Source organism: Nilaparvata lugens, chromosome 4 (genome assembly GCF_014356525.2).
Source record: "Nilaparvata lugens isolate BPH chromosome 4, ASM1435652v1, whole genome shotgun sequence".
NCBI classification, from domain to species: domain Eukaryota; kingdom Metazoa; phylum Arthropoda; class Insecta; order Hemiptera; family Delphacidae; genus Nilaparvata; species Nilaparvata lugens.
In genome coordinates, this window is record NC_052507.1 from 67,877,294 (window position 1) to 67,942,092 (window position 64,799).

Genomic DNA, 64,799 nt, shown 5'->3' on the forward strand with positions numbered 1-64,799 from the left:
AATTTTTCCTCAGAAATTCAGAGCCTGTTGGAAATAATTCTTCAATACTACTATTAAGACAGTATAAATAAAAATAGAAATCTAAGTACACTTTTTAAAATTTTTTACTCACAACATGTTTCGGCTATATGATGCCATTATAAAAAAGTACTACTAAGTACTAACTACTAATAACAGCACACAGGAGTAACAATGGAGTTGGATTTGGTACTTGATGAAGTTTTCAAGTTGACCCTCAACTGCCAATAGTCTAAAAAACTCTGTTGTATATCCATACTTTTTCACTGTTAAAATTAAACTTGAATTTAAAAAAACACTTTTGAAGTGAAAATACACTTACTTTTGTAGTGACGATCGTTTCGACCTGCTGTTGGTCATCATCAGACTGTCTGAAACAACAGGTCGAACGATCGTCACTACAAAAGTAAGTGTATTTTCACTTCAAAAATGTTTTTTTTTAGATTCAAGTCTAGTCTAAAAAAGTAAGTTGATGTGAAATATCAATATCTAGGCTACAGACGCTTAAAATTGGATTTGAAAGAGGTATTGTTGAAAATCTCACAAAAAGCACTCCATATTCCAGAATGTCAGTTTAATCTTTATTATGAAGTTGATCCTTGAATAGAATAATAATTATTATTCTATATTGATTGAGATAACAGGTACAAACCATTATCATCCTTTCCAAAGAATAACAATACCTGTTTCAAATATCCCATATTTTATTACCATATACAAATTTCAATATAATTAATTGGGAATGGATAACCGAAATTTATTGATACCATGAAACCTGAGTGGTAAAGCTCACAATCTTTAAACTTCACAGAGCAAAAATGAATGAATGTTCGGTTAAACAATGAATAATAAATATGTGACAGTTATATTTCAAATCCTTTACACACATCCCTGCCTAATCAGATTGAAAATATAATAATTATCGTTCTTCAATCTTTAATTGAAATTCAATATTGTTGATCAATTTGTTAGGTTAAACTGAGGCGCATGAATCTCATGCAAAAATGGAGCACTGATACAGCATTACAATTCCTTACTTTTTACAAGATTTGTGTTAAATTCAAACGATCTATTGACATATCGAGCTCAAAGCCCAATCAAAGAGGATGAGGAGTAAACTACTTACTCTACTACTCTACTTCACTTACTCATCCACTCTTTATCCTCTTTTAAATAACGTTCCTATTATCAATCATCAATTTATACAATAAACTAACGTGAAATAGTATATTTCGCACCTAGGGCCGAAAATGAGACTTTTCTGGCTCGAAATCGGTTTTCAAGTCCGAGGCCGTAGGCCGAGGACTAGAAAAGATTGAGAGCCAGAAACACATTTTTGCCCATGGTGAGAACGTTATTTTTCGCCACACAGAAAAATAGACAATATAAATATGAGAATAATTTATTGTTTATTAGGCACTTCCGAAAGCAAAGGAAGGTCATAGCTCTAGCAAATCTGAGGTAATCTGAATATCAGGAAATTGTCGAAGTATTTTTATTTTTTATTCTGATTTGTCTGAATAACCTAAAAGATTATGTTCAATTATGTAAGAGGTTGAGTTTATACTTTTTATTCTTCCAATTGACAATAAGATGATTTTATTATAAATGTTCTGATTCTTGAATAATAAACACAAATAATGAAAAATTTTTTGATCAGCTGTTTTAGCACTGAAATTTGGCCAATCTGAATGTCAACGTCAACAATGCTTGTTGTCGTTGACTTCGGAAGTTTAGGTTAGAAGTTCTATCCTACTCTGAAAATCGAATTTGAATAATTTATAATATATAAATCTATTCATCCAAATAAAATGATATTATCTTATTGCAGAATACTTATTCAACTGTAGAAGCATAAACTGATTCCGTTTCATAAACCATTTTGTAAACACGTTCACATCAAATCAGAATCAGCTGACTTCAAGGTTATTTTACAGCCCTAGGGCCGTAAAACTTTTACCGGCCTGGTCAGAAAACAGTCATTTTCGGCCTCTTATAACGCACGAAAACCAGCTCATTACATCCAAGTGGGGCGAAAAAATTATTCAAACTCATAGTCGTGATAATGAACCCGGAGCCAGATAATGATAACAAAGTTATAATTTATTATTACTGAAATTACCTAATAATATGTGGTATCATATTCAGCCGATGGCTCTCTTGTGCTGCATAAAAAACAGTTTCTGATGCAAAGTAGAGGTTTGCCACACTTTTTAAAATGCTCTACATTCACAGAGCGAGAGAGAGAGATGGAGAGAGTGAGAGAGAGCCAAGACCGACATTTGACGGGCAGCAAATCACAGGAGAGATAAATCAGAGAAGACCGAACTTTTCGAAAAGGCTGGTGTGAGGTGTGCCTCAGGCCTGACAAGCTCCAGCCGTCAGCCTATCCACTACAAAACTAGCCTCATAATTACCTGAATATTAAATTTATAATATAAGAGTATAATAATTACATACGAAATCCGGAAGGTATAGAAGCTGGTAGGAGCCGCTGATTTATATGACATTAATGATCCCTTAGAAGCTTATCATCAACACCAACATAATATAGCGGCTGAACATATTCCGTTACACTATATCGGAAGGAACACCCGCCTGCATGTGCCTGATAACTTTTTTCCAACTTCTTAACAAGGCTTTCTTCTCTAAATAGCTATTTTTTCATTGCTTTGTTTTCATAGAGTAGCCTACATGAAGAACAGTTGTCTACAGCATTCATATTAGATTCAAAATTGAAAAGTATTTCCAACTATTTTTGTAATATGAAAGTATACTCAAACTATTTCCAACTGAATGGAATATATTCTATTGGATAGGGATTATTTTTCTTCAATCGGGATAATTTGAATGTTGGAAAGGCACAATTTGGTACCTATCTGAAAATCCAAATTAAGAAAAGGATTCAATTATTAGTTCTCAAAAATACTCAAGTCAATGGATGAACTGAAGTTTCTCAGTATAATAGTTTCATAGTGAAATTTGATAATTACGGTAATCTCTAAAACTAGTTTTAGGAAAATAGGAAAATTAGTTAGCAAGGACCAACTAACTTAAATAATCCAGAATAATATAAGAAAAATAAAAGAAAATAGTAGTAGAGGATTAAACAACTAACATTCTAACGAGCATATGCGTAATCCTGTCAATGTCTCAATGTAATCTAATCAACAGTACATCTAAATGAACAATTATTTACAAATAAATTGGCCATTTTGGGTTGAAAACTCGCTATAATTTTTAATTGTGTTGAAAATATGGTAAAAGGAGAAACAAGTAGCTTTTCAAGTAATAATATTTTTCTTCAATATTCAGCCTATACCTGTATTTGTATAGAAATTTGTCAAAGTCAAGTAGGCCTAATTTTAAGAGAGATTTGTATGCATTTATGGTTGACAAGGCATATTATAGTATTGAAGAGTTTTTAAATGATAGGGTGTTATAATTTGTTCAACTGTAAAATTACAGTTATTTATTGTATGTAAAGTTTAGAAGAATGTTATAATTTATGTGACGTGCAATATTTTTGTAAGCTTCCGTTATTATATTTATTTATTTCATGTATTTTTCAATACCTGTTGACATGACCAGTTGTAAAGTGTTTTGGCTTAATAAAATTGAATTTGAATTTGTTTATCTGTGAACCTATATTTGTTCATCGATGCCTGCTGCCTACTGATATTTTTGCACTGACGTTCTTCAAATTAATATTATATTCTGAAACCATCGGTTTTCAATATTTTCATCGACGATAGTCAAAATAACGCTGCTACTACTATTTTAATAGAACCTAAACAGACAAAACATCCCAATTTTCCACTTTTTAAATAATTGATTCTCAAGAGTTGAATATATGTAACAAAAAGCTCAATGAAATAGAGTAGACCTAATAGGTCTATTATTGAATAGTATTCAATAATATTCTACAAAATTATACTGGAAACCACTTGAAGATACTTATAGTAAATTCTCAAGGAATTTAACCAGTAATTGAACTATTATATCAATTTATGATTGATAGCTTCAGCAGAGAGAAGTTATAATTTTTTTAAGTTATAGAATCAGCAGGGAAAACTCATATTTATCTCTGGTTCTAGTAAGAAATAATGTATTGATTATACTAATCATTGCGGATGGTACAAAGTTGGATAGAAATAGGCACATTGGGGAAATTGAATAATATTTAAAATTTTTGAAAATGAGTTTTGATTATTGGCTATTTTCATCAAAGCTAAAATTCTAATGTTCTCAGAGATTTTCTGTAAATTTCTAAAAATGTAGAAATTTTTAGAAATTAACAGTACCTACTATAAAAATGAGAATATTCTAGAGGATTACATTGCAACATTTTATCATGGTGTGAGATTATTGATGCAACATTTACATTGAGTGAAAGAATTCAGTGTCCATGATTTACAAGTTGAAGTCTTGAACCTAATCTTCATCACGAATGGCGATTATTAAATTTATAGAAAATATAGTAATGTTGATTGCAAGTGCTTGTATCAGAAGTTAATAGCTTAAACGTTTCAATCTTTTATAGAATATGCATAACGTGTATAGCCCTAAATGTCATAATTTCATAGGCCTAAGTGTTCAATGACAGAGTAACCAAGAAATTTTCTGAACATATACTTTTTGAAAATCGCTATATACCATGATACAGAGGGTAAATAGTAGTAGAAATGTTTAATTATTTTCTAATCTCTGATGAATGCTTATAAACATGATTGTAACTTCTTTCTAAAAGCATCAGATTAATAACCTACACCCTACATTGTTGATTGAAGTTAAATTCGAGTTTTGGAGATTTCTATTTTACTAATATCAGCATAATTATTGATTTATAAGTAATAATTCACAATACAAGAGAAAGCAAGATTAATGATTCAGGCAATGATAATGACCTGTGACTAACTGGTCACAGCCTGGTTGCACAGAAGCCTGTTGAATTTTAGCCGTGACTAAATGCCACCAGAAACAATCAGACAAACCTTCTTTTCAAATAAGACTTTTCTGATAGATATTATTACCAATTGATTGAGAAGAATATGTTTTCGGAATAATGAATGCTGCATGACAAAGCACATAGGAAGTCCGTATTGAGATGTGAATGAAAATATTGATTGTCAGATAAATTTCATGATTCACCAAATAAAGTTAAGTGTGACATGAGATACATTGACATTTTGGCGGTACGAGGTTCGCCGGTAAGCTATTTATAAATAAGCTTTATTTAATTAATAGTCGACGCTTTGAAAAAGAGAGGCTCAATCACCAGGAATACTATAAATTCTATGAGGGACCAGTAAGCCATTCATTTTCAGTAGTTCAATCACTTCCATTATGGACACTGGATACATTATGGACAATCAATACGTATGAAATTTATCAGCCACAGAATAAAAAACTTTTGATTGCAGTGACCCAGACTACTAATATGAATAACCATTTGGATCAAATATAAGGAGTTACTCACATCTCTCATCAACTCGTACTTTTTATTCACAAAATATTAACAAAAATAATATATTATATTGAATGAACTCACGGCTAGTACTCAAATTTGTCTTTTTCTTGCTGTGCTACAAATAAATGTAGGTATTGTTTTTTAATCTTGTTGTCTATTAAGAAAGTTTTCAATGTGATTTTTGATAGCAATAAAATTTGAATTTGAAAAAAAAATTATCAACAAACTCCTAACCAAAGAAAATCTATGTGCTATTTTCAATCGGAATGTATATGACTCCATACAGCTGATAGAAGGCGCAATCCGAACTGCGTGGCCAAGCATACAACAATGGAATACACACGTGGCAAGCTCGCCCTAAATTATTTGATAAGCTGATTGACAAAATTATTTTAAGCTTTACAATGATTACAAAATATGTTAGAATATCATGTGTCAATTATCTCAGTTCCATATGGCTTTCACTTTACCATGTCCATAACCTTACTTAATTATGATCCTTTGAAACCCTTAAGGGCAAAATATCTCAAAATCCGTTCTTAGTGCGCGTCTAGCATGTTTGAAGATTTGTGCAAAGTTTTAAGTCTGTAGGCCAATTAGTTTGAGCTGTAGTGTGATTTTACATCAAAATTTTCGAAAAATGCCCTCTCCTGAACCCCCCTGTGCTCCTGATCAGAATTTTTCTGCAAAGATCTAATTTTTTTCGTAGCTGAACAAAAAAGTTCCTTATGACTTGCTGTGAAATGACGGTTAAAAAGTACAAACTTTTTGGGGGGCCCCAGCTCCCTCAGGGGGGCAAATTTATGAAAATCCTTTCTTAGTGGATGTTTTTAATAATTTTACACTTTTTAAATAATTGATTCTCAAAAGTTGAATATATGTAACAAAAAGTTCAATGAAATAGAGTAGACCTATTATTGAATAGTCTCAATAATATTTTACAAAATGATACTGGAAACCACTTGAAGTTACTCTCAAATACTTATAGGAAATTCCCAAGGGATTTATCCAGGAATTAAACTCTTATATCAATACTAGCCGTCAGGCTCGCTTCGCTCGCCATATCCGTCTAGCCAGGGGGCTCCGCCCCCTGGACCCCCGACTTGATCGTCCAAAAATGAGATCAGCAGGCGAGCGGAGCTCGCCTGCATTTTTCATTTGAGCATTTTTATCATATGTTAGGACGATCCAGTCGGGGGTCCAGACTAAACGTCTGGCTAATAATATTCCCAGGATTGAAGTAGCAGTACCCAATCAATTTTTCCGCGATAAATGCATTTAAATCTCCAACTTGGTGCCAACCTAACAAAGTCAACTCAACTTAATGCCAACCTGACAAAATTATTAATTTAGTTGCCAGTTAACAACTGTTTCGAAGAGGTACTCTATCTAGATTATAGTTCTATAGTAACATATGATATGGAAATTTCAATTATAATTAAGAGATTGGGAGAAGAAGAATATACATGCTAAAAGACGAACTTTAACCCCTTAAAAACAACCCTTAGAGTTAAAATATTGCCAAAAGATTTCTTAGTGCGCCTCTAAAGGGCCAACTGAACATACCTACCAAATTTGAACGTTTTTGGTCCGGTAGATTTTTAGTTATGCGAGTGAGTGAGTGAGTGAGTCAGTGCCATTTCGCTTTTATATATATAGATTTATGATTGATAGCTTCAGCAGAGAGAAGTTATAATTTTTTCAAGTTATAGAATCAGCAGGGAAAACTTATATTTATCTCTGGTTTTAGTAAGAAATAATGTATTGATTATACTAATCATTGCGGAGGGTACAAAGTTGGATAGAAATAGGCACATTGGGGAAATTAAATAATATTTAAGATTTTTGAAAATGAGTTTTGATTATTGGCCATTTTCATCAAAGCTAAAATTCTAATGTTCTCAGTGATTTTCTGTAAATTTCTAAAAATGTTTTCAATTATAGTAGAATGTAAATGAGACCGCTTTAATTATTATTCACGTCAAGAACAATAAGTACCTACTATAAAAATGAGAATATTCTAGAGCAGGGGTGCGCAACCTTTTGAAAGCAGTGGGCCTCATTAGTGACCTAAATTCATCTCACGGGCCGCACTAAAAAAATATGAATTAAAAAGGTATAAAAATTTCAAAAATGATCATAGTTTCATAATTATTTTTCATTATGCTCAATGAAATAGTGTTTGAAATTATGTGAATATGTCACGTCATTATTTTCATATTATTATAATTATTTATTGTGTATTTTTTTCAATGGGAAGATTGCCCTTCCTTTCCAGTACCAAATTTGTCAAATTGTATTTGAAAATTTGAAGTCGCAATGCGCAAACTATTTTGCAGATTACTGTCAGTCATGCGATTCCTTGATTTTGACTTCACAATTTTCATTCTTGAAAACAATTGTTCACACAAGTAAGTGCTACCGAACATTGACATGATATTTAGAGCACGTTGACGGATGGCAGGATAATCCGACTTTGTGACATATTTAGAATAAAATTCATGGAGTCCAGCACTGTCAAACTTTTCCTTTAGTGTTGAGTTGCACTGCAAGTCAATAAGTTCCATCTGCATAGGTGGCGGGGAATCATCAACAACTGCAGTGAATGGATTTGAAAAGAGATTGATAAATTTTTCTTGCTCCTTGAAGTCACGGAAACGTTCATCAAATTGTCCTTTAAGTTCAGCTATTGCGGTACTATATCTTCCGATGCTTGTTGGATGTACAGTTGATAGCTTAGGAAAGTGAGATAGATTGCATTTATTCAACTGCCTTTCCAAAGTCTCAGTTTACTTTCAAAAGCTTTGATGTATTGAACAAGTGTCGTTCCCCTGATTGTTTTTCCCCTAAAGGCGGGTGTTAAGATCATTGAGGTGACCAGTCATATCAGTCAAAAAAGCAAAGTCGCTTAACCATTGAGTATCCTTCAATTCAGGTACTTCCTTGCCTTTTTGTGCCAAAAATTTAGTATGTGATCTTTCAGATGAAGAAATCTCTCCATCATTTTCCCACGTGATAGCCAGCGTACGTCAGTGAAATGCAATACGTCCCCATATTCTGCACCCAATTCCGCTAAGTAGGCCTGGAACTCTCTGTGGTTGAGGCCGCCAGACCTTATAAAATTTACAGTTGTAACTAAGACTTTCATAACTTCTGGAAAGTTGAATGATTTGGCACACAAGCTTTCTTGGTGGATGATACAATTTTTTCTTTTCGTAAAATTCCCTGCAAAGAATCAAATTTTTCCCTTGCTTGGAATCGTATTGCCGCTTCAAATTATACTCCTTCAACACTGATATATGCTCTGAAAATTTTGATTTACACTGTCTTTAATTTGTCTTTCTTTTTATGTAATGCACTTCTTCTTTCTTAATTTCTGCCTTGATTTTTCTTTCTTATCGTTCTATGCGGGCCGCGCATCCCTGTACTAGAGGATTACATTACAACATTTTATCATGGTGTGAGATTATTGATGCAACATTTACTTTGAGTGAAAGAATTCAGTGTCCGTGATTTACAAGTTGAAGTCTTGAACCTAATCTTCATCACGAATGGCGATTATTAAATTTATAGAAAATATAGTAATGTTGATTGCAAGTGCTTGTATCAGAAGTTAATAGCTTAAACGTTTCAATCTTTTATAGAATATGCATAACGTGTATAGCCCTAAATGTCATAATTTCATAGGCCTAAGTGTTCAATGACAGAGTAACCAAGAAATTTTCTGAACATATACTTTTTGAAAATCGCTATATACCCCGATACAGGGAAGTAGTAGTAGAAATGTTTAATTATTTTCTAATCTCTGATGAATGCTTATAAACATGATTGTAACTTCTTTCTAAAAGCATCAGATTAATGACCTACAACCTATCATTGGCCTATATAATGAAGTTAAATTCGAGTTTTGGAGATTTCTATTTACTAATATCAGCATGATTATTGATTTATAAGTACTAAATTCACAATACAAGAAAAAGCAAGATTAATGATTCAGGCAATGATAATGACCTGTCACTAAGGCCTGGTTGCACAGAAGCCTGTTGAATTTTAACCGTGACTAAATGCCACCAGAACCAATCAGAGAAACCTTCTTTTCAAAAAAGACTTTTCTGATAGATTCTTGTGGCATTTGAGAATTATTACAATTTAACAGGCTTTTCTGCAACCGGACACTGGTGTCCGAGCTAGTCGCTGGACATTAGTTAATGGCACATATTAGACTAGAGACACCGCGATTGGGATGTCAAATTATGACACCTGTTTCATCAAAAGCTATTGATGGTATGAAGCCGAATTCTTCACTAAAAAGTTTCAAGTAGATGTACCGTATCTAAATGCCATTCAATAAATAAATTCTAGTCTGAGTAATGTCAAAGTACAGTACTAAAATAGTGTCCGTCTAGATATAAGCAGATTTCTCGAGAATTATACGACTTCATGGACTAAATAGTTATAGACTTGAATATGTACTGTATTACACTATTTTAGAATAATAGTGCGAATGAAACTTCAATTAATTATATTCATAATCCATTATGTTCATAATTCATTTGATATTGACAAGTATCAAATTTCGGATTTACTGTCAGTGAACTAAATAAAATAGCTGATATGGTAATAATGAAAAATATTCATTATGCTTATGTGAAATCACTTTTCCAATATGGAATTGAGATATGGGGAGCTGCTTATGATATCCATATGAACAAATTATTCACATTACAGAAACACCTTATCAGAGCTGCATTATACAGGCCAAGATTGTACCCTAGTAGACTTCTTTTTCAAGAATTCCAGGTGCTTACAGTGAGGCAAACATATGTAATAAGAATAGTGATACATTCAACTTAAGGAATAATCCATACAATTTGCGTCCCTCCAATCCATTACAATTTGATATTGACTTTACCAGCTTAAGTGTATGTAGACGTCAGTTTGAATATCAGTGTTACTTGTTTATAAATAAAGTCCCAACTGAATTCATTATTAGTAGAATTACAAAATCCATAATGAATCTTATACTGGATTGGATTAAGATAAATAATGTTTATTTTAAATTATCTATATCCATTATGTAGTGTTTCATTCTTATGTTATAAATTTTAAAAAATATTATTGTCATGGCTTCCTTGAATTGGTCTTTTTGAGTTTGTCACTTGCTTGTGATTTTGTTACTTTGTCTTTATGTTTGTAAGTATTGAGATGTGACCTGGTTTCCATAATTTTAGTTATTCTAGTGGTTTGAATAAGCTCTTTTTCTTTCTATTGACATGTTTGCTGTACCTAGTTGTTCGAACTCACTGCCGGCGCACAAGTTTTCTTTGCCGGTAGTGCCATTTTGTAAGTTAGAATATTTATTTTATCAATCAAGACCACTATTTAGACCACAATATTTTTAAATAAAAACTCCATTTAGACCAAATTTTGGATTTACTGTCAGTAAACAGTAGAAGATTTAACTAATCAAAACACCATTTAGACCACAATAATTTCAAATAAAAACTCCAAACCTTACTTCACATTAATTTTAATCAGGTTATGTAAAGTATTGTATAAACATTCATAAAGACAACATCCATGATAACATTCAAGATCTAGCAAGTGAAAATACAAAATATTATTTGTTCGAGCAATCTATTTACAGAGTTTGATTCACATGTGGACTTCCATATTGACAATAGATAAGAGAATATCGCTGAAGAGTTTTCGACTAATTCTATGAGTTTGTTTAGAGGAAAATAGCTGAAAATATCCATCATTGATCTATTTACAATATCTACATTGAATTCTCTCTACTTGAAAATAAAAGGTGCTACTGAAACTTGAATTCAATAGAGAACCATAATAAATTTCACTAAATTACTTCAGCTTTAGAATTGAGAAGTCTGATGAGACGAACTGATTGAAAATCGGTACAATTAACAGAAAGTTCAAAGAATGAATTTCCTATTTAACATGGAACATAAAAAATAGCTTGACAATTGTACTCAATTATAATTAAGGAACCATCATCAATTTAACTAATTACTTTAGCTCTAGAATTAAGAAGTATGATGAAACAAATTGATTGAAAATCGGCACAAATAAGAGGAAGTTCGATGAATGATTTTCCTATTTAACATGAATCGAAATCAGAAAGATAACTTGACGATTGTGCATAATTCTAATTAAGGAATCGTCATCAATTCCACTAAATTACTTTGGCTCTAGAATTGAGAAATCGAGACGAATTGATTGAAACTCAGTACAATTAACAGGAAGTTTGATGAATGAGTTTCCTATTTTACATGAATTAAAACAGAAATATAACTTGACGATTGTGCTTAATTTTAATTATAGATATACTTAACACAATTAAACATTAGATAAACGAAACGAATGGCGGCGATTAAGCTTCATTGCTCAACAACTTCTTGTCGAAAAGGAACTCTCCCAGGTGGTAATTGCTGGATCCCATCTTCAGTAGAGTTGACAACTTTCCAGCGATGTCGCGTTGTCCCTTGTATTGCTCGTCCAGGAATTCAGCGGTCAGCCAGTCGACAAGCTGTGAAAATGATACAAAAATTGAGTTGAAGATGACAAATATTCATGATTATTATATACGAACAAAAACGATTTGGTGGTGTGAATACGTTTTATAGTGCAGAACAAAGTACAAAGAAGGGTGTACAATAAGTACAATAAGAAGGGTGTGAGAATTTATTGTACAGAGTATATACTGTAATTATTTAGAATAAAGAGATGTGTGATTATTATGAAAAATTACAAGTACCCTTTTTATAAATCTTTCTATTTAAAATAAATAAATGCGTTTACATAAAAAAATAAGAAAAGGGTAGGTACTAGTAATTTTCTATAATAATGTAACATTCAAGTACCCCAATTGGAATATTTCATTAGAGCTGTGTTAAAATGAGAATTTGATAAATATTCTAACAACATTGACTGTATTTTTTTAAAACTACTAGTGCAACTTTAATATGAAAACTAATATTGATAGATTGATAATATTTTAGTACCTTCAATTAATAAACAGTACTTTTTTCATATTGCAAAGAAAAAATTCCAATATTGTCATGAGCAAATATTCGATGTAAGGTAGGCCTAATCTATTTCTAGTGATGAAAATAATAGTTGAAATATTTGATTTGGAAATTTTTACCATATTTGAACTGCATAATGATATTATGATTGAATTGAATTCTATTTCAAGTATAAAATTTATCATTAATTTGTTCATTATTTTACAAGATCAAACTGTGATATTAAGGTCATTTGTAATGATGAAGATAATTTTGAAAATGTTTTTTTTTCTGTGAAAATTGAGTTTTAACCTTCTTTAACATCAAAATTGTTCCAGAAATCAGATTTTCAACTTAATTATGAGTGTAACGCTAGTTCGCCTCCATGGTGCACATTGGGTAACGCTAAATGGACTAGCAAATAATGGCGGTCAGACAAACTTATGTTCTCCTGACCGAAAACTACACAACATCGCAAAGAATTTGGAAATATAGTGTATATCTAGGCATTTGAGACTCATGAGCTATATATTTGTTGTGTATCTGCCATACGCTAAATAATAAATTAAGGTTATGTCTAATCTATTATTAATAAGTTTGGATCATCATGACTGTGGATGATGAAATATTTGAAATTTTTTAATTCAGCCATTGATACAACAAGTATGCATGTCATCATCATCTCATTTTGATAAAGAAATCGATCCACTCAACAGAACAATGCTTTATTCACGCCACTAAAAGTGATAAGGTTCTCTGTCAATATGGATGGGCATCACTATTCATGATAAATGAAGTTCCATAATAATTTCCGTTGTGATTTGTGATGATGAATATACTCACTTAGATATCTCAATGAGTAACCAAATAACATTGATAATAATAATATTGTTTGAAAGTGAAGCAACTGTGTTCTATGGTCAGATTCTCGTTATAAAGTCAGTGGCAATTATGGGATGGCGTTGTTGGCATCTTCCATTGCCTTCTATAGTAGATGGCTGTGATTCAAGTTACTCCAGTTCATCTGATTTAATATTAATTGCTGATTCTGGTTAATATTGATCAATTCTATCTGAAATATCGTATGTTCATCAACAAAATAATTTATTTTATGATTTGATAATGATTATTCATAATTGAGATGAAATATTCTGGTTGCTCATTACCAAGTAGCGTACAATTTGGCAATGGTGCGGACTTGGTAAAGGATAGAGCTACTGTATCTGCTCTGTCTAATGACATACAAGGATAGCAAACCAATGTTAATCAAGAGCTGACTAAACGCACACAGCTACAGACAGACGTATGCAGACAGACGGAGGAAATATCCAAATCAAATAGCATATCAGGCCAAGTGGGATATTCTAGTCAGGGACTTCCCACCAACAAAACAATTATTATTTATTGAAGTGGGGAGAGGGGACAATTTTAACATTCTCACCAAATTTGAAAATTTTATCGAAAGTATTTCACAAGACATGCAGCTTTGAATATAGAAATTGGCCATTTTTTGTATAAATTAGAATATGGGCTTAAGGACACTCAACAATAAATTTCCCATTTTTCGACCAAATTTGACTCATGATGCATGATTTTGGACCGCCTTGACGAGACGAGAAGAACGAAGTGTGATACGATGAAATCTGAGCAATGTGGCAAAAGTTATAAGTGTTTAAAATTTTGATCCTTGAGGTGTCCTTGAGCGCGCTTCTCCACTAGAAAATACTGAAATGGAGTGTATCTACCGGGTGATTCTCATAGAAAATAATATCATGAACTTATGTCATTGTGCGAAATATCAATGTGAGGACAATGTAGTTGGTGATGATGGTTTGAAGCTGAAAATTATGTGTTTTTCACAATACAAGGAGCATTGTTGTCAGGTGTACCTGGAAATCTTTATAAGATAGAGCGCTCTACCTGATTTCAGATTGTAGAGCACAAAAATACGCCCAGAGGGATTTTGAATTATACATCTAAATGGTAACAATCGGAAGATATTGTTGATCGAAAACTAAAATTCATCAACATTTATTTTTTCTTCAAATTTCACTTATTTTTGAAAAACATAACTCAGTACTCATTAGAGATAGAGAGTTCCGAATAATCTCATTTTATTCAGAATTTTTATAATCTAAAAAAATGTGCGAGAGCAAATTTTTCTGTCTGATTACGAGATTTGGCAGAAATAGCTGAAAACTGGAAAATGAGCCGAAAATACGAGGGCCACCTGTAACTGGCACAAGGAAATTTTGCATGAAGAAATTGGTTCTGGACTTCTACTATGTACCCAAATAATATATTAAAAATCAGAACTAAAATATAAATTGCATGCACCAATGTATATAGTGACTGGACTATATTTATTATTTGCTGTTTTAAATGTTGACAACTTTTCTGTAATACAGAGTGGTGCAGGAGAGTGAGACATTTTCATGTCGTTTATAAATGTCGTAATTTTCACGAAACAATTAATAAAAATAATTTATTACTAACGAAATAGCATGTATTCATCATGCCATTCATGCTCCTACAATAAATGCCCTGAAATAGTTCTATACTTTTAGAGATGAAATCGGAAAGATGTGCTCATATTCAGGGTTCACAGTCTGTTCAAGAAAACGAGAAATTTTCAAACTATGTCATTTCCACTAATAAATTCATAAAACTGATATATTAGTGAAGAAATGGTATGAACTCATCATGCCATTTATGTTCCTACAGTGAATATATCGAAATTACCTCTTCACATTTCAACACATCAGAAAGATAGATATGTTCATTCATTTGGTGTTCCTAGTATATTATGCCTGTTACGGAAACTCTGAAGTGCAACAACTCTTGGGAAATTGTAGTGAATTCGTTTTAGATACTTTCCTTCAGTTCATATATTGTTGTGGGATGTGTATAGTGCACCTTGCCACCAAGTTACCGCACAGGGATACGTTCATGACTTTTAGGGCCGGTTTCCGAGCTCGGGATTTGACTAAGTTCTAGACTTTAAACAGCTGGAGTCAGAAAATTGGCTTCCCGAAACGGGGCGTAGTCGTAGTCATTGTCACAATCAGGTTTGAATTAAATTTCAAAAAAACTAGAAAATCAAACACAAAATAAAATAAAGAGAGAATAGTGTAAAGTATCAGCTATTTTGAATTATTTAAAAATGTTTAATTTCGTCAAGGAAAAACGTTTTCAATTATAGAAATGAGAAAATAAAAACTGCGACTACTGTTATAAAAACTGCGACTACGCCCCGTTTTGGAAAGCTAATTTTCTGACTCCAGCTGTTTAAAGTCTAGAACTTAGCTAAATCCCAAGCTCGGAAACCGGCCCTAAATGTGGTAAAGCTGTCAAATAATTCTGTGTGGCAGTTATACCACCATTTTTATTAAATACTCTCACTACTATTGCACGTTCCTAATCCATTGACCCATAATGCAATTGCACTATCAATAGAATTGGAATGTCAGTCAATTGCGCAAAATTTCAAACAAATACAGAATCATAAAATCACTTCACTTATATGGGCTACTTTATTCAAATTAATAAAAACAACATAAAAACTTGTAGCACCCTTTTATTAAAAACTTTAAAATATTTTAACGACTAGTTTCGACCATTGGTCTTTTTCAAGTTAAAATGTAGAATATAAACAAGTTGATACTAGAATCTACTAGATTGTACTTAGTTGTAGACTACAATCTAGGATCAACTTGTTAATTTTTTACATTTTAACTTGAAAATTACCAATGGTCGACACTAGTCGTTGAAATATTTTAAAGTTTTTAATAAAAGGGTACTACAAGTTTTTATATTGTTTTTATTAACTACAGACTTTTATAAGCTGCAGAGAGTCACATTCAAAATAGATCGTTTAGCTCGCCATCCTGTACGTAAAATACTTCGAAGATTTATGTGGGTGAGAGATACAGTGGAATGACTTGAAAAGATTTAAAAATTCAGATTAAAAACTAAGATTTGAAAATTAAATTTCAAGATTAGAAATCAAATTTTAAGATTTTAAATTAAATTTCAGATTTAAAAATTTAAGATTTGAAAATTCTTACATGGTAGTCATTGGGCAAGGTCCAGGCGGCATCCTTCACTTCTTCATTCTCACAAGCTTTCATAACCTTGAGGATGTTGTTTGTGACCAGGACTTCCTGCTGCAGCGCCTTCTCCAAAGCTTCCTTTCCATTCAGGGAGACTGAAGCCATGCCGGGCATTGTCTGTAAACAAGAACAAAACATTTATTGTTTGAAATTATCAACGTTTGGTTCATAAATTTTATTTCATTCTAATTTTCAGCCTCCTATTGACCGCCTTAATATGGGAATATGGATTTGTCAAGTCCTAATTTAACTTTCTCCTACTCATTCAGTGCAATTTACAATCCGAAAAGATTTCATCACTAGAATAAGGGTACACATCTAACAATTCTTCCCTCACTTTAACTCTAAACTTCAGTTCTGTAAGAGCCTCAAGATGTGCTTTCAATGAGTTGTAGAGCCGGATTGCAAAACTTGTCATCCCCTCCCATACATAGTATAGTGAGGTCCACGTTATAATGGCAGTGAAGAAAGATAGGAGAAAAACGTTGCCAAGTCTCTCCATTTTGCCACTGAGTGTACACAGCTGTCACTCAATTCATCCCATTAAATTTGATCTAATAATAATTATCATTTCCTTGATAAAATAATCAATTTAATGAAGAATATATATTTGTTCATAATTTGATTCAAAAAATTGCTTCCATAACTGAGATCAGATTTTATTTTTATACAAACCTGAAATGACGGCTAATTTAAAAAGCTGTGATACACCAATCTGAATTTCAAAACAACAGAAATTAAGTTATTTGGTAGGCATTCTATTCCAATTTCTTTTAAAAATAGTAGAAAAATGGAAATCCTATTATTAAAATGAGTAATTTCAATGGAAATAATTCTGAAATAACCTTTCAATATTATTTATACCGGTACGAGTAGGTCTAACCTATACGTGTAGGCTAACTGAAGCATGGATGAAGTCAAGGATGGTTAGTTATCGACTTTTAAAATGTCAATTCAGGTATTTTAATTTGTGTTTCTCATACGGTAATGTCTAAAAATTATTTAAAAGTTTCAAAAATACATTTTAAATCAATTATACGACTTGTGAACTAGAGTATTTTGATAGAATGATGAAAAAAATAGCGGCTGAGAATTGTTTGTCTACTTTTTTACAGTCACTGTCAAAAGTAAAAATAAAATATTCTGGCAAACAGACAACATTGCAAAGCTAGGGAGGGATAGCGCTATCTGTTTTGTTGTATGATAGAAAAGGACAGCAACAGTATTGTCAATCCTACACTGCCATTATAACGTGGACCTCACTATAGTTCGATGGATGTCATCTCTAACGTTTTGTCTATTTCTAGTATTGTACGAGTGGTAAACACCCCTGTGTTAAATTTATCTTTATTTCTATCAATGAAACAAAGGGCCTCAAAAATGCATAGAACAGGAAGTGGGACCATCTTCAAATCTTTGAAATAAGTTCTACAACTTGCTCTAATCACTCATCTCACACCAAATGCCCATTTTTGAATCTTAAAAATATGTATTGCATGACTTGAATTGCTCCAAAATACAGCACTGTATGACAGAGTAGAATGGAACAGAGCAAAATAAACACTTCTTAAGGTGCGTACAGACTTACGCTCTGCTACGCAAACGAGCGTTACACGAGCAGATCGAAAGATGATCGAAGGTCGAGCAAGAGCAGAACGCGAACAGAGCGTGTAACAGAGCGCGAGCATGGCAAGTTCCTAGGGCGAACTCACCAATAATTGCGCATGAGTGGTTAACGTTTTTGTTGGATCAGTTACGATCTCTGAGTTAGCATATACAATTATCGAGATTAAAAATTAATTATTAGATCATAAAAATTAAATAATAGAAAATTATAAAACCATTTTTAATAATAGGTGGATAGGTGGCTACCAGCATATTAGAATTTAGAAAAAAGAAGCCAAACTCCCAACCACGCCTTTCACCTTTCAAAACATTGACAGACTTGACCTTTTTTGTAATAAAACATCAACATAAATGCAACAAACATAATAATAATAATCATCAATTTATTATAAAATAAACATAATGTATTATTAGGCTACCCAGCAATTCCCTGGTCAGAATATTTTTTTATTTAGTTTTGTCGCTCGATCAGCTGGATTGTGAGGTTAGGTTGTAGCGAAGTCATTGATACAAGCGCGCGATCATCCTTCATATCCTTCAAACATATTGCGAACCTCTAGCGAACCCTTGCGTAACATCTCGCGTAACGTTCATGATCGGAACGTGTTCGAAGCGCGTATATCTGTACGCACCTTTAGAGTTCCAGTATCTATCAATTTCTTCAAGGTTGAACATTAGGTAGAACATTGAAATATGTCAAAAGAGCTGACTGAAAAAGGTGAAACATGCCTTATAAACATAAGACACTAAAATTCTATGTAGATCATCCAAAGATAATAGAAACAGAAGAGGTTTTAGTCAAGCGCATCCTTTTCTATTCAATTGTTGTGATGCTTGTAATACAATAAATGTAAATAAATTATAAAAATTGTAATAGGAATGAGAGTAAACACGACATAAGTATTTAATACTTTAAGAAGGTTTTTAATAACTTGAACTATACAGGTTTCGAATTGGAATGAGTTTGTTTGGAGACTTAGTAACAGTAATAACAAATTCAAAACATATGTTGTTATACTACAAAATGGATAAGAATTTTTATTGCATATCGCAATAAGATTCTATGAATCAAATTCTGTTAGTATTCGACATTAAATCGATAAAACAATAATCACGACAAGGAAGGATGTCAGTGAAAAGCATTCACAGTTCAATTGAACTGATAAATATAGTAACAGTGAGAGACGCATGGGCCAATGTACAGCGAGGTGTAACAAAGATAAAATTTCACATAATCAAAGTAAAGCATAGTATGTAACACGGTATATAGAAGAAGTATTTTCATCTAAATACCGTGGTTTGTAATCATATAACTGAATGAGAATGAGCTGGGAATGGAACCTATTCGATTTAAAATAAGCCTAGTAGCTAAATTTTTATTGAGACCCAATTCTTTAAAAACCATTACCGAATCATCTGGAATTCAATAAATCATTGGTAAACTTCCACAAATTTCAAAAGACGTGAACAAAGCGAGTTCTTGTGAAATTAACAAGCTATAATCATTATTGTTACATCGCTGATCTCTAAAAAAAATACTAATTTCTGAATTGATAATATACTTTTTGGGCACTGTAGAATATCTCAGACTAATAGACTATTTAGATCATTAATTCGTAAGAGATAATAATCTAATAGTTATTATCAATATCTATTAACATGTGAATAAATGCAATATCTCATTCATATCCATCTGTTATTTAGTAGCCTGCATGGAGAAGAAAATGATTGAGTTCAACATTTTAACCAATCTTGATTGATAATCAATGTTAAACATTCTAATAAAACAAGATTGATTCTGTTACAATTCTGAGCAATTCTAACATATTTCTGTACACAATATTTTAATCTTTAAGAATTATTCTGTTACAATTCTGAGCAGTTCTGTTACTATTCTGTACATAATATTTTAATCTTGAGTTATATTAAAACATGCTACTGGTGTTCACCGACCTCAGGATCCAATTTGACAAGCTTGGCAATATCGGTGACTGATTCACCTCTCATCGAAAGGTATTCGATCAGTTTGATGGCATGCTGTCTTTCCTCACTGGCACTTTCAAAGAAGAACTTGGCAAAACCAGGACGGTTGACGAAGTCTCTCGAGAAGTGTACTCCCTGCAATGATAAAAATAAATATCGATGACGATTCTCATGATCTGAACCCTACCTCTACAATAAATATGTAATTATCAACGCAATCTAGTAGACTTGAAAAACATAGTTTTATTACAGTTATTGTAATCTAGTAGACTTGAAAAACATAGTTTTATTACAGTTGTGTCGTGTGTGATATTGTGGTACTTTTCCATAATGAAAAAATTGAAATTGTCAACCACTTTTATTACGGTATAATATAATATAATACTATATTAACAGAATATCTGTTAACCAGGTTCTGCTTATATAGTATTATATAATAATAAAAGTGGTTCACAATTTCAATTTGTGTTTTCATAGTTTCATTTTTGTCTAATCCTATTTTTTACTTATTTTTTTTTGACATTTTATTATTAAAATTTATCAAAATTTGGGAACAGAATAGTTTTGGGCTATGTCTGTTGTTCTTTGTCGATCATATTCATATGATTCGTAACTGTATCAACAAATAAATGAATGAATGAACTCCACACATTTTTTTAATAGAACAGTCTTTCTTTCAACTATAAAGTAGTTCCACATCATCATGGAAGAATACGAATATTCAAAATTTTTATATTGAATACAAGTTTTATAATGATTATCAACCTAGACTTGTTTGGAAGTTGCTACACTTTTTATGGAAGACTTAGAATGATACCACAGTTATAGCTACAGTATCAACTTTAGATAAATGTGCTTCAACATTTCTTGAAAAAACTTGGAAGGAAAATCAAGTAGAATATGAGAGGAAGGAGAATGAGCATATGGGATGATTCTTCATTGATAAAAATTGTAGTATGAATTTTATTGACCGAGCGAAGTGAGGTTTAAGATTCAAGTCGACGGTTTGGCATTTCTCTTAATGTTTAAATGTTTTTATGTTGCGCATTTACGGCGAAACGCGGTAATAGATTTTCATGAAATTTGACAGGTATGTTCCTTTTTTTAATTGCGCGTCGACGTATGTACAAGGTTTTTGGAAATTTTGCATTTCAAGGATAATATGAAAGGAAAAAGGAGCCTCCTTCATACGCCAATATTAGAGAAAAAATCAGACTACGGTATAGAATTATTCATCATAAATCAGCTGACAAGTGATTACACAGATGTGTGGAGAAGTCAGTCTATTGCTGTATTTCCATAAGGTCTATAGTTTCAATCAGGTACTTATGGATGAGAATACTGCGTGAGGTCTACTGTTCACAGAACTACTAGTAATAAATGTTATAATAATATCATGACATTTTCAAGTGAAAACAAGTTTCTAATTGTTTGGTGTTCTTTGATAAATTTTCACATCTTTAAAAATAGATCATTTCAGAAATCTCAGTCTCAGAAATAATCTTAATATCAATGGATTGGGGATACTAACAGGAGTTTGATTTGAAGTGTTCGATGACATCTGGAAAATTCAGGTTTAGCAGAAATTGAAGTAATAATTCCTTCGTATTATTGCAAAGTTTGCACATGATTCAATAACAAGTGAAATAAAGCGTCTCAACACAGCAAGTTTTCCTGTCCTGCGACAATGTTGGCAAGAAATCAAATCAATTTTGAATGAAGGTAAGTTAATGCCTTAGACCAGTTATAGAATAGACACGCTGGGAAGTCTAGCCTCTGAAGCCAACATCTACTGCCATATCACCATATCGTGACGTCAGCATCGGATAGAAAACTTTTCTGCACAGTTTGTTTACATTGTTTTCTATCCGATGCTGACGTCACGATATGGTGATAGGGCAGTAGATGTTGGCTTCATCGACTTTCAGTATGAATATACAATGGGCCGTGTCTATTCTATAACTGGTCTAAGGTTAATGCTGACCAGTAATAAAATTCGACTCAAGTTTTGTCAAGAGCTCACTCTGTTAAGATAGTTCAATGAGCGTTAGCAAAGTTCTCACTTTTGACTTACTGAAGACCAAAGTCGTTTCTGTCTGTTTGTATGTTCGACAAGAACTTTAGAGAGAATTGATCAATCAACTTCAATTTTTTAACATTGAAAGTGCATAAGAAAATTTTTTTTTGATTTTATTTCCTTAATTTTTTCCATTAATTTAAAAAGCTGATACTATTTGAGAGATGTCACATAAACTGTCAGGCAGACAGACTTCATGCTCCGACACATGATTTTAGCTGAATAATACACAACATAAATTTATAAGTTCTATATTAACTCGCTATTTTAGATTCTATTAGATTGAACATAACTTATCATACACATGATGAACATATGTGTTTGTCAAGTTCTGTTCAATCTATCTGAATCTATAAGGACGGAAAAATAAACATTTTGTTGATAACTTTGGTGTTAACGCAGCTTTAATGTTCACTAACACTTGATTATTCAATGTATAGGTACTCATTCATTTCATTTTTTTATCATTTAATAATATCTTCAAATGCTGAGATCATTGAAAAAGTTCGAGATATCGATGTGCGGATTTAACCATTAATTTTTCTGTACCATGAAATTCTGTATCGAAATCATGTATCACATGACCACCTTCCAGTTTGAAAAAATGAAATTGGATTCAAAATGAAGTTGAATCTATATGACGGATCCAAGATGCGAACAAAAGTTTTAAGCGACAGGAGGTTTTTTTCAATTGGAATGGATCCCCATGGAACCTACTACTGTAATATCGTACTTGTAAAAGATCTCAGAGATTAATACAACAGTTCATGAGCGAGTTAATTAACCCAGGGGGGTCTCTGAGTCGTAGCAGTTGTTTCACTTTTAGATTATTAGCTCATTAACTCTGGTTTATTTGAGAAAATAAAACAAATTAAGCTGAAAAATATTCAGAATCATAATACTGTATAACTGAGATTTAGATTTGTCAGTTGGACAGGAATCATTACTTGTTCAGTATTATAATATATATTGTTATTATTATAATTGTTCAGTATCATTTTCACATGATTTGTAATTGTATCAGCAAATGAATAAATAAATACAGTTAGTACTAGTATAGTATTTCAGTTATAGTAGGCTATATGGAACTCTCTAAAGAGAACTAAGCTACTAATTTATTCCTCATTTAACTTATATTCAACTACTTCCTGATACTGTTATTTTTCTCAGTTTTTGTATGATTCATTTTTGGTACGATATCAATGAAATGAATTTAATACATATTAATCAATATGTACATTACATATCAATCTATAGAACATTAATTTATTTAATTTTTACCAAAGAAAGATAGATCATAGCTGCATTGTATTCCATTTTGATCTGATCTTTGACTTCCAGTGTGCAGTTGGAGTGCATTGTCTTCCATTCAACTTTTTCCAACGTGTCATCCATATCTATGGAGCCTGCAAAACGTCAAAAAAATATTTTAGTTGGAGAAATATTGAAAAGAATGAACAAGAAACAAAAAATGTATAACATAAACATTGAAAATAATAGAATAACCAATGATTGAATGTAATATTGATAACTCCATGATTACATGTTACAAAAGTCAATGAATTGATATTTAACTTTTTAGAAAGAAAGAAAATTCAAACAGGAGACTAAAAGTATTTTTATGATTGTTTTGGATTTCAAATGCATTACTTATTTGTACGTTCTTCTTCACACGGTGCATATCATTTACATAGAATAGTTAGAATTTTTCATTAAGAATGTCATTTGTATTGTTTCAACAGAAAGTATCCCCCAAATTATCGCTATCAAAAAACGTCAATGATTGCCAAAGAAGAGTGTAAAGTTTTAATTTTTCAATGTTCCAGTTGAAATGATTATAAAAATATCATATAACATATCAATGGTGAAGATGATATTGGACATAATTCTTCACTTATATTTTCTTGTTGTTTTCAGTACATAACTAATTATTTTGTTTACATTGTTTGAGTTTTTAAACTAAGGAAAGTATCAAACGAATTTGAATATCATAGTAGATTTGATTATTGTGATTTTCTACAGATTCTATTTATTGATCAACTATACTAAATAAAAATTCATTCCACATTTTAATATGGACCACATCACAAAGTAAAAGGAACGTTTTTCTTTCTCTGTGGCTACATACGTCTGTGCCAAATATCGACATTCAGTGGAGTAACAAATATCGGTATTCAGTGGAGTGAAATAGTATGTTTTTTCCTTGAGAATCGTAATGTAAGTTATCAAATATATTGGTTTTGCGGAAATGAAGTTTGACAATATTGTTTATTAACATCATGAAGTTTCAGGGTTTCCCTTAATTAAAATTAGAAGAAGCTTTTCAGGTATTTCAACAAAACCGTAAAAATGACATCAGCATTGAGCTTCAGATTATCATAGCATGATTAATAGAGACAATGACAGCTCTCAGTGCCATTTCCAATTGAAAATAACAATTATCTACTATTAAAGAACTCTGAAAAATGTTTTAATTATTATTAAATATTATTGTGAATAGCGGATAAATTTGATGTAAAATTAGCAATAATATTGCTATTCCATCAATTTCCATTGTTGTTATCAGTAATTGAATGACATACGGAAAGGCATACAAGGAGAGACATATCATTTGACCTGATTGATAGTTTTATGAATACTTCATGAGCTGACAGATAAAGAGAAAAAGCTCTTTGTCCAGACTGTTTCTAGTAATGTTATTTATTCAACTCAACTTGACAAAGACTTTTCAAACATTTCTCTCTTCATCTCAACAACATTGCATTTGCATTCGATAGACGCATAATTGTCTGTATTCATCAAGATATGAATATAACGATTAAAAGATTATATTATGAGTTGGTTCTTTTAGCGACAGTCATGTTAAGTTTCTTCAGTTTTAGAACAGAATTTCAAAACTTTCATGGGTATAAGCACTATCGCAGGCAACTCTAATAATCCTTCATATATGTGGCTACAGTATAGAAGAATTTTCAACTTTCAGAATTTTGAAACTTGCTCAGGCATAAAAAATAATTATAAAACTCCTTTCTAAACAAAATAAGTATAATGATGAAATGTGAAAATATCAAGTGTGTGATGATGTGTCTTATAGTAGCAAGAAACGTAAATTATTCATTTTTGCATAAACAGAAAATGTTATTAGTCTATTTATTATATTCACTCCACTATTTCAATGTCTTATTTCACAAGACAGAGGTTAATCGATCGGTTCATAAAACCCGAACTGTCGAGAGTAAATTATCGTCTATCCAATTTCTTATAGAATAATTATTATTGATGATTGTTCTATTATACTGTATTTATGTTAGCATAAACCTAAAAAAAGTAAATGAAAATAGAAAAAAATTGGATTAGCTAGGCTATTTGATTTGAAAAGGAGGAGGATAAGAATTATAGCTTGATATTGTGATTTTATTATGAAAGTGTACAATGTGATATTTTAACAAGTGCCTTGTTGTAGAAGAGAAACAAAAAACTTGGATCTTGATGTGAAATGTTGAAAAACACTTGAAATAAATGAGTTCGATTAACCTTATCTCAATTTGATTGGGTCATAAGAAAATTTCACTTTACTTGGTTCTATCATCAAACGAATTCTTTTCTCAACAATTTACTCTATTGAGTAGTCTATAACCTTCAAGAATCAATTGAAATTAAAAGAAAAAATACTTGAAGTATATCAATTTGAGACGTGACAAAATACACGCAAATTCAACACATGGATATGATTCAAGAGGTGGTTCAGAAGCATCATTCAATTGATGATTATAATCTGGATGTAAAAAAATAAAGTAAAACAATGCGATAAACCTTTTTGTAGAGTATGTTGAGAATTATAATACTCAATCTCTCACTCAACAGAACGAGATTTCACTTATAACAAACCGTTACAATTTCAACAAAAAATATCATTGTATATTATGTAAAAAATATTCAGTTATAGTGGCTTGGATTGAGAGGTATTACAAATTAGCATTGCTTCGAGATCTATTATCACAAATGAAATTGTGGATTTGTGAAAGTGATGGTACATCACTAATGAAATATTAGGCCCTTATCACATAAGGACACCAGGCTTGGACATAGGTGGGACACCAACTGGACACCAAGATTTAATCAAAAACCATTTTATCAACTAATGCATAGTGAGTGGGAGATGTTTCAACATAATATACAGAGTGTTTCAGAAGTAGTGTCGAGGATTTTAGGGTATTGTTCCTGGATGATAGGAGACTACAAAAAATGTCCTATTTGAAGTGTCCAAAACTCAGCGGTTAATCCTTATAGCTGCCATTTTGTTTTTTTCACTTAGGAATTTAAATCTCAAGAACGAAATGTTGTATTGATCTGAAATTCAGCAGGAATATTTATGCTATAAATACTCAAATTCAAAAAAGTGAAATAAAAAGATTTTCGACGTAAATTTTCAAAATGGCGGCCATTTAACATTTTTGATTGCAATTTTCACGAAAACCGTTCACTTTTAAAAAAATTTACAAGAGATAAAAAAGTTAGAAAATGTTATCAAGATTTCAAGGATACCTTATATGATAAGATTGGTCAAAGAATAAGAGAGAAATTAATTCTTTTCGTACTGCATGCATGACCATGAACAAACAAGACCATCTGAAAAACAATGTAAATTCAGCTGGATGGCCATATGGAACCATACCGAGTTTCAAAGCTTCATCTTAAATACAATAATTGGAATTGAAAATTTAATATTGATGCTTAAATGGTGAAAACTGGTCATGCATGCAGTACGAAAAGAATTAATTTCTTTGTTATTTTTCGACCAGTCTTAATAAATAAGGTATCCTTGAAATCTTGATAAAATTTGCTAACTTTTTTATCTCTTGTAAACTTTTTTTAAAAGTGAACGGTTTTCGTGAAATTTGCAATCAAAAATTTTAAATGGCCGCCACTTTAAAAATTTACATCGACATTTTTTTTATTTTATTTTTTTAAATTTCAGTATTTATAGCATAAATATTCCTGCTGAATTTCAGATCAATACAGCATTTCGTTCTTGAGATATAAATCCCTAAGTGAAAAAACAAAATGGCAGCTATAAGGATAACCGCTGAGTGTTGGACACTTCAAATAGGACATTTGTAGTCTCCTATCATCCAGGAACAATACCCTAAAATGTTCAACACTACTTCTGAAACACCCTGTATGAGATTTTAATTGAGTATTTATACGCTAATTTAACTAAGCTCAAGAATGAACCAAGATATTCAACTCTAATTCACTGCTATAAGCAGAGAGATTAATAAGAGTATTGAGTATTATACGCTAATTTAACTAAACTAAAGAATAAACCAAGATATTACACTCTCATTCACTGCTATACAAGCAGAGAGATTAATAATTGTTCTACAATTTTATTTTATTTTTTCTGATCATGAATGAGTAACTGTTCATTGAACAATATATTGATGTACATTCCGACGTGAATGCAATTGTACTTCACGAAAAAAATTGAACTTCTTCAGAAAATTTCGCAATAATATATGATCCTCCGAGAGGAATATACAATGAGTATTGTAACACACTTTGCAATGTCAATTATTTACTTTTTATCACGTCGTTGGTAGAACAGCTAGTGATAAGAGAGATACTTCATATGGAGGCATGTGTTTCAGAGAGCCTGTTCAACTGATACAGTTTTGATAGAATCTGTGGAACAGTTTCAAGTGTGAATCACTCATTCAATAAATAAAAAATATGATTGAATTATTCTATTCAAACTTCATAGAGATGATTTTAAAAGACTCTTGTTTGAAGAAGCATGTCAGATTACATCATGAGCCTAATGCTTCGTCTCTGTTGAGTTCAAGCAGAGAGATATATCTTATATTTTATCTGTGGTTTGTGCAAAAAGGGCAAAGAACAAAGAGGTGCCCTGCAAAGAGAGCAGTAACTTCTAATTTGTTGACCAGTGGCTAAAATCAACAATACCTGCTTAATAACAAACAATTAAACTGTAATTTGGAAGTAAAACTGGAATTGAAGAACCTTTTATCATCATTCTATTTAATTCAACTGTAATTTAATTAAAATGTGATTTAATTAAACTGTGATTTGGAAGTAAAACTGGAATTGAAGAACCTTTTATCATCATTCTATTAAATTCATTCTCATTAGTGAAACAAATGTTTTCAATAGTTGTCTAGCCTATTTTTTATCATTGCTGGTTATGCTCACATAAGCTTTTTTCTTGTGCTTGGGTAATGGAATGAGTTGGAATCTGACTCATTGCACCAAGAAGATTACTTTACTAAATAGTTCTGACTAATATTTCTATAAGTATTAAATTCATAGACATAATTTGACCTAATCATGATACAACAAATAGTGTTTGTTCACAGAGTACAATAACTTGAAAAGTAGTAAGTTTGGAATGTTAATCATGAAGAATGATTCATTCACACACTTTTTGATGTATTTTATACGACATGCAGTCAATTATGAATCATTGCAATAATTCATTATGATTACACTCTGCAGCATACAGTAATATGAGCAAGCTATGAGGAATTTTATTAGAAATTTTCAATTAGTTTCTACTTCCTATGCAAGTCAATTACCATGAAATATTTAAAATACTTATGAGAAACGAAGAAAAACTAGGAGTCTACAAGACTTCTGTAGACTTGTAGACTATAGACAGACTGTAGACAGACTTGTGTCTGTAGACACAAATATCCCAAGACTTCTGTAGACTATACAAGTCTACTTGTAGAGTTCTCCATTATTTCAACACGTCATTCATTTTTTAGTTAAACGTCATTTTCATTAAAACTGTAGCAGACGTAGTTGCTTGGTCAATTTTCTAGAAAACTGATAAATTTGACAGAATGGAGCATGTGGTTAAAGCATAGCAGAGTTACCCAGTCACTAGCGAACTCATGCGCAAATCAATAACGGGTGATACGACCTGGGGCTTGAAGGCCAAACAAACAAACGCTGCAATATTGCCCTGTATTATCATATAGGCCAGCCAGTTTCTTTGTTATCGGGTTTTCATTAGCACTGAGGCTAATAAATATGAAATTTCAACAATGTAATACGCGATGGTAGTATACTCTAAGATAAGGAGCAAAGTTAGTTGATCAGATGGGGAACAATGAAGGAGGACCACGTTATAATGGCAGTGGAGAAAGATAGGGGAACAACGTTGCCGATCCTCTGTCTTGTCAATGCCTTCTATAAACGGTAGCTGATACAGGTTTATTGATGTAATATTAACTGGCATTCTCGTTTAAAATAATCAATTATATTTTATTAAGCAAGAAATTATATGTTTCAATAATTTCATAATGAATTTTCATAATTAAGATTAAATATTTCGTTAATTAAAATAACTTCGCTTATATGGGCTACTTGATGCAAATAAAAATAATATAAAAACTTTTAATACTTGAAAATGACCTATGATCGAAACTGGTTGTTAAAATATTTTAAAGTATTTTTTTAATAAAAGGGTACTTAGTTTTTTTATTCGTTGATTAATTATCAATTTTAAATTGTTGAAAGGCGATCTGGCAGCAGAGCAAAGCGAGAAAGAGATAGCTTTCCGCTTTGTTGAATGATAGACAAGAATAGCAATACCATTGCTAATCAAACACTGCCATTATAACGTGGACCTCACTAAAGTGAAGACATTCGTTGATAATGGATTCTGAAATGTGAATTTGAAATTAAGGAGGACCTAGGATTTGATTGGCAATGAGGCTAATAAAGTATAGAATATGAAATTTCAACAGGTTGATTCGAAGATAGTGTACGGTGAAGTAAGAATTATTGTATTATCATATCGGCCAGCTAGTTTCTTTGTTATCGGGTTTTCATTAGTAATGAAGCTAATAAATATGAAATTTGAACAGTGTAATCTGATGGTAGGCTTGTGTACGGTAAGAGATAAGAAGCAAAGTTAGTTGATCAGATGAAAACAATAAAGGAGGACCTAGAGAAAAAGACGTTGATAATGGATTCTGAAATGTGAATTTGAAATTAAGGAGGACCTAGGATTTGATTGGCAATGAGGCTAATAAAGTATAGAATATGAAGTTTCAACAGGTTGATTCGAAGTGAAGTTAGAATTATTGTATTATCATATCGGCCAGCTAGTTTATTTGTTATCGGTTTTTCATTAGTAATGAAGCTAATAAATATAAAATTTCAACAGTGTAATCTGATCGTAGTGTACGGTAAGATAAGGGACAAAGTTCGATGATCAGATGAAAACAATAAAGGAGGACCTAGTGAAGACAGACGTTGATAATGCAATTTGAAATTTTATTTTGAGAACCTTGAGGACCAAGGGTTTAATTTATTGGCAATGAGACTAATTAAGTAAGAATATGAAATTTCAACTGAATAATTCGATGATAGTGAATGCTAAGTTAAGGAGCAAAGTTCGATGATCAGATGAAAACAATAAAGGAGGACCTCAAGAGGAGAGACGTTAATAATGCAGTGGTGACGTCACAAAGCAGTCACTGTCAGGGCTAGAGGAAGTTGGAGGCCATCCTCCTATTTATAAACAGTAGGTCTGGTTTATTAACACAACGCACAATGACGGGTGCGCGAGCCTTATCAATTCAAAATCCTATACAGAACTGTACAAAAGACAGCCAGCTATAACTATAACAACTATAACTGAAGGGTAGAAATGTGTGACAAGCTCTCAGACTGGAGGGCGAAGGCGAGATCGTTGTTACAAGTCTTTGTTCTGTGGCCTTCCTCCAGACAGTCAGCTATCACAATGTATGACAAGAACTAAGGAAAACTTTGAATGAATTACTTCGATTAATGAGATATATTGAAAAATATTAGAGAAACGGAGACTCAAAATACAGCATACAATAGTGTAGAAAGTCTGAGAGTTATTGTAATTTTGTTATACTGATAGGCCTATTACAATATAATGATTTGGACAGTATAGTATAAATTGGGAACGGTACAGCTTTGGGCATAAGCCTTTCCTGTTGTGCCTTTCCTCATGTCAATTATTTGTATACAATGTGATAATGATATGCTAACAATATGTTATGTTGATATCATATTATATTTTGTTATTTTATATTGTAAGTACGGTAACTATTGTTAGTTATGTAATAAAATTTGTGAATTGATGACAAGACATGATCACAGTCACAATACCAGTTCAATATCCCATTTCCTAACCAGCATCACAAATTTACAATTGACAATTTTGTTTAGTTTCCCAATCAGATATTATTTCTAAAGAAAAAATTGTTTGAAAATGGATATGTAATGAACAATGTATTGTTTGCAGAGTGTGTAATGAGTATGTATTGAATTAGATGGAATGGTGTGTGTGTGTAAGAATGATGCTGATAAATGAAAAGATCATTCTAACTTGTGCGATAATGTATTGAATTTAGTATTCAGTATAATTATATTGAACTTAGTATTGATGAAATGGTGAGTGTGAAAATCATGCTGATGAATGACAAGACCATTCACACTTATGCGATTAGAGATAAGAACATACATTATATGAATCATTCATTTGAATTGTGCATATACCAATATGAATCATTGATAGATACAGTAGTAGAGCTACAGGAAGACATTAAAATTCAAAACAAAGTAATGCACTTTGTCAGAAGTTACCAGACGTTACGTCGGTTATAATAGACTGCCAAAACTGCATCCAACTGAAAATAGATTTTCTACATACGCCAATTTTTGCAGCTTGTTAAGCAATTATTAGAACGAAAGCAAAATTAACTACGCATGTTGGATATCAACAAATCAAACAGTAAACAGATTGTGTAAAAAACAGACAATAAACAACAGAGATTGTCCTTTAAATGAAGTCGATACTTTCAATTGTAATATTTTTAATGTTAATAATTAATATTCAGATAAATGTAATTGTATATTAACTTTCCAAAAATCAATGAGTTATTATTTACTCTGCTACTATCATCACACAAGTTATGAGCTTATTCAAAGCAAATCATTCAAGTTATTTCCTGCATTCAAACTGGTTATCAATGTATTAGGGACAGAAATAATAGTCATGATTATGTTGTGATAAATATTTTAGACCTTATATGAATCAAGTAACTAGTATTTCATTCAACAAATCATAACTGCATTGAAAATGTTGTTACTCATCAGGAATTATTTGCACTGACAGTGATTTCAGCCGGTTTGGAAGTAAGAATATTTAATGAGCTGTGGCACTATAACAGCCAAGTTCAACATTATGAGATAGCTTGAGCATTTAATCACAATGTCTGATTAGGGCAAAGGTCAATATCAACAAAAATATAAGTTAGGTATCTTCTTGTAACAGCAAATCTTTACATATACGAACAGTTTTCTGTTTAATTTTTTGATTTATTTATGAGAAGAATACATTGTGTTTACTCACACATCAGACAACAACTACTGTATTCCAACACCGATTGATTGTAAGGGATTGAACATGAAACAAATTATTGATATCGGAACTGAGGAGGTCAGTGACGTTAACAAATAAATATAAATTCCTTAGTGATTTGAGAAATTCTCTTTCTATGATAATCTGAAACTCTCAGAGCATGTTGAACTTACATACGGTATACGATTCAAAACTACAAATTAGATTTGTTTTTCGAACATATTATTTTCAAATTTATTTAATCAAAATCTTCATGATCTTCAATCTTTTTAAATAAAATGAAGAGATATAAATTAGACTACATAACAAATATTGCAACAAAACCAGGAAGAGACAATCATATTTAGAATCAGCCAGGAGTGATGGAAACTAATTCATAATCATTGTTTTATAATTAAAGTTCATCCGAAAATAATATTACTCTATTATTAGCTGCAGAGCTCCCGAGGTAGGATACTGAAGACTTCGTTTATTGAACTTGTTAGAGCTTTACTTGTTTACCCACTAGCTGTTTGAGAAAAATACACCTTTTCTTTTTTACTCTATATTTCTCAGCTTTGATAGTTGATTTATTTGCCCTAGATTGTTGCAGTTTTGCCCCTGGAGTAGCTATCCACTTATACCCCTGGAGTTACTTCCCATTCATGAACTATTATATTTTTAAATTCCAGTATTTTGAAATGTCATGATCGGTATTATTTCAAGAACTAGATCTTTCACATTTAAATTCATTCCTACCCATTGACAACAAGTGTAGCTAAATATTTGACGATTTATTTTGTTATTCTACTAAATTATTTAACTGATTATCAAGCTTTGACAGAAGTAACATTCAACGTTTTAAAAAATACATAATACATACTCAAGATTAGACAAGTGAGCGGGTTCCTTAATAGATTAGCGTAACTAATCAATGTGAGAAATAAATATAACAGATTTCCTGATCTTTCCCACCAAATAATTTGCAAAACTTCATCTTCTCCTACGGTTTCGAACAAAGTTTCTTCTTCATGAACAAGGTAGGAGGAATAAAGGTTATAGAAATAAATATAACAGATTTCCTGATCTTTCCCACCAAATAATTTGCAAAACTTCATCTTCTCCTATGATTTCGAACAATGTTTCTTCTTCATGAACAAGGTGAGAGACCAGTCTACTAAAGTGAGATAGCTTGCAAGTGTCAGCATTTCTTATGGATAACAGAGCACTGAACCCTATTCAAATAATGCTGTCAGTTGAAGGTGAGTCTAGCTACAGCTAATTTCTCAGACAAGGTCAATATGAAGCAGCAAAGTGAGTTTGTCCATGAAAAAGTGTATGCTTGTAGAAGGAGATGATATGTTAGCACGATTCAACAGTAGATAATGCTGTCAGTACACGATGACTCATCTCGCGGTAAACCTTCAAGTACTTCCTTCTACATTCTTGTAGCAAGGCTGATAGACAGATTAACTTCCAGGAATCAATAGGCCGTCCTACGCTTCCCACAGAGAAGTCAAGCCTTTTGATAAGATTTATAAGAAATCTTAGGATAAGATCCCATTGATCCTCAATTGCATGATACAATGAGACTTGCGAGAGAATAAAAATGATCATTATTTTGTATTATTTTCATTAAGATTTTTTTGTTTTTCAGGTGAGTGATCCAGCTTTTCTGTTCAAATTGTCAGGCTTCTTTGGATAAGTTATTTTTAAGGTTGCGGTTGAAATGTTTATTAGGAACTTCACCAGACTCTATTGCTATTTCTTCAATGAATTTCATCAAAATAACAGGTAAAATCAATAATCAATTCTAATAGATAATCCAGTGAATGAATTATGAAAGTAATTCCAAGTGAATGAAGGATAAAACTATTATGTCAATTGTAGTAATTGTCCTATTTTGTTATAATATATAAACTATTACTCATAATAAATTCTTGGATATTTATTTATTTATTAGATAGAGCGAACAATACAATAGTCGGAAAAGAAAAAACAGGCTATTGCCCAAAACTTCTTCAATTTCCTGATTTTGTCACAAATCGTCCAAATATTATGAAGGTTATGTTCACTTCAATTTCAACACCAAATCTTCAATCTAAAACTATGAATCAGAATAAAACAAAGAATTTCAAATTTAGATAGATTGATAATGAAACTTCCGTTAAAACAAAAACCAAACTTCAAATATTCACAAAATATAGAATAAAATCACTTAAATTTTGAGCTCGAAAATATCACTATTGTGGCCAAAAACTCGATTAGATATGTCTTTGTTGATGTAGCCTACTTATTTTCCAAAGTACACTGGAATAATTTATGCTACGTATACATTGTATTGGTTGACTCGAAATTAATAGTTGATCCTTTTCATCAGGAATCTCCAACTGCCGTGTCTTCAGTAGTGTCTGACATTTAGGGCCGGTTTCCGAGCTCGGGATTTAGCTAAGTTATAGACTTTGAACAGCTGGAATCAGAAAATTGGCTTTCCGAAACGGGGCGTAGTCGCAGTCCACGTTTAAATTAAATTTCGAAAAACTTGAAAATTGAGCACAAAATAAAATAAAGAGAAAATACCGGTAGTGTAAAGTTTTAGCTATTTTGAATTATTTAGGAATGTTTCATATCGTCAAGGAAAACGTTTCTAATTATAGAAACGAGAAAAAACCCGCGCCATTTTGGGAAGCTCAAGTCTAGAACTTACCTAAATCCCGAGCTCAGAAACCGGCCCTAAGTGTCGTTTGCCCAGTGGAAGTTTTCAGTTTACAAACTGAATTGAATCAGTTGGTGGTTTAAACCCAGAATGAAATACATCATAATAAATACGATCATATCTTCATGTAAACCAAGAATATCGTTTAACATAGATGGTGCTTGAGAACAGAAATTCCATTTAGTTGAAGAATGTAAGTAGCAATAAGTTTTCATCAAGTTTTACACTTGAAATAGCGAGCAATTAAGGGAGAATCTACCTAGTTTGGTATCGGTAATTAGAGTAGAAAAATAATTATTAATTAAGGAAAAAATGAATTTCATTGTGATGTGTCTAAATTATCGGGAATAATAATGCAGATAAGATAATAATATTTCACGCTGTGACAGAAATGTCGTTGCAAACTAAGTCACTTGAAACAGTGATTAATTTGTATTACATTTCATTAAGAATATAGTTGAAAAATAGAGATGTACTCAATTACCTGTATATTAATAATAATTGTGGGTTTTTCAATAATGTTCTTAATTGATTTATAGGTAATAGCACTATTAAACTTGTCAACATTGGAATAAATTAATTTCTAAAACCAAGTTTAGATAATAATAATGTCAATCAAAGTCTTGTGGGACAAAATAATTGTGTCATATGGAAAATGATAAACATTTGATAATGACTGGGTATTCTAGCCCGTGAGGGGTTGCTAGTCCTCCATCGGGGGCCTACCCAGGTGGCGGATAGGGGAATGCCTTCCAGATATGGATGGTACCGGTGAAATTAAATAGCCGGGGTAGACCAAAACTAGCAAACCGGCCAACTGCCTTAAAGGCGGATGAGGAGAAATCCTAACGGCGGACAGGGCGGAAGAGCCTAGGGAGTTAACCCGAATCGAATCCAGAATAAGCTATACTCTGAAAACTGCAGTGAAAGCAAGTGCCTAGGAGATGGCGACTCTATACAAACGACTGTAGTCCTTTAGGTAGAGGGCTGGGCGCAAGGCTAACCCCCTTGTCCTATAAAAAGTATTGTTACGAAAACTAAAAAAGCCTCGGAATGGGACCGGAAAACAGGAAAAATACATGGACAGCAAATAATGAAATAGGAACAACAGAAAGACGCAAAAATCCAAGAGAACAACTCAGGTGGATGAAAACTGATAGGACGTCCGCGAAAGCGTTGGCTGGAGGCTGGAAGTTCGGTGTCAGGGGATGGAGACGTAAGGCTGCCAATAGAGACGAATGGAGAGGCTTTTTGAAGGAGGTCAAGGCTCTGAATGAGCTGTAGCGCCAAGGAGTAAGTGAGTATTTTTCAATCTGTTAGGTGATTAGCAAACGAAAAATAAATATTCAAAATCCAATCTGAGTCATAGTGGAGTATTGAATTGAGTAATTATTCAGACTATGGCTAGAAACGATGATCTGATACGTTTTCGTTATCGTAATATTGAGTAAGCCTAAGCTTATTCGAAGCTAATTCAGATAGCGAAGTAGGCTATGATGACACATAATGATAACACCAAATGCATGACTGAAAATTCTAATGTAGTTAATGATGCAATATTTTGGTCAGTTCTGGATGAATCACCTAATGTATATGGAAATTGTTTGTCCATAAACGCATGATTTGATAGGGATCTCTTAACTTGTAACTTCTCATGCCACTTCTAGACCTATATCTTGAATATAAAAGATAAAGCCTTCATTCATCAGATGTAAGAAATACATTAGAACAGTGTCAATAAATTACAGTATAAATAACTAGGCTGGCCTAGTATATATAGACAAAAATGTTTATCAAAAATCAATATTAAGCTCTTGAAAAGAATAGAGCGATAATTTGATCAGATAATTCTTTGTAAACATTCTTGGATTATCTAATATTTGGAGACTGCTTGGTAACTTTACAAAACACTTCTTACCTCTATATATGGGGTTTTCCGTAAAAATATTTATTTATTTTTTTCTAACTATTTATTTAATTTAATTATTTTTTTAATATCTAATATGTATCTCTCTATTATACAACCAAACCTTGTATTATAACCGTGATTGTTATTTCTCAAGTTTGTGTCACCAAATTTTTTGAAAAAGACTATAATATCATATATGTATTGTCCATATATTGTGAAAATTCCTAGGTCAGAGAAAGCTGATTTTACAGAATCAGTTCTATTGAGGTTTAGCATAATTCTTATTGCTCGTTTCTGTTGTTTTGGAATTTTATCAAGGTTACTTTTACTTGTACTGCCATATATGCAGACACCGTATGATAGATGAGCATGTACAACTGAGTGGTATATTGATTTTAATATTTGAATACTACATAAACTGGACATTCGACGCAATGCATATAGACCTGGGGATATTTTTTCACAACATTGGCAACATGATTATCCCACAAAAGGTTGCTATCAGTCCAAGACCAAGAAATGTCATTAACAGACCAAGAAATTTTATTTGATCTTCACAATCTAAAAGGATGTTATTTATAGCTACGCTTGGACACAATTCACTCCTGCTCTGCTTTGTTGAAAAGGGGACTACAATAGAATTCAGCAAGAGATTTCGGCTATTTAGGAATTCATTAATTGAAGACAGGCCTACAGCAGATGAGAGTTATAAATCCTCAATCGATTTTCCAGAGAATATTATATTTTTAGCATCATCTGCATAGACACACCGAGGCATGTGCTCGAACCACATCAGGCAGACCCTTGATGTACCAACATAGGAATATTAAGTGACCCGAAATGGACACTTGAGGGATACTATATTTCAAACTTCTTAGGTTAGAGCGATAACTGTATTTGTAAATATGATTATTTTTCTACTCAGTATGCTCTATTTCAACAAAAAATAAGATTCCGCCAATCAAATAAGTTGAGAACCACTTCTGCTCCTTACCATTATACTTCCAATTCCTCCAATACGTGCAAAAGAATATTATGAAGCACACTATCAAATAAACGTGTCATATCTAAAATATGCCAATAATTTTCTCACCTTTGTCTATCGTATCAATTATGGTATTTATAAAATCCACCACTAAAGAATCTGTATTTGAGGTTACCAGTATAGTACCTTACATACATTTGACACTGCTTATTTGAAATCTACATTTTTTAATGACAGCCTCAAGTACGGTACCGTGAGCATTTTTATGGCGGTCCACGGGGAGACACTGTAATATATGGGCCGCGGAATCCAGCATGCCTTATCCAAGGCATACCGGCGTAAACAGTACATAAGCCTACTACTAAGTATCGCCAGAGACAAGTATAATCTACGTATTAAACGGTATCTTTACTCTATGATAAAGTGTAAACAATGTAAGTAAGGTTCAAATTTTCTTGGGTTGATTTAACTAAGTTTTAAAGTTGTTAAGTTAATTCAAGTCTATTAGACGGGTGTTTCAAAAAAGCCTAAGCTGCAGAATATTTTGTTTTGATACCTTTACTTAGGCTACTCACTAAGCAAAAATACTCTAGAAATTCATTGAAGTCTTGTTAATGAAATAAACTAATTTATAATAGACATGTTTTGACACTTTGACAAAGGTGAAGAAAATGAAAACTGTTTTCAAAGAATCAAGCTTAAGAATTGTCTAAAATAAGTTATTATTGAAAAATACTTACATCGGTCATTGGCATTTTGACACTCAACCAGCAGGATCATGCAGAAGGCTAGCAAAAAAGTAATAACCGACGACATTATGAATAGAACTTTGTTTTCAATGAACAAAAAGAAGCCAAACGTTGAGGTTAGAAAACTGTGCGTCGAATTTTTCAAGAAAGCTCACGACTGAAGTCAGCCTTTACACTCACTGGTATAGAAGGCGGACTCTGAACAATCTAGATTATAAAAGAGAACCAAATCGCTTTACAAAAGATAAAAATTAGCAGTGATCAATTACAACTTATACATGTCATAATATGATGTTGGATAGCTTCACCAAATCTTTTCCCTTGTTCATAAAAGCACGGTGTTCAAGAATGCTGGGTGGAGGGTTCTGAGCTTGCGCAGTGGGTCGAAAATTATCTCTACGACGCAAATAGGAGTTGTGCGCATGCGTCACTCCCCTATCTGTCAGTACGGAAAAGCATTCTGCGATCAGGCAGGCAGGTTAGTTCTGGACTTCAGCTGGCTTTCATTGTTCACCATTATTTGGTTAGACACAGTGTTTTCTACAACAAAAAGTTTTTAAGTTTAAAAATTGCAAATTAAATTGCAATCAAGTTGAAGTGTTTTCTAAGCTGTCATCATGCATGTAAGTCATAGTTACTAATTCACTGTAAAATGTTTCCTATCATCAAATTTAGTTTACTAGTTTGGAAGATTTCAACGCAATTGTTAATTTTTTTCAACATTGAAATTTCAAAATAATTAGGCTACTTTATAACTTATAATGACTCAGCTCTGTTATGTTTGGATTTTAGTTGTTTCATTTCAATTATGTACTTATTTTATTTATTTTCAATAAAGGTAGGCTACCGGTAAAGTAGGGCTACCATTAGCTAAAGTGGCATTCTTTGTAAGAAATAAAGATAAATTTTCTATAAAAATTAGGTAAAATGTTATTCACTTGTTTTCTTTTTTCCATGAAGTGTTCTTTTCCATAAACAAATTTCAAACTCCTTGCCAATCTTAATCATAATAGTTAATACTATAGGCTACTATAAGTTATTCAAGTTAAGCTACTGAAGTATGTTTCCATAACAGTAGATCACACGGTTGTATATTGTTGAGACTGGGTGTAAATTGAAAAATTATATAACATGAGTGGTAACACTTTTCAGACCTTTAAACCATTGTGAACAAGGGAGGGGAATATTTTTCTAAAATTAGAAGTTTTCAAACCAAACTTTCCGGCAGGAAAATCAGCCTTTTTCTTACAAGCAAAAGTTTTAAAGCATATATAAGTTAATTTAATAATAAATGTTATTTTTATTGCTGTAACATAAGTAACAAGTTTACATTAGTAATATTTAAAGCCTGACTACATAATTGTAGCAAAACTGTTTTTTTTCAATCTTACTTCTAATATTTCATATTTCTCAGAAATATTACCTATTAATCAATCCACAGATTGAAGCAGATATTATAGCTGACCCTGTCATTCGGTGAAATACTGATAAATATGTCACTTATCCCTTTTTCAAGAATTTTCAAATGTTGAAATGATATTAATTTGGTATAAATTATTCAATATAAATTGGTAATGATAATGTGATTTTTCCAGAAACTGATAGCGTGTGTGTTCTTGAGCTTGTTGGCTGTCGCAGCGTCGATTAAGCCTGACGCCGAGAAAGGAGCCTGCGTCAAGTCGGTTGCAAACTTCTGTCATGCAACGGAACAAAAAAGTAACTAAACCTTGTAGTTTATATCATCTTATAATCAAGTTGAACTTTGATAAAATGAAAATAAGAACCGTTAAAACTCTACATAAATTTAAGTGCTATCCAATTGAAGCTCGATAGGAGATTTAAAATCAATATTGTCCATAAAGTTCAGCCTACAACCATCAAACTTTAAATAATAATCAGTAGCACAGGTGTGGAGATTAGTAAGAACTTGAACATGTATATTTTCTTGATACAGAAGACCTGGAAAAGGTTCAAGAAGTTATCATTGAAAAAGCCTAAAGCTCTTCTATTCATATCTATCTAAATAAATGTTTTATAATATAAAGATCTATCAATACTTAGGGTTTCTCGTTGGAGTAAGTGATAACTTGCCGGTATAATAATCAAGAGAACCCGAGTTCGAATCTCGACCGGGGCAAACGTTTTTGACCACAGCGCACAATCACATAGATATGGCCACCCCGTCTTTTGGAGGTAAAAAGTAGTCATCTCTCATCATCATCATCATCCCTCTCACTCATTACCCACGCACAAGCCTATGAGCTTATATGGGCATCACCCTCAGTATTTTATTATAGCCTATTACATATTATTATAGCCTATTATTATTATTATCAAGTGACAATAGTCAAAAATCACTGATAAAAATTGTCTTATTTTCTATCAAGTGGTTATTTAATCAAATACTAAATCGACACTTGCTTTACTCAAGCAAAACCGTTAAAAATTCTCTATCATCCCAGAAATTCAAATGAATTTCTTGTTGCCCAATTTTTCTCAGTTCCAAAATTTCTTCGCAGTCATCTTCATCAATCGCATTAAACACGTCTATCAATTCCTGTCAATTCTATCAATAATGATTAACTATAACCTTAATAATTATTATCGTCTACAGAAGCATTAAAAACAAACGTCGAATAGTTATTTGTGCAACTAGTGCGCAAAGTAACAGTTTGCTGCACCGAAAGAAACGTTTACGCCCGAGCCGTAGGCGAGGGCGGAATGGTTTGTTGAGTGCAGCAGAGGAACTTTGCGCACGTATTTCACATTAAGTTTTTCCTACAGTTACCATTGAATATGAAAAGTGGGTAATTATGGGTAAAATTGCCTGAAATCCATCAAATGTTTTTCTGTGTAATTTTATTATTGATAAAAACCTTAATCCTAAAATCCTAAAGTCCACGTTGTCCTTGGTTATAATATATAATTAATAATTTGCTCGTTGTGCTTCGTTGCACCTCTGCTCACTATAGCAGCCCAGTCACTGTTACCAACTTCATTTTGATTTTGCTGCACTGTTGCTCCATATAACCTACTAAGTTTTTTGCGTTGTCATGTTGCAAATCTGGAGTGCAGAAAAATTTTTCCCGCACTAGAGCGGAAAAGTGATTCTTTGCGTTCTGTAATCAGTGCAGCAATGGCCACTTTTCAACGTAACTGTAGGAAAAAATTTTTCCCGCTCTAGAGCGGAAAAGTGATTCTTTGCGTTCTGTAATCAGTGCAGCAATGGCCACTTTTCAAGGTAACTGTAGGAAATAGTATATTTCGCACCTAGGGCCGAAAATGAGACTTTTCTGGCTCGAAATCGGTTTTCAAGTCCGAGGCCGTAGGCCGAGGACTAGAAAAGATTGAGAGCCGGAAAAACATTTTTGCCCATGGTGAGAACGTAATTTTTCGCCACACAGAAAAATAAACAATATATATATGAGAATAATAATTATTCTCATTGTCTATTATAAGCACTTCCGAAAGCAAAAGTGGAAGGTCATAGCTGTAGCAAATCTGAATATCAAGAAATTGTCCAAGTATTTTTATTTTTTATTCTGATTTGTCTAAATAACCTAAAAGATTATGTTCAATTATGTAAGAGATTGAGTTTATACTTTTTATTCTTCCAAATGACAATAAGATGATATTATTATAAATGTTTCAATTATTGAATATAAATTGATAATGATAATGTGATTTTTTCAGAAACTGATAGCCTGTGTGTTCTTGAGCTTGTTGGCTGTCGCAGCGTCGATTAAGCCTGACGCCGAGAAAGGAGCCTGCGTCAAGTCGGTTGCAAACTTCTGTCATGCAACGGAACAAAAAAGTAACTAAACCTTGTAGTTTATATCATCTTATAATCAAGTTGAACTTTGATAAGATAAAAAATAAGAACCGTTAAAACTCTACATAAATTTAAGTGTTATCCAATTGAAGCTTGATAGGAGATTTAAAATCAATATAGTCCATAAAGTTCAGCCTACAACCATCAAAATTTAAATAATAATCAGTAACACAGGTGTGGAGATAAGTAAGAACTTGAACATGTATATTTCCTTGATACAGAAGACCTGGAAAAGGTTCAAGAAGTTATCATTGAAAAAGCCTAAGCTCTTCTATCTATATCTATCTAAATAAATGTTTTATAATATTAAGATCTATAAATACTTAGGGTGGCTCGTTGGAGTAAGTGATAACTTGCCGGTCCAATAATCAAGAGAACCCGAGTTCGAATCTCGACCGGGGCAAACGTTTTTGACCACAGCGCACAATCACATAGATATGGCCACACCGTCTTTCGGAGGAGTAGATAGATAATTCGTCGGTCCCGACTACCTAAAAAGTAGTCATCTCTCATCATCATCCCTCTCACTCATTACCCACGCACAAGCCTATGAGCTTATGTGGGCATCACCCTCAGTATTTTATTTATTATTATAGCCTATTATTATTATCAAGTGATAATAGTTATTGGATCACTAGTACGGTAGAGTTTTTAATAATATTATTATTTATATTATATATTATATTATTTATATAATCGAAGATTTACTGCTTGGCAATATATGGAGATATTCAAAGTGTAAAGCTGGGTTTACACCAAAGTTATTAACAAAATGTTACTAACTTAATCATTATAGATTCTATTTGATTAAACGGAACTTGACAAACACATCTGTTCATCATGTGTATGATAAGTTATGTCCAATCTGATAGAATTTATCAGAATTAAGTTATTAACATTTTGTTAATAACTTTGGTGTGGACGCAGCTTAACACTTTAATAGTGTTAAGGCCTATTGACGGCTATAATATCAGGCCAGGCGCCGGACCCCCCCTCGCGAGGGACTCTACCAACAAAAAGTCATATGCATTTACTTTTTTATTGGCGACTATCCTCGGTCAAATTTGGTCAGAAACTAAGGTTCATTCTTTATAAGAGATTCAACTTGATACATACAATGTTCAAATAAACCAAATATTACTACTACTAAGTACTCTTTTTTATTTCATCTCAAAAATATTTGCATTCAATAAATAAATCGCACCACAAAAATGAAATATACTCCATAAAAAATATTAATAAAAATATTGTAGTACCCTTTATTTTTTAAAAACTTTAAAATAGTTCAACAACTAGTTTCGACCAATTGAAAATGACCTAAGCTAGGGTCGAAACTATAGTGAGGTCCACGTTATAATGACAGTATTTGATCAACTTTGGTTTCGCTATCCTTGTCTATCATTCGACAAAGCCGGTGGTTCTATCCTTTTCTAGGTCCACAACGATGCCAATCATGTTTTTGACAGTGTAGAAATATAATTAATTAATGAAGAGAATCGGCATCGCTATTCTTCTATCTTTATCCACTGTCATTATAACATGGACCTCACTATAGTTGTTGAACTATTTTAAAGTTTTTAAAAAATAGAGGGTACTACAAGATTTTTATATTGTTTTTATTAATTTGTTAAAAAGTAGCCCAAGGTAGCAAAGTTTCAACAGTCAGTCATCTCTACACATTTTCCACTTCTATTCTGCTGAATTCTAGAGCACTTGTGAAAATAGCAGTGCAATCAGTAATTTATCTACTTATGTTCCAGTTTCCGATTGTAATGCACAATACTCCGGATTCCATCATGTGCATAGCGATCTTCAGCAGTTTGTTGTCACTCAAATCGAGCAAAGTTTCCAGTTCTTGACCATGGTAAGTCTGAACAGAGACAAATAATCAAGGTATCTTGGTCAGTATCTTTACTCTATGGTCTGAAGCAGTCCATACAATAGAAGCAATCCCTTACAATATATCAATTATTCATAAAATAGAATTATAGTACCCTTTAAAATGGTAGAATGAGAATACAAATTGTAATTAGGCTACTAGTTTCGGTGATCACGAAATTTTAATTTGTATTCTATTATTTTAAAGGGTTCTGTAATTCTATTCTGTAAATACAGGAAAGTAGCCCTGAATTCATACATCAATTATTCAATATTATGTGTCTTATCATTGCATGGGGAAATTAAAATTATTGCATTCTTGTAACATTATTCTTCTCTATATAATTTATGAAAATCAATAATTTTTTATAAAATTTCTGTGTCTCTATCACTTTAGTAGGTTTACTCAAATGTAGTCTGCTTCCATTCATGTCGAGTGAATAATATTGATACATTTGAGACAGTCAAGTTTTGTATAATAATATAGAAAAATATTATAATATATTTTCTGTAGTAAGTACAGTTTATCTTCTAGAAATTTTGATTTTGCTTCCAATTTTATGGAATATCAATTTCCTTAAGATTCATGTAATGCATCCATTTGAATTGCTCTAACAATAATTTCAACATGTACATGTATTTTCCAACTGATTCAAGTTTTATTTACATTGTGAACATCAACTACTGAGTAAAAATATCGGTCACTGCAATGAATGTGGCTATTAGGAAATCAGTATATGTGATTATAAAATGATTCAGTCCTAATAACTGTATTTATAGTGAGGTCCACGTTATAAAGACAGTATTTGATCAACTTTGGTTTTGCTATCCTTGTCTATCATTCGACATTTGTACTATCCTTTTCTAGGTCAACAACGATGCCAATTATGTTTTTGACAGTTTAGAAATATAAATAATTAGTACAGAGAATCGGCATCGCTATTCTTCTATCTTAATCTACTGCCATTATAACGTGGACCTCACTATAGTATATTGTTATCACTTATAATAAAACCTAAGCATGATTAATTCAAGCCCTCTCCATACCAATCATCAAATCAATTTGGTTTTCTCAGCCTAATCTAATCTTTATGATTCATTCCTTGTATAGAAACGTGACTAATCAAGAGAAATTACATTAATGAATCATTGACAAACTCTCAACCTCTAAACTTCACTTTAAATCTAAGGCTAGGCGCACACCAGTTAGTCAAGACAAGACATGATCAGACACGTTCAGTCACAATACTTCATATAGTTGCTCATGAAGACATGCCTAATTGCAATGACTAATCAGTGTGAGTTGCGTCATAAGCAACAATGTGAAGTATTGTGACTAAACGTGTCTGATCATGTCTTGTCTTGACTAACTGGTGTGCGCCTTACAATATATTTGTGTTTGGGTTCTAGACTGGACTATGATTTAAAGAAAATAGATTTTTAATAATCGTCTCATGAACAAACGTAATAAAATATTAATTTGAGAACTATTCAGCGATATGTAGTGGAGAAGTATTGTGACTAAACGGGTCTGATCATGTCTTGCCTTGACTAAATGGTGTACGCCTAGCCTAAAGCTAATTTCCAAGTGCTAAGTGTCCAACAATAAAGTTTTGATGAACTTTAAAATAATCCTATCAGATCTTTTCATTCAGATTTTGAATACAGATTATATGCTGATAATACTGTCATTTTTCAACTGTTTTAGTAATTTTCTCAATTTGTTTCTCTAGCAATAAATGCTTGCTGTTGCTTCAGATCTTATCAAATTCAAATTTATTTGTTCCTTATACAATTGATACATACAGTCACATAATATACACTATAATAAATTTATCAATAGTAAAAAAGAACTTGAAGCATAAGTTTATCAAGTTCAACAAATCTCAATTTTTGTTCTTCTTATCAGGCTACTAAGTTCGGAAACTACAAGAGCAATCGTCCAGGGTTCGAAAAACTGTACAGGGGTCTGGCTGACAAATCCTGGGAAGAAAGCATTGAACTGATGAAGTACATCACCAGCCGTGGTTATGATGTCAATTTGAAGATCACTCCTTACCAGTACAGCAACAACGTGAGTATAGTTGTATTTTCAATTGGAAAGTAATTATTATCTTATAAATAGAAATACAAATCTCAGTACCCTTTTTGAATTATTTATATTACAAGTAACCCTAAACAGAAAAGAGATAATTATTATCTTGTATTATAGATTAGTATGTCACCCGTGCTTGCACTGAGGACAATTTGGTGTTGGAAAATGCAATCTCCTAATGTCCAGGAAACATAAAAATAGGATAATTATTTATTATTGTGTTCAAAATTACTTGGAAAATCTATAAGAGTTGAAAAACCAGCAAAAGAGTGGGTTTAAGGCTGTGCAAAGGCTAAAAATAAACTTTCTACTCGTGATATTTTTCTAAGTTTTTCGATTTGTATAATTATCATCAAGCTATCAAAATGAGAAATTTTTCTCAGGAAAACATTTTTTCCGATCATTACTTTTTGAGATATGAGAGCCTGAAGTTTGAATTTTTGGGACAGAATATTTCAAATTCGGTAAAATATAAATCCATGAGATTTAGAGGATGGATTGTTGATCTAGTAAAACAAAAATTTTCTGAAAATATCATTTTTAGAAAAAGTTATTCAATTTACCCAAAATAACTCAACTAAAAGTTATTTTTGGTCATTTTTAGTAAACTATCTTACTATCTTTAATAACTATCTTGAAAATTGATATTTTCAGAAAATTTTTGTTCTACTAGATCAACAATACCATAAAGAATCTATTCTCTTAATCTCATGGATTCATCTCTTACCGAATTTGAAATGTTCTGTCCCAAAAATTTAATTTTTAGGAGCTCATATCTCAAAAAGTAATGATCAGAAAAAGAAATTTTTCCTGAAAAAACTTTTTCATTATGATAGCTTGATGATACACAAATCGAAAAACTTTGAAAAATATCACGAGTAGAAAGTTTATTTTTAGCCTTTGCACAGCCTTAATATGTCTCGAACCCGCAACCTTTGATTCATCAACCGCGCTCGCTACCAACTAAGCTACGGAGTCACTTGGAGAAAGCCCTGTTTTGGGGCTTTTCTAGTAACTTAAACTATGAAGAAATTTGTTCAAATTATTGAATTAGAATGAATTTATCAATATCGATAGAAATAAACCTGTCCATTCTTGGTAAATTAAGAATCTTCAAAATTTCAAGTTAATCAGTTCAGTATCAGTAGTTGATAATGCGTCATTCGTATATTTCCTATCCCGTACATGTTTCCCTTTATTATATTAATAGATATAGATGACCTCATGTTAGCGAATGACAAAGCAGTTTCTGCGGCAACATTTTGAAGAATGTTTAATGGTGGCTCCAGACACGAAATTCGAAGAAGACTCGTTAATCATCTCTTTCCATTGCTGATAAATTATGGTTTCAAAGTAAATGTTTAAATGAATTTTTGTTGAAAGTTTTAATCAGTCATCACATGATGCAAAACTTTACTTGAGATTTCTAAACTGAACTTGAGGCCAATTATGTAGAATTTTCAAGTGGCATAATCTTCATAAACTTGTGGCTGTGCAACACTCAAACTTATCAATTTCATCTGTCAGGACGGATTTTCAGTCTTGAGATTTATCAATCTAGATTTGAGAATTTCATGAATGAAACAAGCATACAAATACACGTGTTTGATTACCCACTTGACGTTTCAAATACCAATTTTTTTTTTTCTATGGAAAGTTTGATATTTCTGCTATAAAGAAAAAATGTTGATACCAAGAATTTTAAATCATATCCATTATTTTATCTTCACTCTCAAGTTTATGCCAGTTTTAATCAATTTATTACTTGGAAGTATATATAAATTCCTTTCAATATTTTATACCTAATATTGAAATAATTTATGTAAGCTCTTTATTGCTCAATCTTACAATCAATGCTTCCCTTGGATGAGAGTATATTTATTGTCAACTAGACTCTAATGAGTCTAGAAATTAAGAGTCTCTAGACTCTTAATAATTTAGACTCTAAATGATTGAGTATTATTTTGTATACATTGTTTTTTGACAATAAAGTTTATTATTATTATTTATTCAATCATTCAAAATTACACAACGTGATATAAAATGTTGAAGCTTATAAAAATGTTCTGATCCATTGTAGTGTACAATTATCTATTGAATCATTCAGATTTACACAACTTGATAAAATCCGTTAAAGCTTATAAAAAAGTTCTGATCCATTGTAGTGTTCTATTGAGTTATCTGAGAAAAACGGTTGAGAATGGTAACTTGAACAGTAAAATTTACTGTAATTAAAATCCAAAGTAATATACCTTTCTATTTGTTCATTATCATTAAGATAAGTATGATAATAACAGTAGTTGTCGCTAGCAAATTGTTTCTAATCAGCTTATTTTACATGTTTTTGCAGACCAAGAGCTTGACAGAAATCTCAACTTACCCTGAAATCAGTGAATTGAAAAGTTTGTCCATGGCACTGGAAATGAACAAATTCCTCGCTGAAAAGGCTCACGACATTCATCACAATGCTGCCAGCCATTCCAAGGATAAACCCCATGATGCTGAGGTAATTATTTAAAATGATTTTCTTCTGCCAGTAGAAATTTACTTGAATTCAAGTTTTTTAACGTTTGAGTTGAATGGGCGGTTTTGAAAACTTGAAGTCAAGTTTTCATAACCTCAATATAATATAATTATAAATTGAAAAATCGTATTAATCTCGAAGTTTTTTCTTACTTTTCAGACTTTTCTTGCATTATAATTTTCTATTTAGTTGTTTTTATACATTCTACATTGACTGACAACTGGTTTCATCTCATTTTTCTATTTGTAGTATGGATTGTACCTTCATGATTCAAGTTCAATCCAGATGTCAAACATGTTCAACATCTACAAAACTTTAAGACGGGTCTACATTGGTATAGTGGATTCAAGTTTTTGTTATTGTAAATTTGACTTGCATAAAACATTCATTTTATACAAAACTTGAATTCAAGTAAACTTGACTAATGTAATCGCCCCTTTAGGAATTCCTTATACACATTACACACATTATTGTAGTTAATAATTCTGTGATGTCTAGAAAAGTAAGCCACCACAAATCGTGACGAATCCTTATTCAATTTCTACTTTCAAATTATGTATAATTTTGATTGCCCAGTGGACCGTCATAACTCATGGTTTATAACACTTCTAATCCATCCACAACACTTCTAATCCATCCAAAACACTTCTAATCCATCCAAAACACTTCTAATACATCCACAACACTTTTAATCCATCCACAACACTTCTAATCCATCCACAACACTTCTAATCCATACACAACACTTCTAATCCATCCACAACACTTCTAATCCATCCACAACACTTCTAATCCATCCACAACACTTCTAATCCATCCACAACACTTCTAATCCATCCACAACACTTCTAATCCATCCACAACACTTCTAATCCATCCACAACACTTCTAATCCATCCACAACACTTCTAATCCATCCACAACACTTCTAATCCATCCACAACACTTCTAATCCATCCACAACACTTCTAATCCATCCACAACACTTCTAATCCAGCCACAACACTTCTAATCCATCCACAACACTTCTAATCCATCCACAACACTTCTAATCCATCCACAACACTTCTAATCCATCCACAACACTTCTAATCCATCCACAACACTTCTAATCCATCCACAACACTTCTAATCCATCCACAACACTTCTAATCCATCCACAACACTTCTAATCCAGCCACAACACTTCTAATCCGGGATGTAGTCAGAAATATCACTAATTTATTGTAAAATCACATACATGTTTCAACACCAATTTATTACTGACAACATCCCAGTGTTTTCATTATGGATAGAGATATCACAACATCTCAACAACAACAGTTTCTGAAATAAATAATTAACAATTGATATTGGTCAAATGTTAGTCTTCTTTTAGAAAGCTGAGATGGTCTGTTTGATTTTCGCACTCAATGAGAACTCGCAGTGTTACATCATTAGAAACTTCCTATTGACATATCATTGACCATACTACAAATGATATCACCAAATACTGTTATAATAGGATTCGATTGTATCAGTTATTGTGTTTGACATTCAAGCGTTGGAATTTAAATTGAAGATTTTTTATATTTTATTAATGTGAAACCAAAGTTCACGTTTGAAAATGTATATGATTATTTGAGATCTTCAGACATAATTGTCCATAATATTGACAATATTAAGACTGAAGATCTCAAATAATCATTTTCATTTTCAAGCGTGAACTTCAGTATTTTCGGCTTTTTTTAATGGGTTTTAATAAACTGATGAAAAAAAAAAACATATGTTGTCAATGACTATTCAGTTTATTGGTCTTACTTAATTTTATTTTAGTTTTAAAATTTGGTAATTTTTCTAATTTTTACAAAATGGAGTCTCTGTTTCCATGGCTTAACGAATCACATTTTCAGCTATGATGTTTACTACAGTTTCTATATTACCCATAGTATGGCCATTGACTGTCAAGCTTCTGATTGGTTAGCTCGGTCACATGGTACAAATCCGCCATTAAGATTCCAAACAAACTTTCAAGTCCTATCTTATAGCATTAGAAATTTGGAACTTATCACTTCTTTTACCGATTGTAAACATATTTTGAACCCACGATGAGTTTGATATATCATTTTCGAAGGGAAATTGATTATACTTTAATATAGGCAATGAAGAAAATTTTAAAAACACTAATAAAGCTTGAAACATTAATTTTCCTGCCTTCGGTCTCATCGCAGACCACTTATTGGGAACCAGTAATCTAGATAAATATGCAGAAAGATAAATTTCAATTTTATTGTATTACCTCATCCAATTTATTGGATCGAACTTTAAATAATCCAATTTCAAAATACTTTTTGCGGCTCAATTAAATATAACATTTTATGAAATTTTTAACCGTGATTAAGTGTTGATTAATTAGTACGTCTTCATTATTGATTCTCTTCATTACTGAGTACCCTATCCATAACATGTTCAATAATTATTGGTCAATAGTTACTGATATAATATGGATTTAAATTTGCATTACCACGAGCTTAAGATTTGAAATATCACTAAATATGAATAAAAATGGTTATGGGTTATGTGTTTTCTTTTTCAATTGCTTACATGTTTATTAAAATCATTAAGTAGAACTATGGCTAGAACAATAGGCTTTTCCACAGTTTGTATCCAATATTGTGTTTAAAATATTTTCGTCAGGCTTATTGGCTGTTAACTAATAGAAAAAATATTTGAATGTTATGGAATCTATTGTGATTCGAATTTCATCATATTTCTACAAATAGATATGAGAACTTCATTATTCTTTGTCAATGGAACGAAATTTATTATAATATCATGACATATTTCAAAAGCTTTTTGGAGATTCAGCTTTCAGGTTACGTTACCTACCTTTCATTTTTACTCGCTATTATCTACGTATTACTATTCCAAGTTGGTAATATAGAGAAAACATTAAAGAAATTATATCGAAGTTAATAATCACAAAAATATGCTTTAAGGCTGAGCAAAGGCTAAAAATAAACTTTTTACTCGAGATATTTCTCAAAGTTTTTTTATTTGTTTATCATTAAGCTATCAAAAAGAAAAAGTTTTCTCAGGAAAACATTTTTTCTGATCATTAGTTTTTGAGATATGAGCGCCTAAAGTTTAAATTTTTGGGACAGAACATTTCAAATTCGGTAAGAGATAAATCCATGAGATTTAGAGGATAGATTCTTCATGGTATTATTGATCTAGTAAAACAATTTTTTTTTTCTGAAAATATCAATTTTTAAGATAGTTATTCAATTTACTAAAAATAACCAAAAATAACTTTTAGTTGAGTTTTTTTTTTTTTTGGTAAATTGAATAACTTTCCAAAAATTTATATTTTCAGAAAAATTTTGTTTTACTAGATCAACAATAGGCCTACCATGAAGAATCTGAATCTCATATCATATCGATTTTGAAATGTTCTGTCCCAAAAATTCAAACTTCAGTCGCTCATATCTCAAAAAGTAATGATCAGAAAGAAAATTGTTTTCCTGAGAGAACTTTTTCATTTTGATAGCTTGATGATATACAAATCGAAAAACTTGGAATAATATCACGAGTAGAAAGTTTATTTTTAGCCTTTACACGGCCTTAATAAGTAAAGGCAAGCGATCTTACTTATCGCCTATAAGCTCCATTGTAAAATTCAAATATTTAGAATCTTCATGGCGGCGGCGGGGAAAAAATCCAATGGCCATACTGTGGGTAATATAGTTACTGTAATGTTTACTACTCTATGAAGCCATGATATCGTGTTCTTCTTTGCGAAAATTGGAAAAAAATTAAATAGTGCTAACAACATGGACTATACAGTACAACATACTACTTTGTTTTCATTCATTATGGAGAAATACCAAAACTTCAGTCACTATACAACTTTCATTCTTCATAATGTTCTTTTCTTCTATCAATTCAAGTTAGAATATTGTAGTTTGCATTAGCCAAAGTAGAAGAAGTAAAATTAATTGATATAAATTGAAATAATTTCACAGTACCCTTTGTTTTCTTCAAAACTTTTTTATATAAAATACAACAACCAACTAGTTTTAGAAAAGTTTTGAAGAAACCAAAGTGTACTATGAAATTAATTCTTCATTTATTAACAATTCAAGTAGCCCTAATGAAATACTCTATAAGAGAAGTCAAACTACTTGTTTTATCGATTTAATAAGAATATAATAAAAGGAAGAATTGGCTTATACACGTAAGGGATAGGACATTCACAAAAGACGCATCATCACGTCTGAACAAATCAACTGATTTACTTGTAATTTCGCATATAGATTCTTAATTTACCGAGGATGGTGATAGGTCTATATTAAATTTTTCAAGATTTCAGTAGGTCAAAAATTTAATTAGACCCTTGCGGAGCACGGGTTACCTGCTAGTCATTTATAAAAAAGACACTGATCGGGAGAGAATAACTAAGGATACATTGTAGGTATTGTACTATAGTCTGTCCAAACTGCCATGAGCCCTGAAAGAGTAAGCCGACCCTCGCTCCCCCACGCGCAGGCACACATGCCCGGCCTACCTGTGCCATTGATAAACTATGTATACTACGTAGTATATTACATATGTTCTATATATCGATGACCTTCACTAATGGATCTTCTATGAATGAATATGTATATGTCTGATCTATCACTCAGCTATTTATAATTTTGCTGTATTGTAAGCTATTGTATATAAGTGTATAAGCCAGTATATATTGTAATCTACATAAATAAAGTACTCAATCAATTTACTCACACAAAAGGAGACTGCGCTTGTGTGTGTGAGTAGTAGGAAGGTCGGCCTAATCCTTCAGAGCTCATGCCTGTTTGGAGAGAGTATAATTGCATTGAAAAATATATTATTTTCTTTCGAAATTTACTCAATTTTTGGTACTTTTCCAGGTGATGTCATTCCTGGAGAACACGTACGTGCACAAGCATGCCGACACTATCCGCACCCTGACCGGTCACGTGAATGACCTTCACAAGATCACTCAGACCAGAGGAGTGGACGCCAATCTTGCAACTTTCATGTTCGATGAGTTCCTTCTCAAGGCCTAGATGCTCTCCATTGCGGCTCTGTTCACTCTGTATATACTGTTATGAATGTTATTTTCCAATCGCGTACAAATATCCTCTTGAGCCTCTGTATCGAACGTTGTAATATTTCTATCATAAAATATCAATATATGTTAATGCAAATTGAACGTACAAATATCTTTGAGCCTCTGTATCGAACTTATTGTAATATTGGAACAATCGTAAAATATTAATGCATGTTAATGTCGTAAAATATCTTGTAGAGGCTCACTATTATACCAAACGAACAAAGTGCTAAGAAAGTTTACAAAGTGTGTTTTGTGTAATATGATCCTAACTTTGTTTATAGTCTTATGAATAAAATATTTTAGGTATTATGTTTGATGTCTTATTGGGAGATCCTAAGATTGATTAGTCATCGATTTTGGATAGGTTGGGTTAGATGTAGTTGCAAAGATATTAATATAAGTAGGTATAAATGTAGACTATGAAATATGGCTATGGCTAGTAACTATGCATGTAGATATGAGTTGAAGACCTGAAATTCTAGTATTACTCTCCATGAATGCTGCTTTATAGTAATACTTTATACTTCTTTTGAATGTGCTAATAAACTTTGAACTCTTATTCATGACTGTCTGAGGTCCTTGCAATTATTTTATTAACATAGAATAGGATTTATTGAATCACAAAGCACTACATTATCAAGCGTAGTATTGATGTGACATGTCATAATTACTGAGCATATTTCATCAAGGAAATGGTTACTACTAATTGATCGTGAGGAGATTTTTTGGTGTTCCTCCTTAATAAAAAGAAAAATTCATTGATATTCTTAATAAGTCACCACTAACACACTATATGTTTAGTGCCTAGGTGCCGTACCAAAACCTGCCACATCTTCAGCCGTGATCATATACATGTAGTATTTCAAATTAATATAGTGGTATTAACAACATCAATGTCTTCTATTTCAAATAGTGTCAACATCGTGTCTTTTATTTTTGAAATTGGCTCTAATCTATCATGAATAAGGCAAAAACAGATGCAGAGAAATGACTGACTATGGCCCAGTTGCACAAAAGGCTGTTGAATTTTTAAAATGAAAAATTTTATGAGAACCAATCAGAGATGGCTCTTCTGCAAAGAAGGCTTCTGATTGGTTCTCGTGGTATTAAATCATGATTAAAATTCAACATGCTCTTGTGCAACCTGGCCCATAACTTGAGAACTTTTCTGGTCTAAAACTGGAAAATTGTATCACTCAAAGTGTCTCATCGATTATAAGAAACATGATGTGAATCTGATTATTATTATTTTGGTATTTGGAACATCTAAATTTAAAAAAATGGTTTGTATAAAAATTTTTGACAGAACATTTTGTGGAAATCTAGAAGACATAACCTCATTTGGACTTATAATGTTACCTAAATTTGGGAGAGAAATAGTACAAGGTATTCTTAGTTTTTCTCTCCCAATCTGTGCTTCATTGTGAAAAAAGAATAATTTGATCAGATTTATGTGATCTGGCCATTTGCGTTCAAGGGTTTTCAAGTTGATACAAGTAAGGATAAATCTAGATATAAAGAAAATGAAAATCTCAGTACCCTTTTTTGAAAATTAATTTTTCAAAAAAAGGGTACTGAGATTTTCATTTTCTTTAAATATTTTCATTTTCTTTAAATTAATATTTTCATTTTCTTTATATCTATATTACAATTACCCTATACAGAAAAGAGATAAATAAAAAGGATAAATCCGTATTTTCAATCTAGAAATAATATACCTAATTCTGAAAAAGATACGTTCAGTGACTGAATAGTCTAAAATGGATCCAAACTTATTTTATCTGTACTAGGTAGGTAGGGCAAGGAATTGAAAAAAGTTCAATATGGCCTGGAACTTAGTCCAACATCCCCACGTCACCCCACTCACGTTCCAACTCGACTCTGACTGCGCGGCTAACCTTGGGATGTCGGATGTGTTGGAACTCCAGTTGATCCAACTCGCCCGGAGACAGAATGACGGCTGAGACACACGAGGTGTTTTACAGATGAGTCTGCACGGCACGACAGGAAGCTCGTCTGAAAAACGCCTCGTGAGTCTCGGCCCTCACAAACACGGTCCTTTGAGGATTATTCTTGCCTGGCGTGGCCCCGCAGATTGTCAAGTCATCAAAGTAGACAAATCCCCTATGTTTCAAAAATAGTTTAAACTTGAATAATTCAAACCTTTTGTTATATTCAAAAATAAAATTGTGATTCAAATTTACATTTTCATTACATAAGATGCAGTTGCCCATTTCAATAACTCGAAATATGTCTTTTAGGGCCGTTTGCACAGTGACAGTTTAAACTAAATTTCATTTTAAACTGGATTAAATCCGTATCAAGTCTCGTTTGTTATAATGTGTTTCATTTTGAGTTTAAGCCACCAGTTGGTTAAATTCAATTTAAGCTTTGACTGTGCAAACGGCCCTAAATGTGTTTAGCGTCGCTCATATTTGAAGCTTTTTTCGGTGAAAAACTGACAGCAAGTCTTGCATTGAAAGTAAATGAATAATGTTTCAAACAACGGTTCCCAATTGGTAGATCGTCAATAGATTTTTGGTGGGTGACCAAGTGGCACTTGAAAACATTAATAATTAAAATTGATAGGCTTACCTTACTATGAATTGGTCTCAGCTTCGATTTTATTTTATGTTTCAACATAGGAACATAGCAATATGTTTCATGATTCAATGGTCGGGAAAGGGCTGAGAAATGGAACAAGCACTACCCGGTACTTAGAATTTGAATTTGTTGTAGTTTATCACAGATTATCACTCGATCGGTATTTTTTCTATTTCTTATATTTCTGATCAATTTTTTCAGTTTCCAAATCATTGATTGTATTGCGGATACGGTAGGTCTAGTTTTGAATGTAATAAAAAATAAGGTGGAATGAAAGAGATGTTGTCAGTTCCACATAATTCATCTTCCAAATCATGATGACAACATCTCTTTCATTTCACCTCAGTATGGAGAAATTCGACAACATCCCGGTTTCCTGGTTAAGTAGTAGAGCAGACATTACTGTCCAAACTTCGCCACGCCATAAAATAAATAAAAAAGTCATTCTATTTCTAGAGTAAATTTTGTAATAAAACTCCATAAATAAGGCAAATTAATAAAAAGTGATTCAACACCAAACCGAACATAATTTAACCCTTTGCGCTCTTGGGGAACTTGTATGACTGTCCTTCCACTCTTGTATCCAGCGTTACTGGCTACTACAAATTTCCTCTACAACTCTGGTTGACAAAATGGGAATCGTTTGCTACAGCTCTCATATCCAGCATTACTGGCTCGTCACGCCAAAAAGCTCGAACGCTCTTGTATACAGCATGGCTGGATATTGCTGCTCAGCTGCTTATTTATTTTTAATAAACTCAGGATCTGATTGGTGGATGACTTTAGCTGTGATTTTTGTTCAGAACAACTACATGAATCAAAACAATCACTTCTTTCATTGCAATATGTTGTTAATGTGTTTGAAAAAAACTTTTTTCCAGCTCTTGATTGACATTGATGCAAATTAATGTAATTTTTTAATATTTATTTTATTAATTTAGCGATTAAAAATAAAAGCTGAAATATGTTCGTTGAGCAAACATAGCAGCTGGTTTGAGTTGCATAGTAGCACAGACTACTGCATTGCCTACTTTGGTTCAAACATACACACAGGTTCTCCCTACATAAAGTAGGTAGTGAATTATTCTTCTATGTAGCAGAGTTTGATTAATTTAGTCAATCACTAGTCACTAGAAAATATATTATTCTCCTATGTTTCATTGAGACGTATTGTAGAGTGCTAATATCTACCAAATATGAGTGATGAACTTGAGGAAGAACTATGAGGTGTTTTTTAATGTATATCAACCTCTATTATTGATGACTTTCATAAAATATGCGCGATTTGAATAAATAATGATTCATCAATCTAAAAAATTCATTTATAAAACTATAAACACCTTTTAAATCCAGAAAATAAAATTGTGATTCAAATTTACATTTTCATTACATAAGATGCAGTTGCCCATTTCAATAACTCGAAATATGTCTTTTAGGGCCGTTTGCACAGTGACAGTTTAAACTAAATTTCATTTTAAACTGGATTAAATCCGTATCAAGTCTCGTTTGTTATAATGTGTTTCATTTTGAGTTTAAGCCACCAGTTGGTTAAATTCAATTTAAGCTTTGACTGTGCAAACGGCCCTAAATGTGTCCAGCGTCGCTCATATTTGAAGCTTTTTTCGGTGAAAAACTGACAGCAAGTCTTGCATTGAAAGTAAATGAATAATGTTTTAAACAACGGTTCCCAATTGGTAGATCGTCAATAGATTTTTGGTGGGTGACCAAGTGGCACTTGAAAACATTAATAATTAAAATTGATAGGCTTACCGTACTATGAATTGGTCTCAGCTTCGATTTTATTTTATGTTTCAACATAGGAACATAGCAATATGTTTCATGATTCAATGGTCGGGAAAGGGCTGAGAAATGGAACAAGCACTACCGGTACCGCTACTTAGAATTTGAATTTGTTGTAGTTTATCACAGATTATCACTCGATCGGTATTTTTTCTATTTCTTATATTTCTGATCAATTTTTTCAGTTTCCAAATCATTGATTGTATTGCGGATACGGTAGGTCTAGTTTTGAATGTAATAAAAAATAAGGTGGAATGAAAGAGATGTTGTCAGTTCCACATAATTCATCTTCCAAATCATGATGACAACATCTCTTTCATTTCACCTCAGTATGGAGAAATTCGACAACATCTCGGTTTCCTGGTTAAGTAGTAGAGGAGACATTACTGTCCAAACTTCGCCACGCCATAAAATAAATAAAAAAGTCATTCTATTTCTAGAGTAAATTTTGTAATAAAACTCCATGAAAAAGGAAAATCAAAAAAGTGATAATTTCAACACCAGATCGTATAATCTGCCAAACCGAACATAATTTAAGAAATAAATTGAAAATCTATGAAAAAATCGGGCTTCTTGAATTGTTATAACCTCCCAAACTATACACCTAAACGTACGATTTTTTATGATTTTCAATGCATTCTCTACGACCCCGCTACTAAATGCATTTGATTACTAGTGGCTCAAAAATAAAAGAGGTCGAAAAAATTAATAGCCATCCTAAAAGGTGGTCCCCAAACCTGAAAGTTTGGGAACCACTAGAATGAAATCTACAACAGCCCGCGACTAGCAATACCACACACCGCCTGACCTCTCACTTACTTTTACTTCTCATTCGTTAACCGTTTTAGTTCAAGTATAATGATGAAGAATTTTTAATATTATATGTGGATTACATTTGTATTGCTCAGGGGCTTCTCCTACCATCTGCCTTGTGCTAATAAAAATTGAAATATTGATATTCACTCTTCTTTCGGGGGCTACTAATTTTCAAAAAACAATAAAAAATATCCAAAGTACCATTTATTTTATTGCAATACTGTACTACTTATACTACTAAAGACCATATCCAATATCTCTGAATATTGAAATTCCCCAAAATATTTGAGACCATTTATATATTAATAGTTGAAACGCAATAAAAACTATCAAAAGTAGGCTACCCATCATTTCATTGCAATTTCTAGTTTAAACTCTTCAAGAGCCATTTTAAAATGTCTTGAAAGACACTCCACACTGACCACATGCTTTAAAAATGTCTCTTGAAGAGTTTAAACTAGTAATATTGCAATTAAATGATGAGTAGCCTACTTTTGATAGTTTTTTATTTCGTTTCAAATATTAAAATATAAATGGTCTCAAATATTTTGGAAAATTTCAATATTCAGAGATATTGGATATGGTCTTTACCTCACTTAACCCTATTCAGCCTACCTCCACAATAGTTGGGGGAAATCTCTCATTGATAATGCCAGTAGAAAGGTAATTATAATAATTGAATAAAAATATTTAGTTCAGTTTAAAATACTCCGCTTATTCAGTTTAGTTTATACTCCTCGTAGTTCAGTAGAGAGAATTTGATGTTGGAATGTTGAAAGAAAAGCTGGTATCTCCTCGCACAGACATTGAATTTAATTAAATGTTAGTACGGTACTCAACTCTCATAACATGTTAAGCATTCAGAAGATATAATTTCTTTTTACGACATAGTACTGTCTCGTTGTATCTGATACTGTATTTGGGACTTCTCATATACAGGAGAGCAATTATTTCCAACTTGTAACTTCTTTCACTCTGCTTGCAGCTTTGATAAATGTTTAGAATAACAGCTTGGCCTCTGTAGAGAGCATGGAGCAGAGGGAGCAGGAAAGGATTCGTAGTCGTAGAACTTTGCGTATTCTTGGGGAAGAGTTTGAAATTCGCTGTTGTCATTGTCAACGAGCATGCATTGTAAGGCAACCGATGCTACGTACAGAACATAATTCAAAGATAACAACAGCAAATGACGCAGAAATTCCCGGTGCGCCAGAATGAGAGATTAGAATAATAATTGCCGAGAGGAGAACTTCAAATTGGATATTCTCTTCGCCCCTTCACTTTTTGCCAACTGGATGTGCTGCGCTTGGCTTGCCGTCTCCGGCCCAACAACTTACATTTCACCACTCTTCCTTCTCACTCCATATTTCCCTCTCATTTCCCTCTATTTCCCTCCTTTCCCTCACAGAGAGGCGGATGATCCCCGCGAGCACAATCATGTTTTGTATTCTAATCAAAAGCGCTCAACGTTGAACGCACGATTTGAACTCCGGTTGAAGTTATAACTCCCCATACAATTCAATTGGGACGAACGAAATTCTCCACCTTTCCACCACTTGCGTTTCATCAACTTCTTCTGTGCCTGTCCCCTTCTTCCTTGTATGTAACAACGCTGTCAGCATAATACTTTTCGGAATTGTTACGCGGCCGGACCAACACTGTCATTTGTTCAGCTACTGTGGACAGTGATTAATGAATGTTTTTCACAAGTTAGTTTGGAACTGGTCCCAATTTATTTGTTTTTTCTCATTCCTACTTACAACTAATGTTGAGCTACTACACTCACTCTCATTAATTTTGGCAGACAAAAACGATTGAAATATAAAAACAGTAGTATTTTCACAAACGGAGGAAACAATTATAGTTATTTACTCTAGCTACTCCACTATAATAGCTCTTTACTCCGTGGTATTAGCATCTTTAGTTGGCTCATGATAACTGTTTGTGGTGTAATAGCTGTCTGATAACTGTGAGATAACTTTCTGTAGATATAATTTCTTCTCAATACGGTACTGTACACAAAAATGTTCTCTCCTGTACATTTTTGGCTCTTTCTCATAAGAGATGAGATTGAATAAGTTCAAAGATCAAGGTATATTATGTTAAAAAACATATCATGTTAAGTACATTATGTTATGTTATGAACAAGTGTATCCTATATTAGTCCAATCAAATGGTCGTTTTTCAGGAAACAGCCCGAAAGAATTTTTCTCGACGGTTCTATATGTATTTTGGGGCGCTGAATTCGAATCTGGAATTTGCTGACACGCCAGAGGGCGACTTCACCCCCAAAACCCCCCAAAATTTCGGCCTTTTTTCCATTTAATCTCGAAAACCTTGAGTTTTTCGAGTAAAACCATTATTTATTACAAGATTAGATATAATAATATTTGCAATAAATAGAGTGATCGCGCAGGGCTCTACCATTTTTGGTTCCGGAGCTACAAATTTTTAAAAAAGGGATATTTTTTAAGGGTTTTTCAAAATTATGCAAATCTACCACTTTTACCCTATACAACTTGGATATTTTTCTAGTAATGATAAAGAACTACACATCACGTAAAAGAACAATTAGTTCTGAACAGGATTCCTTAGAAATTTTCGAATTTAGTAGTGGGGGGAGGGGGAATACGCCCAAAAATAGAAAAACATGTCCAACAGCCACAATACAAATTTTTCATTATAATACCTTTTCAAGGCCTTCCTAACAAAAAACGCATATTTCGGCTGAAATCATCTTAGGCTGTTCAAAATCTTGTATCATCAAGTTTCATAATGAGAAAATTCCTCATTGAATGTATTTTAACCCATATCTCCATACACAAAAAAATGCCAATTTCTATATTCAAAACTGTGTATCTCGGTAACCCGAAATGATAAAAAATGATACTTGAAATGTTTTATAGTAGTTTCAATTAGAAATCTTGGTTCTTTCTCTTCTCATGGATGGGATTGAATTGGCTGGAATATCATGGTATATTTTGTTAGAGAACATTGATTATAACTTAAAATTAAGGATTTCGAATTTATCTAGGAATTTTTATCATACAACAAAACCTTTTTTTCAAGAAACTCTGATTTTTATTGGAATGTTTTACAATAATTTCAATAAGAAATTAAAGAAGATTGATTTTAAGATGTAGAGATAAATTAATTCAAGAGTATTATCTTTTAATGAGTTTATAAGACTTTTCAATCCACCCTTATTGGTTCTTCATTAGTGAAGATCAAACAATACCTGTACCATACGTGCCTGATCAAACAATAGACATCAGGCTATGAAAACAATCCATTGGCCATTAAGAGAAACCGTGACTGACTGAAATAATCATTTCAAACATCATGATCAAGTGACATAGGCGGCCCCAGCTGAAATATAACAGTCGTGAGTCTCATTGACTGCCTAAATTTACCCTGCTAGATTGAACCTTACCAACTTAGTAGACAGAACTAACTTTGGGACCTTACCACTAACAAGAACTTTCGGAATATTTCTTCATGTTCGAATGAGTTTCTGAAATGCATAGTCAGAAAACACAGCAGCAGAGCTCCAATTTCCTTTTTTTTCACTCAGATCCAAACGAAAAAGTTCAAGACTCACTAACTAGCCGCTTCTCTGTATCGTCTTCATTGTTTCTAAGTTGAAAATAGAAGCCCCTTGAAAATGGCAGCTTCTAATTGAGAATAAATTACGAGCAGCATTTGCATTTCAAGATCGTTTTTACATTGAAAATTGATGGTAAGAGATTAATTTGCTCTCATGGAATGGGAACCCTCATTTACATTTTTTTTCTTAGACTTTCTCTCCAATTAATACACGGTCCATCATTACTAAATGAGGAGTGCATGTATTTACACTGACATTTTAAAATTATCATGATGATTTTTATGACCTTCTTTGTTATTACTGTATTGGCCTTGAAAAAATCTATAATGATGAATATTCTTCCATGCTACTAAACTATATTGAGGTCCACGTTATAATAGCAGTGCTTGATTAGCAATGGTATTACTATCCTTGTCTATCATTTAACAAAGCGGATAGCGCTATCTCTTTCTCGCTTTGCTCTGTTGCCAGATCGTCTTTCAACAATGTAGAATTAATAATTCATTAAAAAATTATTACATCTTAATTATGAAAATTCATTACGAAATTATTGAAAAAATATCATTCATTCCTTAATAAAATATAATTGATTATTCAAAACGAGAATGAACAGTTAATATTACATCAATAAACCTGTATCAGCTTCCGTCTACAGAGGGCATTGACAAGACAGAGGATCGGCAACGTTTTTCTCCTATATCTCTCCACTGCAATTGTAACGTGGACCTCACTATAGTTAACAAAATTTATTGTCGTTTTCTCCCAAAACTAAATCGATTGAAAGAACAAACTCTCAACATAATTTTTTCAATTTTAAAATATTTTAATATGAACAATGTATGATTTTCTGTATGCGATCACTTTTGTTTGTCAGCAATAGCCTACAAAAATGTTTCTTATCTAAAAACTAACTCTCCAGTTTAAATAGAACTACAGAATGCAAAATTATGAAGAAATATTTAAAAACATAACTTTTATCAAGCTCGTTGCCTACACAGTATGAATAATTAATCATGAGAATACCTGGAATAGTATATATTGATATGAAATTTAGGAAAGGTTTGTGATTTTCTACATTATTATATTATTACTAGTTATTTTTTAAGTATTCATAAACAGCAATAATACGAGTATTTTTCATTTTGGAATCAAGTGACATCATTATTCTAAAATTAATCTAAATTTTTGCGGAAATTCATGATAAAATAGGGTGCATTTGGTTTTATTGTATTCATTGATCTTTATAAAACACTTATTGAAATGGTCTGCTTAGTAAACAGTTATTGAATTTTATTTATTTATTCTAGAACCTGAAGATGGTTTTAGAACCGAAACTAGTTGTTCAACTATTTTAAGTTTTTTAATAAATAAAGGGTGCTACAAGTTTTATTTTGTTTTATTCATTGATCTTCATAGCTGAACGGGCATTTCCCAAGTTAATAACGAGAATTC

At 32.2% G+C, this 64,799-nt stretch overlaps 2 protein-coding genes across 3 annotated transcripts; one reads left to right on the forward strand and one right to left on the reverse strand.

Moving 5' to 3' along the window:
* Window positions 1-11,001: 11,001 nt before the first annotated feature.
* Window positions 11,002-39,478, reverse strand: LOC111054378 (ferritin subunit). The gene is made up of 5 exons (XM_039426293.1): window positions 39,070-39,478; window positions 23,593-23,717; window positions 20,205-20,369; window positions 16,581-16,742; window positions 11,002-12,035 (listed from the first exon to the last, which is right to left on the reverse strand). The coding sequence occupies exons 1-5, from the start codon at window positions 39,143-39,145 to the stop codon at window positions 11,880-11,882; spliced, it is 684 nt and encodes a 227-aa protein (XP_039282227.1). The 5' UTR covers window positions 39,146-39,478; the 3' UTR covers window positions 11,002-11,879.
* Window positions 39,428-54,832, forward strand: LOC111054377 (ferritin heavy chain). 2 transcript variants are annotated; one of them, XM_022341398.2, is made up of 6 exons: window positions 39,428-39,701; window positions 42,772-42,892; window positions 44,671-44,774; window positions 46,698-46,862; window positions 49,234-49,389; window positions 54,318-54,832. In XM_022341398.2, the coding sequence occupies exons 1-6, from the start codon at window positions 39,696-39,698 to the stop codon at window positions 54,474-54,476; spliced, it is 711 nt and encodes a 236-aa protein (XP_022197090.1). In that variant the 5' UTR covers window positions 39,428-39,695; the 3' UTR covers window positions 54,477-54,832. The 2 variants fall into 2 exon arrangements, with proteins under 2 accessions (XP_022197090.1, XP_039282226.1); XM_039426292.1 differs by lacking the exon at window positions 42,772-42,892 and adding an exon at window positions 40,674-40,794 and having other exon boundaries at window positions 39,470-39,701.
* The last annotated feature ends 9,967 nt before the right edge of the window (window positions 54,833-64,799 follow it).

Coding starts and splice junctions, on each gene's coding strand:
- LOC111054378 (XM_039426293.1), bottom strand. CDS start 39,145: ATGTCGTCGGTTATTACTTTTTTGCTAGCCTTCTGCATGATCCTGCTG. Junction 23,718..39,069: donor TCAAAATGCCAATGACCGAT/GTAAGTATTTTT, acceptor GACGTTTTGCAG/GCTCCATAGATATGGATGAC. Junction 12,036..16,580: donor CCTTGCCCAATGACTACCAT/GTAAGAATTTTC, acceptor TCATTTTCACAG/CTTGTCGACTGGCTGACCGC.
- LOC111054377 (XM_022341398.2), top strand. Junction 42,893..44,670: donor TCATGCAACGGAACAAAAAA/GTAACTAAACCT, acceptor CTTATGTTCCAG/TTTCCGATTGTAATGCACAA. Junction 44,775..46,697: donor GTTTCCAGTTCTTGACCATG/GTAAGTCTGAAC, acceptor TCTTCTTATCAG/GCTACTAAGTTCGGAAACTA.